The sequence below is a fragment of the Camelus dromedarius genome, chromosome 27 (genome assembly GCF_036321535.1).
Source record: "Camelus dromedarius isolate mCamDro1 chromosome 27, mCamDro1.pat, whole genome shotgun sequence".
NCBI lineage: Eukaryota > Metazoa > Chordata > Mammalia > Artiodactyla > Camelidae > Camelus > Camelus dromedarius.
Window position 1 is genome coordinate 10,758,964 of NC_087462.1, and position 61,113 is coordinate 10,820,076.

At 52.3% G+C, this 61,113-nt stretch overlaps 3 protein-coding genes across 4 annotated transcripts; 1 reads left to right on the plus strand and 2 right to left on the minus strand.

The window, feature by feature from the left end:
* The first annotated feature begins 7,402 nt into the window (after window positions 1-7,402).
* UPF1 (UPF1 RNA helicase and ATPase) lies at window positions 7,403-39,526 on the plus strand. Of its 2 annotated transcripts, none has more exons than XM_031437673.2 (24): window positions 7,403-7,896; window positions 19,309-19,451; window positions 21,068-21,157; window positions 23,480-23,647; window positions 24,074-24,254; window positions 25,391-25,552; window positions 26,181-26,298; window positions 26,448-26,546; window positions 27,106-27,214; window positions 27,363-27,522; window positions 27,626-27,744; window positions 28,213-28,377; window positions 28,460-28,574; window positions 29,142-29,285; window positions 29,705-29,918; window positions 32,780-32,897; window positions 33,284-33,440; window positions 33,663-33,805; window positions 34,068-34,242; window positions 34,712-34,793; window positions 35,957-36,118; window positions 36,253-36,470; window positions 36,824-36,946; window positions 37,678-39,526. In XM_031437673.2, the coding sequence occupies exons 1-23, from the start codon at window positions 7,675-7,677 to the stop codon at window positions 36,941-36,943; spliced, it is 3,384 nt and encodes a 1,127-aa protein (XP_031293533.2). In that variant the 5' UTR covers window positions 7,403-7,674; the 3' UTR covers window positions 36,944-36,946; window positions 37,678-39,526. The 2 variants fall into 2 exon arrangements, with proteins under 2 accessions (XP_031293533.2, XP_031293534.2); XM_031437674.2 differs by having other exon boundaries at window positions 26,181-26,265.
* A 395-nt stretch (window positions 39,527-39,921) lies between these two features.
* GDF1 (growth differentiation factor 1) lies at window positions 39,922-41,605 on the minus strand. The gene is made up of 2 exons (XM_031438255.2): window positions 41,284-41,605; window positions 39,922-40,710 (listed from the first exon to the last, which is right to left on the minus strand). Exons 1-2 carry the CDS (start codon window positions 41,603-41,605, stop codon window positions 39,935-39,937), a joined length of 1,098 nt encoding a protein of 365 aa, XP_031294115.2. The 3' UTR covers window positions 39,922-39,934.
* An 18-nt stretch (window positions 41,606-41,623) lies between these two features.
* On the minus strand, window positions 41,624-58,681 carry CERS1 (ceramide synthase 1). The gene is made up of 7 exons (XM_064480046.1): window positions 58,408-58,681; window positions 55,914-56,073; window positions 52,035-52,215; window positions 50,111-50,272; window positions 49,652-49,799; window positions 49,329-49,438; window positions 41,624-41,966 (listed from the first exon to the last, which is right to left on the minus strand). The coding sequence occupies exons 1-7, from the start codon at window positions 58,654-58,656 to the stop codon at window positions 41,924-41,926; spliced, it is 1,053 nt and encodes a 350-aa protein (XP_064336116.1). The 5' UTR covers window positions 58,657-58,681; the 3' UTR covers window positions 41,624-41,923.
* Window positions 58,682-61,113: the final 2,432 nt, after the last annotated feature.

The following is a 61,113-nucleotide window of genomic DNA, read 5'->3' on the forward strand; positions in this document are numbered from 1 at the left end:
GACATGGTAGCTTGTGTCCCCTTGAGTGAGTGACCAGGAGAGGGCAAGGCAGAAGCCCGCATTCCTCTAGTGTCGTGCAGTTACTTCTATCACCTTCTGTTTCACCTTCTGTTCATTAGCTGCAGGTCACAAAGTCCAGTTACACTCAAGGGGAGGGCAATCGGAAAAAAGTGTCAAAGGATTTGAGGATGTATTTTAAACTTCCAAAATATTGATTTGGAGGGGCAACTTTTAAATCGAGATGAAACCCCATGACATAAAATTCATCCTTTTATTTTATGTTTTGTTATTGATTTTGGTGAGGGAAGGTAATTAGGTTTGTTTGTTTATTTATTCTTAGAGGAGGTCCTGGGGATTGAACCCAGAACCATATGCATGCTAAGCACATGCTCTACCACTTGACCTATACTCTACCCCCAAAATTCATCTTTTTAAAATAGACAATGCACTGATTTTTAGTACATTCACAATGTTGTGCAACCATCACCACTATCTCATTCCAGAACATTTCCATTATCCCCGAAAGAAACCCCATACCTGTCACAATTCCTCTCCTCCATACCCTGGCCACTACCATTCTATTTCCTGTCTTTCTGAATTTGCCCACTTGGTACCTCTTATGAGTGGAATCATGTAGTATTTGTCCTTCTTGGCCTGACTTATTTAAATGTTAATCTCATCTTAAAAACACCTTCATAGAAACATCTAGAAAAATGTTTGGCCAAATATTGGGTACCATGGCCTAGTGAAGTTGATACCCCAAATTAACAATCACAAGTCCACCCCAGGTCAACTTGGCAATCATACACATCTCCTTCAACCACACTTAATTTCCCAATAAAGACACTAAGCAGGTGATAACCGTGCTTCAGATGATACAACTTTCCTGTGTACAATGAACATGTACTAACCCTTTCTCCAGAGGAGAATGCAAAGTCTTTGGGTGATGTTTGCTTTTGTCCTTGATTTATCCTGTAAGTTAAATACTTGAATGATGCTAATGATACTAAAATACTGCGCTGTAAAGTCAATACATCTGACATTACATGATACGAGAAGGAAGAAAACAAAGATATCGGCTATTTAGGTCTTACATACAAATTCATAGTGAAAAAAAGAGAAAGAAATACTCATGAGTGTTTCAGTCCTCACTTCTGTATCTGGTCATGAGGTCATAGCTGGTATTAACTGCCTTCTTCTACCACTGGTTCCATATTCTCTTTGCTCTCAGCAAGCACCCAAGTGGTCATAGTTCTTTACTTGATAGGATGATGCAAAACTTCATTCCTTTTTTTAGGGGGGAGAGAGGTAATTAGATTTATTTAGTTATTTACTTACTTATTATTTTGATGGAGGTCTTGGGGATTGAACCCATGACCGGATGCATGCTAAGCACATGCTCTACCACTGAGCTCTACCCTCTCCCACCAAACCTTCATTCCTGAAGGGTCTGGGCCATTAGTAAGTCCTGACTGAACAGTTTCCCATGGACCTTAATCACAGGTCCATTGTAATACTAAGAGATGCCTTCAGGGATCTCCTGTGGTTCAGACATGCTCTTTCTTACCTCCATTGTGGAATAGCAGTCCAACTTCCCCCTTGATCATCAGGATCCATCACCTCAGCCAGCACAGTAACTCCCTTCTTTGCCTGTTGATTCAGAGGCACGAAGAACCCAAAGAGGCCAGGTGGCTGTCTTAACGGCCAGTTCAAGGGAATCACTGTTGTCTTTCCTCGTCTAAGCAGTCCTCCCTTTGTGATGAAGACCTCTAGGTCAGTAGAACATAAGGTCATGGGGGCAGGGAGCAAAAATTTTGCTAGGGGTTGCTAATGGTAACAGTGAAAGGTGCCACTCCCATATCACCTTGATTCCTAGATTCATAAATCCTGGCTATTGGAGAAACAGCACCATGTATCAGATTCAGAGCATATGCAGTCTCCCGGAGAGCCATGCCTCAGCCATGCAAGGTACTGCCACCTTGCCTGCACTGTAACTGAGTCTTCAAATGGCCATTCGTTGCTTTTTCAAAGCAGCTGCTTTAGGATGATGGAGAACGTGGTAAGACCAGCGAATTCATTGCCATATTTCATTTGCAGTGAAAGGAGTTCCTTGATCATAAGAATGCTGTGTGGAGTACCATGATGGTGACTAGGGCATTCTGTAAGTCCACATGGCAGTTTAGGTAGAAGTGTTACGGGCAGAGAAGGCAATTCCACATCCAGAGTAAGTGTCTATTCCAGTGAGAACAAAATGCTGCTTCTTCCATGATGTAGGTGGTCCAAAGTAATCAACCTGCCTTCAGGTAGCTGGCTGATCACCCCAGGGAATGGTGCCATATTGGGGCTCAGTGTTGATCTCTGTTGTCAGTAGATTGGCCAGCAGTGGTCATAGCCAGGCTGGCCTTAGTGAATGGAAGTCCATGTTGCTGAACCCATCATAATCTCCATTTCTGCCACCATGGCCACTTGTTCGTGCGTGGTCTGTTGGGTGGTGACAGGAGTGTCTGGGGAAAGAGGTTGACTGGTGTTCACAGAATGTGTCATCTTGTCCACTTGAGTATTAAAATCCTCCTCTGTTGAGTTCACCCTTTGGTGAATATTCACCTGGGACACAAATATCTTCACATTTCCCCCCCATTCACAGAGGTCTATCCACATACCTCTTCCCCAGACTTCCTTGTCCCTAATTTTCCAATCATGTTCCTTCCAAGTCCCTGACCATCCAACCAAACTATTGGCCACAGCCCAGGAATCGGTGTATAATCACATATTTGGCCATTTCTCCTTCCAAGCAAAATGAACAACTAAGTGTGCCAGTTGAAGTTCTGTCCTTGGGGAGGACTTCTCTTCACTGCTGCCCTTCAGGGCTGTCACAGAGAGCAGCTGTAGCTTTGCAGCCATCTACTCTTTGTGGTGCCTGCATATCATGCAGAACCACCTGTAATCCAGGCCCAAGATTACTTTTCCTCTGGAAACTGATCATAGGAAATGCCACATGAGGCCATAGGCACAGGCTGGGAGAGAGAAGACAGTGTAACAGAAGTGGGGTCTGTGGGCATTTGGAGCACTTTTTCAGGTAACTTACTTGTGCCTTCAGGGTCTGCTTGGACTTGATCATCATCCCCCCCCCCTTCCTTCTTCTCCTTCTTCTCCCCCTCCTCTTCCTCCTCCTCCTCCTCCTTCTTCTTCTCCTTTTCCTCCTTCTCTTCCTCCTCCTCCTCCCTCTCCCTCTCCTTCTTCTCCTTCTCCTTCTTCTCTTAGTTGGGCCTGATCTTGTAGATATACCCCTTCCATTTGATGATGGAGTACTGCTGTCACATCCACTTTTATGGGTTGATGGGTCAGACAATACCCAGTTCATGATGGGCAGCTCAGATCCCATGGTAACTTGGTGACTCATGGTGAAGCGTTCAGTTTCTACTAAAGCCCGGGAGCAGGATGTGCTAAAGCTGTTTCTCAAAAGGAGAGGATTTGCCTGCAGAGAATGGCAGGGCTTTGCTCCAAAATCCTAAGGGCTTGTGCTGCAGATTCACCTATCTGGGCTGCTAAAGACTCCAGACAGCATCTCTATCTGTCACTGACACTCCGAGCACCATTGGATCTGCTGGATCATATGGCCCAAGTGGCAGAACAGCTTGCATGGCAGCCTGGATCTGTTATAGAGCCTTCTCTTGTTCTGGGTCCCACTCAAACAGAGCAATTTTTCAGGTCACTGGGTAAACACCCAGATAAGGACTGTGTTGCCTCCAAAATCCAAAGAGGCCCACGAGGCATTGTGCCTCTTTCTTTGTTGCAGATGGGGCCAGATGCAACAATTTAGCCACCTCAGAAGGGATACCTCGGCATGCCCCACATCTCTGGACCCCTAGAAATTTCACTGAGCTAGAAGGCCCTCGAATTTTTGTTGGATTCATTTTCTACTCTCTGACATGCAAATATCTTAGCATTTAGTCCATACTGGTTACTACTCCTTATTCACTAGGCCCCATCAGCATAATGTCACCAATATAATGGACCAATGTGACATCTTGGGAAAGGGAAAGGTGATCAAGATTCCTTCCAACTAAATTATGACAAAGAAATGGGGAGTTGATGGAGCCCTGAGGTAGGGCATTGAGGGTATATTGCTGGCCTTGTCAGCTGAAAGCAAACTACTTCTAATGCGTCTTGGCCAAGAATGGAGAAAAAGGCCTTCACCAATCTGCCAACTACATACCAGGTACTGAGAATGTGTTTGTTTGCTCAAGAAATAAAACCACAGCTGGTAGGGTAGCTGCAAATGGAGTTACCACCTGGTTAAACTTGTGATAATCCATTGTCATTCTCCAAGCTCCATCTGTCCTCTGCACAGGCCAAATGGCAGAGATAAATAAAGATACGCATTCAACTGCATCTTTCGGGTCCTTGATGGTGGCACCAATCTCTGCAGTCCCTCCTTTATGGTGGTACTCATGTCTGCAGTCCCTCCAGGAATCCAGTCTTGGTTTTGGTTTACCATTTTCTTAGGTAGAGATAGTTCTAGTGGCTTTCACTTGACCTCTCCCACCATAAGAGCCCTCACTCCACAGTTCAGGGAATAAATATGAGGATTCTGCCAGCTGCTAAGTGCATCTATTCCAAGTATGCATTCCAGAACTGGGGAAATAACCACAGGATGGGTTCAGGGACCCACTGGACCCATTGTGAGATGGACCAAATAAAACTCCATTGACAACTTGAGCTCCATAAGCCTCTATTCTGACTGATGGACCAAAGTGATGTTTTGGGTCTCTTGGAATTAGTGTTGCTCCAAAGCCAGTGTCCAGTAATCCCTGAAAGGCCTAATTATTTCTTTTTCCCCAGTACACAGTCACCTTGGTAAAGGACAAAGATTCCATTGGGGAAGATTGGGGAAATATTAACATATAAAGTTTTGGTAGTGTAGCGGGGTCCTTCTTCATGGGGACCCAGCTTCCTCTTCATTAGAATTTCCGGGTTTGTGACCTGGATCAAGTCTGAGAATTGACTGAGGGGCCATGACTCTATTTTCATGGTTCAAGTTAGACTTTCCTTCACTTGACCTAGAACTTTTCTGCTTAAACAGATCACATAAGAATTTAGTAGGCTTCCCATCTATTTCACTTCTAGGAACACCACAATCAACTAGCCAATGCCATAGGTCTCTGTGGGTCTATTCTGATTGCTGCTTTGACTCTGCTGTCCATTACAATAACCACACTCACCTTGCCTTTGATGGTTGAGGGCTACCACTTGGCCTGGGCCACCCCATGATTCAATTACTCTCATTGCATTTAGGTTTCACAATTCAGTGGCAGTAGTTACTGCTCTAAGTTCTGGTCTACAGAGAAGAGAGATCATAGAGCTTTTCCAGGATGCTGGGGTTCCCTTCACAAATTTATTTCTCACAGTTATGATGAAAGTTGTGTCCTTTGGACCCTCCCAGGGTAGGTGTGTAGGCCTTAAATGACAAATCCACTCTTACATTTCAATCTCCCTAAGCCTTTGACTCCTTTCCTCTCTAGTAAACCATAATTGCTGTTGAATTGTTTATTTCTCCTTTTAATTTCTCACATTTTCCTTCATGTATTTTGGGGCTTTGTTGTTAGGTGATTTCATGTTTATAATTATTTCTTCCTGCTAGATTGAAAATTTTATCATTATATAATATTCTTTGTCCTGAGTAACAATTTTAGTCTTAACATCTATTTTATATGTTAGTAAAGTCAATCTAGTTCTCTTTCAGATATATTTGCATGGAATATCTTTTTCTATCCATTTACTTTCAACCTATTTGTCTTTGAATCTAAAGTGAGTCTCTTGTAGACAGAGAATTTTGTTGGATCAAGATTTTTAAAGAAAAATCAATTCTGGCAATCTCTGCCTTTCAAGTGTAGAGTTTAATCCTTTTACTTTAAATGTACTTACTGATAAGGATTTATTTCTGCCATTTTACTGTTTGTTTTTTATATGTCTTGACTTTTTTTTTCAATTCCTCCATTACCGACTTCTTTTGTGTTAAATAGATGTTTTAGTGTATCGTCCACAATGTCATTTTGCAAATATGAGCATATGTAGGAAATAAGAGGAGATCCTTAAAAGTAGAATCACCAGGTCAAAAGGGGGGTGGCAAGGCAATTTAAAACTCTGGTAAGTTTTACCAGATCAGTCTTAAATGTTTCTACCAATTCAATTGGATGTTTTCCATAGAGGGCTTTGCATTTTATTGAAACCATCTGTTGCCTTATTGGGATTCTCCATTAAACTGTGTCTTCCTGGAGAAGGGGACCTAATTATTCATTTTTTATATTCCCACATTTTAGTTCACAAGAGGCCAAAAAGGATGTGAAGGAAAAAGGAACCTCCTACCATGTTGTGACAGGAATACTAGAAAATGAAGAACCATGCAGCATCAGGAGCTTTCAGCACAATCCTGCAAACCAGGAGCCCTATGAGCTGACTTCAAGTACTTAAAATCCCCAGATCTTGGGGCAGAAAGGGAAGTGGGGGGTTCTCCAAGACACTTTACAAAAGAGGAAGCTGAGGCTTAGAGTTAAGAGATTAAGGCTCATAAACTAGTAGCTGAATTTTTACTGAGCACCTCCTATGTGGGCATTATTCTCTCCATGAGGATGATCATGTGATAAACAAAGCCAACCTATGAGGAACTTTTTTTTTATAAACACTTAAAGCAGTAAACAGTATTTCATTTATTCCTCATCCCATCATAATGGTTATTATTTCCCTTTCCCAGCTGAGGAAACCCTAGGCTCAGAGATATCATTTGTACAAAGTCACACAGCCACTAGGTGGCCAGGGGTGGATTTCAGAAACCCAGAGCAAGTGCTCCCAATAGCTTTGTTACACGCCTCTGAATGTTGTTCGGAGCAGCATAAACCACCATTTCCGCGTGCTAAGCTCTGTGCTAAGAACTGTCCCCATTCGTTTACTTAACCAATGCACACTGAGCAGCTACTATGTGCCAGGCACCCCCATATTAGAGATGGGGAAACAGGCCCAAGGAGCTTCTTCGAGAGATGGGGACCCATAGTCCTCGCCAAGTCTCCCGAGTGTTCGTTCCACCTATGTAAGGCATTCAGTTGGCGCTCAATTAACCCAAGACACTGTCGCCGACCCTAAGGGCACAGATGACCACTGCCGCACCACTCATTACATGGGCGCCACACAGTAGCGGTTGGGGCGGGACCACGTCCTCGAGTTGCCCCCGCGACGGCTGTTGGAAGCCCCGCCTGCCCACGCGTGCGCGCTGCGCGTCCCGTCGGCCCGCTCATCTCCCGGAGTCCGGGCGCGGTTGGAGGCGTCCTCGAGGAGCGCGCGCGCCTGCGCCGGCGTCGGGCTCGCGCACGCGCACCTGCGCCGGCGTCGGGCTCGCGCACGCGCACGTCGGCGGCAGCGGCAGCGGCGGCGGTTCCTGCCGGGGGCTGTGAGGGCGGGCGGCTCCGAAGGAAGCGGCGACGCTGAGGGGCTCAGCGGTAGCAGCGGCGGCTCGACGCGCGTGGCTCTCGACCCGGCTCGCTCTACGGCGGGCATTTTGATCCGGTTTAGGGGTACGGGCGCGGCGGCGGCGGCGGCCCGAGGCCTGCGGCCTAGGCCTTAGTGCGGCGGCGGACTCGAGTGCGGCGCGGGGCCGGCCCGAGGGTCCTATACGGCGGCACCATGAGCGTGGAGGCGTACGGGCCCAGCTCGCAGACGCTCACCTTCCTGGACACCGAGGAGGCCGAGCTGCTCGGCGCCGACACACAGGGCTCCGAGTTCGAGTTTACCGACTTCACCCTCCCCAGCCAGACCCAGACGCCCCCCGGCGGCCCCGGAGGTGGCGGCGCGGGGGCCCCGGTCGGCGCGGGCCCGGGCGCTGTGGCCGGACAGCTCGATGCGCAGGTGAGCGGCACATGGCGGCGCCGGAAGCCGGGGCCGGGCCTCGGCGGTCGGGGACCTGCCCCGGCTTCCCCTCCGGCTGGGCCTGGGCTGATCTGCTCGGGTCCCGCACTCCGACCCAGTCCGGAGTAACCTGGCCCGGGATCTCCCACTTAGGACGTGCCCGGAGTAATCTGCCCCGGTTCCCGCTCTCCAGTTGAACTCGGGCAGACCTGCTTCAAGTCCCACTCAGGTTGCGTCCGGGTGATCTCAGGATCTAGCTCAGGCTGGGTCTTAGGTTGTCTGTCCCAAGTCCCCTTCCGGGCCTGTCCGAGGTGAGCCGCTCTAGGTCCGTATCTCGCCGGGTCGTGGGGTGATCTCTTCCCGAGTTCTTCTCGAGCTGGGTTAGTGCCCCGCTCAAGCCAGCTCCAGGGTGATCTGTTCTGTTCGGGCTTCCCCTCTGGCTGATCCGACAGCCCAGCCCCACCCTTCCACCTGTAGTCCTACCCGCCTCCTCCTCCCATTCATGCCCACTGAGTGGCGAGTTCAAATTTCCCCGGGCCCAGGGACGCTGGCGAGAGGAGGGTCGAGGCTCCCCGAACAGGAACGGAATGTATGCCTCTAATGGAGAACCCTACACTCGCTGGCTATCAAGATTATTTAAGAGGTAGTTTATGTTTTGTTTTTCCTTCTTGCATTGCCTGTTGCTGAGACTGACCTGTTACGTAACTCCGCAGCCTTGCCTTGGAAAAGTTGGTTTTGAGTTTGTTCCTCCAATGGGGCAGTGGTAGTGGATTTTACATAAATGAGTCTGCCACTTCAGAAACGTTTGTTCTTGATGTGAACATTTAGCAAAGGTTACTTAGGTATTTTAAGATTGGGTTTGTGTTATGAGTATCAGACAGATAACTTCCTGGACCTGGGTCCCCCAGGTAGGAGAGGGGGCTGGCTGTGGTCTTGGGCTGGGCTCTCCAAGAATGTAGCCATCATCCTCTGGATCTTAGATTCCATTCCTATCCCTGGCACTTCCCTCAGGTTTATTTTCTTGAATTCTCAGACAGGGAGGAGTTATAGGATAGGGCTCAACCTGTCACAGGTGTCCCTCGGCATGAAGACCCACTGCCAGGGCTGGGGGAGCCAACCCATCCTCAGCCAGAGTGAGTTCAGGCACTGTCCTGGGGGATGGGGCTTACACTTTTGTTGATTGAGTCACTCCTGTGGGTAGACCACCCACTTGGGCTTTCTTTTTTGCCCCTAATAGAAGCAGAAAACATTGACTCATTCTAACTTCAGATTCCTTAAAAATAGAAACTTGATGGGTGGGGCATTAGGGAGAACAGGTGTGCAAGTATGTGTTTTTTGAGTTTTGTTTACATGTGGTGGAGGAAGGTAGGAGAGAGGGGAGAGTTTGCATGGAGAAATGAATGAGCCACTGGAGGCTCGTGATAACACCTGTGGTTTCTACTCTGTAGAACTCTCTGTTGGCACAGCTGTAAAATGGGAGTAACAGCTATGTTTTTGTTAACTTTTAAACATCCGCAAAATCTGGATTTGCTTATGAGTGGATGGACCAGATAGTGCTATCTGTAATTAGGATTTGTGTCCAGCATGTCCAGAAGGCTGAGGATAAAGAGCTCTTGGTTGAGAAGTGTGCCATGACCCGTGGCAGCTCTGGGTTGTGGAAGGTAGTCTTTTCATTGCAAATCCTTTTTAAACCATAGCCTATAGAACGGCAAACTTGAGTTCTAGTTTTGATCATTGCAATCTGTTTGCAATTGATTGTGGAGGCACGTCCTTCTCCTTCAGTTGAAATATTGATTTCTTTTCCTGCACCTGAACACTGAACTGTACTGAAAAAAAGCATGAAAACACTCCACCGAAGGTAAACATTACAGTTGAGCTCACTTAAGTTTTGATGACCTCAAAAGGGCTTGTCCTTCTTTCTTTTAACTAGCTCCGATGACCCACCCACCTGTAGCCTAACTTTAGATCTGTGTTTGGGATAGGGGAGTGATATCCTTCGTGTCACAAGAGAAGGCCCTGAATTTGGGGGCAGGAGAGTCTGAATAGAACCAGAAAGTGGGAAAAAGTTGATTATTTCCTATGCCAGTTAGCAGCATTGGCTGCCTATAGCATTTGGAAAATTTTCCTTATTTGTCCTCAAGGGTTGTCTGTGTAACCAACTGTACGATGGGGCTTCCATTCTGAATGCCTTTTGATTTTATCTTTTTTATCTTTTGATTTTATTGGATGAGTGTCTGTGAAGTGTCAAGTGCTGTGTAACCACTTTTTTTCTTGCAGTTTTATTGAGATAGAATTCACATACCATAGACTTCAGCCATTCAAAGTGTGCAGTTCAGTGGCTTTGGTACGTTCAGAGTTGTGCAGCCACCACCACAGTTGATTTTAGGACATTTTCATCACCCTAAAAAGAAACCATACACCCCTTAGCTTGTCAGTCCTCCCATCTCCAACCCCAGGCAACCATTAGTCTTTATGTCTCTGAATTTGCCTACTCTGGACATTTCATATGAATAGAATCATATAGTATGTGGCTTTTTTGTTCTTTCACTGAGCATTTTCAAGTTTCATCCACATTGTAGCATGTATCTGCTCCATTCCTTTTTATGCCTGAGTAATATTCCACAGTATGGCCAGACCGTATTTTGTTTTTCCACATATTTGTTGGTGGACATTTGGGTTGTTTCCGCTTTTAGTTGTTACGGAAAATAGCTGCTGTGAACATCTGTTTACAAGTTTCTGTGTGGGTGTAAGTCTTAGGTGAAATTGCTGTGTCGTGTGGTAACAACTGCATATACCTTTTCAGGGGCTTCTAGACTGTTTTCCAGTGTGTGGCCACTTTTTTTTTTTTTTTTTTTGTCACTACTTTTGATATCAGTCTTGACTGTCAGTTTTGCACAGTTGGTTTTACCTGAAAGTTTGTTTAGGGTAACACGAGTGTCTTAGTCAGGGCCAGAGAATGACAGGCAGTGACTCCTGCTGAGCTCTGAGTTGGTTCAAATAACACTTGTTTTCTTGTTTATGAAATGAAACTGATATTTATCAAAATTTTTAAGTTCCTGGGGTGAAAAGCACTGACATGGCCCTGCCAGGTGTCCTTAAGATAAGCGAACAATTTTGAGTATTTGACCCTTTCCTGGGCCCTCTCCCCTCTCCTGAAAGGGTGGGGAAAGGTAATTTCAGAAGTCCTTTGCATAATAGCTGATGTTACAAACCTTCTGGTCTGCCTAGTTGGAATATTTCCTCTTGATTGTTGCTACTACCGTGTTTCCTCCAAACATTGAAATTATGGTAAAAATCTTAAGAGTTGGGAACACTAACAAACAAAAAAGGAACAAACCATTGAAAACACAACATGGATGCATCTCATAATAATTACACTGAGTGAATAAGCAGTCAAGAAAAAAAGCATATACTGTGTGATTCTGTTCATACAAAACTCTAGATAGAAAGTGCTAGGTAACCTGTAGTGATGGAAAGCAGATCAATGGTTGCGTGGAGGGGAGGGAAGAAGGGAGGGGTGACAAAAGCACGAGGAGACTAGGGGTGATGGATGTGTTCGTTATCTTGATTGATGATTCACAGGTGTTTACATACTTTGATGTGTGTCAATTTATAGAATTACAAAGAGTTGTTACCTAATCTTCAAAACCTTTCTGCCTTAAGAATTCACAGAAGGCTGTCCTGACATATCTTTTGACTATCCAGGTAAATAGGTCATCTGCTTCCTGGCCCTTAGCTTATGATGAGGTGAGGTCCATATAGTACCAGGGTTCCTAAAAGTGGTGAGTTTAAAATTTGAATGGGCCTTTGTCCCTTTGCTTTTGTGGACACTCGGTTGGTACAGCTGTGATACTATGCCTGGAAAAAATCGGAGATAAGATGCTGCTAACCTCGCAGGAGCTCTGGCAGGTGTTCAGCTAGCACTTTTCTTATTGGCTTTCTGGGGTTTGGTTCCAAATGGTTAAGACTCTACTAGTGATTAGGAGAAAGGGAGGGCTTACATGTCAGTTAGTGCTGGATAAGCAAAGTAACTTCTATTTACCCAATTAATTTTTCTATCCAGGCTTGACATGATTGGGGAGAAAGGTTAACACTAATACAATACCATTATTAATGGAAAAACAAACTTCTTTTATCAATCCAGTGCCCACAACTAAAAAAAAAGACATCTTTCTAAGAACTTTGCTAAGGTGCACTCATACACCACAGAGTCCTTTTGTTTTTAAGTGTTCAGTTCAGTGTAAAATTTACCAGGCTTTGCAACCATCACTATAGTCACACACTGGGGAGATGTGCAACCCGATGTGCTGGGTTCTGTGTTGAGGTTCAGAGGCAGGAACTGAGGCCGGGCCACACGGTTCTTGGGGTGAACCTGGGAGCCCTCATGTGTCTGTTCATGTTTACTTTTGTCTCCTCCCTGCAGGCTCTCAGGCCGATCTCTTTGGCCCAGTCCTCCACTCCTGCCTTCGGTACTTCTGTCTTGCTCTGCTTGGGAAGGTCTGTGGGCAGCAACTCCGACTGAGAGTCAAACTGTGTCCTTTGCCAACTGCAGCTGCTTTGTTAGAAATGGTTGGTGCTGCCCAGTCTGCAGTTGACCTAGGGACAGTGAGGGCCCAGAAGAGGGAGCAATCTGCCTTGCAGAGGGAAAGCCTTTGTGAGTGGTGGTCCTTGAGTTGTTCAGTTTCAGAAAGGTGCACCTGTGGGGTGGAGGGGTAGGCACAGAGCTTGGCATGGAGGGCGAGTGCAGGCAAGGGCTGGTGTCCATGCCGAGGGGCTAGGGCTGGATCCTGGAGCCTCGTATCACTGCTGAGGGGTGTGATCTTACTTGAGAGGAAGGGCCCTTAGATCATAGGGAGACCTGGCAGAGTGTGGCTGAGGCTAGAAGGGGAGCTTGAGCAGAGTGTGCTGGGTGTGTGTGTGAGAGAGAGAGAGACAGACAGACAGACAGACAGACAGACGGAGAGACAGAGAGCGCGTGCGAGAGCTACCACAGTACTAGGTGGCCAGAGTGGCCACTCCCTGGGCACATGCTCGTCAGTGCTCTGGATGCCCCATTGCCCCTGAGTCCATATAACTTGCCTAAAACAAACATGAGTTCCCGTCAGCTGGTGCTGGTCAGCAGACCATTTGGAAGTGCTGTCCTGAGAGTGGGGCAAGAGGCCTTGCAGGAGGGAGAGGCCCCACCAGAGTGCCATGCACAGGGCCCAGAGGGACAGATTGTGGGCACTGGCTCTCAACTGAGGGGCAGTTGTGGTGGTTAGCATGGCAGGGATGGTCTTTCAGTGGTATAGGACAGTACAGCTCACAGAGAAGGGCCAAGGGGCCAAGATGCCCACTGTACTCTGGACACAGAGCAGAGTGTGGCCTGGAAGGTGCAGGGGTAGGGGGAGGTGGGCAGTGAGTGGGGCTGGGTCTCCAGTGTTCCCTTTTCCAAGTCTTTCCTCTTGTGGGGGGGTGCTTTCAACACTTCTTACAGAAAGAGCTCTTCCTGAGGGCAGACTCCTGCTTCCTCTGATAAACAGCAGGGGTGCCAGGTCCTGGGATCTCATGGCTGGCAAAGGGTCCTTGTGCCTTTCTATGTGTGTTGGTCCAGTAGCAGCTTTTGAACTAGACAACCAAGCTCAGCTTCTCAGGATTCCCGCAGACTGTTGCCAGGGTGGCTTCTAGACATACAGTTGATTTAGGCTGTCTATGGGTAACCGTTTGTCATGACTGAGGATATACCTTCCTGTCTTCTTCAACTCCTTGCATAGCTCAGCTGCCAGGGATGACAGGGAACCTGGATAGGTGGTTCTTGTCATCCTGAGGTGGGAGGAGGCATTAGATCAGAGCTGTGCTTGTCTTCCATCACTTCTTTCAGTGCGTGGCTCTGCAAAGCTAATATGGATTCCAGGCAGTCACTTTGTCCACCTGTATTATGTAAAGATGTTTTTTATGAATTCTCTCATGTATAAGTAGATAAAGCAAACCCTGCTATCCGTCTGCTTGATTTAATGGTTGTGAAGATTTTCCTCTCCCTCTTTTTTCGTTTTCTTCGCTGAAGTCTTTTAAAGCAAATCCAGCTCATCATTTTGCTCTTCTGAGGTTGAGCCATATGAATTACTGATACTCAACCATTTTGACCTACAGCATTTAGCACATATTTCCAAAAACATGGAAGAAGCATCTTTCCTTTAGAGCCGTACTGTTGGCAGATGAACAGCACCAACAATAGTTTTCCAGAATCACCTAATAAGTGGAGCTTCCTTTTTTCCACAATCAGATTATTTACTTGGTCTGGACCCCTTTGAGGTCTAGTGTTAATTTGATTATTATGTTTCTGGCCCCACTCTCCTGGGTAGCCCCTCTTTCTCCTCCTTTTCATCCAGTCCAAGATCCAGTCCAGGTCATTGTCCTGTGATGTGTCCTGGCTTCTCCTTGCAGGTGTTGGTGGATTTTGTCTCAACCCTTGGCTCCTTTGAGGGTGGCTGATCCCAAAGATAGGCAGGCAGGGGCAGCGCAAGGTGAGCTGGAGACACCCCAGACAGATCGAGGTTATTCTTGAGCATTGAGGTGAACTGCAGGGGTGGACTCAGCACGTGACCAGAACAAGAATCCACTGAAAAGGGCAAAGAGAGTGGGGCTCCTTTAATCCAGAACCCAAGGGCTGCTATGTTGGGTGGGACAATGTGAAGCCCCCTTCATTGTAGGTCAAAAATTGTCAGATCTCAACCGTTTGTTGCGGTTAAAACTAGTAGATTAAAGAATGCTGAGAGGCATCACGAATAATGTGTGATCCTTAACTGGATCTTGGATTTTAAAAACTATAAAGGACACTGGGGAAATGTGCCTGTGTGTATTAGACAGCAATATTATATCAGTACTGTTCCTGGGTGTGATGCTTGTATTGTGGTTATGCGGAAAAAGCCCTTGTCCTGGGGCCTGTGATCCTGAAATGGATCGGAAACATAAAAGTATGTGAGCATGTGATGCTTGTGTGCATGTGTGTGCAGAGCGGGAGAGGGAAAGAGTAAGTGTGACGGAATGTGAATGGTGGCTGATCCAAGTGATGGGGGTGTGGATCATTCATTCTCTGTAGTTTTGAAACTTTTTCAAAAGTTGAGGGAGACCAGATCTTCTGTTAGCCTTTTCCTGAGGCAGGGCTCAGAGGTCCTGTAGCTCTTCCTCTCTGCTTTAGGCCACCAAGGGAAAGGCAGTTTCCCACTTTCACTTTTTCATTTAAACCTTGGAATGAAAGAATAAGTGATGAATCATTTTACATCTCAACCTTTATGTTTTAGATGAGAAGATGTATTCATTTAGCCAACACCTTGAGAGCCTCCTGGAATATGGGCTCACTTTTAGGTGCTGAGGTCATAGCAGGGGCAGGACAGGCACGGTTGGCCCCACTGGGGCCCCTCAGATGGCGTCAGGGGAGGCATCCCTAGGAGGCACCCCGTGGACTGAGACTGAAGCCAAGGGGACAGTGAATGCAAACGTCTTGGGCCATTGGCAGAGTCAGGGATTGAGGAACAGAAATGTCCATTTCGTGCTGAGTGGTACAACGCTTAGAAGGTTTGGGGTAAAAATTTGTGGTCTAAAATTACCAGCACATTTAGTGGTAGTTTTTGAATTGACGTGAACTTTTCCTCTTTGGGAATGAAGTGACCTCTTCTGCTCCAGTGTCATAGTCTTGAGTTCTGCAGTGGATCGTAATACACTCTCTGGTTAGAAAACCCCTGCAAGGCCTTGATCAGCTCAGCAGCTCATAGATGGACTTCAATAATGAGTGTCTAGAGCAGAGGTGGAGAGACTACTGTTTCCTTGGCTTTCTAGACCCAGTGACATAGTGCCTGAGGGTGGGCTTGGGGAGCCCAGGGGTGCAGGGAGGCCTTTCCCCTCTTGAGCCAAACAGGACCCAGGGCTCTTGGCTGGAGGTGATGGATTGACAACCTCAGTCCTATGTCAGCCAAGGACCCTCCCTTCCCTTCTTCCGTCTTGTCGCCTGGTTTGGATTGTGGGCCTTTTCTGTGCTGGGTACTCTTTAGTGCTTTAACTCATTTAATTATAGTTTTCTAAGGTCAAGTGTATTTTTGAAGTGAATGTTTATCTTGAAACTTTCCAGAGAGTAGGAGAAACTAACAACCCAGCTATAGAGGTCTGTTGTGGTCAGGTCACAGCTGGGAAGGAGCAGGCCCTGATGAGGGTTGGACATGTGCGTGTGTATGTATCTATGCACACACACTTGTGAGGAGGGACACACCCACGCTTCCTAGCCACACAGCTGGAGGGCCTCTGGGAATCTGGACTCCTCTCTCTGGCCTCCCTGGCTTCAGTGGGGGTGAGGGAGAGTCCATCTGACCTTGTGTCGATGTTTATTGTCTCTCAAGAGTTCCTAGAGCAGACTTAAATTTCCTGCTCCTTATTAAGCCTGAAGGGCTAAGTGTGGTGCAGAGAAAGGGTTGCCACGGCTGGTCAGGCTCTGTTAAGAGCCTCACACATTCCCGATGTGCCCTCTGCTGATTCACTCCTGCCTCTGTGGGGGGAGGTGAAGTGTGGGATCTGAGGCCCGGGTGAAGCAGGAGTGGGTAGAGTGAGAGCGGCTGGTGGCACGCAGGTTTCTGTATTACTCCACATACTAATTTTGATGTTTCAGGAAAGTAAAGATTTACATATCACTAAGGATATTTCTTTATACGTAAAAGCTTATGCAACCTGATGAGACATTTTAGGAGTTCTTCTAGATTCGGAGTTGGCAAGCATTTTCTTAAAGTGTTAGTAAATGTTCTAGACTTTGTGGGATAAGAAGCAAATACCTATTATTAGGTATTTAATCTAACCATTTAAAAATGTAAATACCCTTCTGAGCCCGAGATTGTGGCTTATACCCTCTCAGCCCTCTCCTATAGCGAGAATATGTGGCTCCTTCACTGCCATGAAGTAAAATTCAGGTACCATAATCTGCCCACATACTTGCAGAAAACCAACACTTGTGTGCCTAGGCTGTCACACTGAGAGATGTGCTAGCCCTTGTCAGTAGCCTCATCCCAGCACTGCCGATGTGTGTGTCAGAAGTGTTTGTTGCCAAATGGAGAGGTGACTTTTTGAAATGGTAATCTGCTATCAAAATTTCAAACAAAGCACAGCAAAAAATTTCAACAACCTGATTAAAAATGGGCAAAGCACTTGAATAGACCTTTCTCCAAAAAAGATATATGAGTGGCCAGCAAGTACAGGAAAAAATACTCAGCATCATTATAATCCAGAAAATAGAAATTAAAATCACAGTAAGATACCACTTCTCCCTCATTAGGATGACTGCTGTCAGAAACAAGCAAGCAGAAAAATAACAAGTGTTGGCAAGGATGTGGAGAAATTAGGACCCTGTGCCCTACTGCTGACAATGTAGAATGGTGTAGCTGCTGTGGAAAACAGTGTGGCAATTCCTTCAAAAGTTAAACATAGCCTGCATGATCCAGCAACTCCACTACTAGGTATATGTACCCCCAAAGAATTGGAAACTGGGGCTTGAAGAGATATTTGTACTCCGTGTTCATAGCAACATCATTCACAGCAGCCAAAAAAGGTGGAAGCAACCCAGGTGTCCATTGACAGATGAATGAATAAACAAATTGTTGTGTGTTCATACAATGAAATATTATTTAGCCTTGAAAAGGAAGGAAATTCTACACTTACGACATGGATGAACCTTGAGCACGTTATGCTAAGTGAAATAAGTCAGTCACAAAAGGACAAATCAACTGTATGATTCCACTTATATGAAGTCCCTGGAGTAGTCAAATTCAGAGAGACAGAAAGTAGAACGCAGGTTGCCAGGGGCTAAGGGAGGGGGAATGGACAGTTTCAGTTTGGGAAGATGAGGCAATTCTGGAGAAGGATGGTGGTTGTGGTCCACAACCATGTGAATGTACTTAATGCCAAAGAACTACTTCATTTGTAAGTGGTTAAGATGGTACATTTTATGTTATGTGTATTTTTGTACAATTTTTTAGAAAGATCAGGGAATCACAAAAAGGTGCTTGTGTAATGTTAATAACACTACCTTCATTATGTTAAATTCCAAAAGTTGATTTTGCCTTTTCCTTTTTGAAAAAGAAAGTCCTCCCCCCCCTCCAAACAAAGCGTACACTCTTCTTGAGTTTACTCTGGTTGTTGCTTTCTGAAAAAAAGAAAGTACGTTAAAGTGGTGGCAGACACTGTGAAATGGGTCTCTGATCTGGCTGAGACCATTACAGAGACAGATTTTCTGTCATGAGTTCTTGGCTTCCTTAACAACCTAAATGCACCTTCGAAGTTTCCGGAATGCCCCCCCTCAGGAGACCCATTGTCCTTAAGCTCATGTTAGTGACTGGAGAGGTGGACGGGGACTGGCCTGAGCTGGCCCCGCGTGATGCGGGTGTGGGTGTGGGTTTTGGTGCCCTGGGTCTGCGTGGCAGGGGCTCTGCAAGGGAGCCAGACCAGTGTCTGCTCCCATCTTATAGCTCAGAGAAACCTGGCGCCTGCCCTGGGGCTCCTGTCACTCCTTCCTGTCCTTTCCTCCATCGCGGATGCTTCTAATGCTTGACCCTACCTCGTGTGGGTTGTGGCCTGTGAGTGGGGGCGATGATGGGAACTGTTGGCTGCCATCTGAGGTGGCAGTTCCTGGGGGAGGCGGGGGGAGCATTAGGAGTGCCTGTTCCACTCAGATGAGCGGAGTCTGTGCGCCTGTGAATGGATGTGTGAGCTCAGCAGAAGTGCCAGTGAAATTCACCACTTAGTTATTTAAACTTCCCTATTTGTATGTTTTTGCTGTTAAAAAGTATAAAAGATAGTATGTTTAGTAAGATTATATCCTGGGTTTGGAAAGTGATCCCAACATTCAGTTTCTAATTGATAATTTAGAAGGGCTGCCTTCCGGAGAGGGGAACTGACAGTGAAGGGAGCCTGTGGGATAATGAGAACTGCATTCCCACATCTGCAGGGGTCCAACTTTTACTTCCGGTGCGTAGGCTTTGGGGGGACCCTTCACTGTGGTGGGATTCCAGGCCCTCTGGTCTGATGTTGTGCAGCTGTCCCCCAGGGAGAGATGGGGACCGTAACTAGTTTGTAAGAAGTCATCTTGTGGCCCTCTGTTCGGAGCATTTTCCTCAGCGTCCTGGTTGTGGTCGTGTCTCCATGGCCAGACAACGTTGGGCCTGGATGTGGAGGCAGGGTGGATGACCTCCGCCATCCATGCTGATTTTGGCCAGGTAGGTTTGATAGGGAAGAGAGGAGTGAAAAGTCAAATTAGAAGAAGCTGAATTGACTCAGAGCGGAGAGTGGTGGTATTTCACTAGAGAGTGGTCGTGGCTGCTCCTGTGGGGAGAAGCCATGTGCCCCAGCTGAGGCCCAGAGGTTGCAGCCTTTCTTGGTGATGCTACCATTCTGCCCTAGGTTGGTGGGCCTGAGGGCATCCTGCAGAACGGGGCTGTGGATGACAGCGTGGCCAAGACCAGCCAGTTGTTGGCTGAGTTGAACTTCGAAGAAGATGAGGAAGATACCTATTACACGAAGGACCTCCCCGTACATGCCTGCAGGTGAGCGCCTTTGGCGGAGGGGAGGACTCGCCTCCCAGAGCATCCACAGTCCATGTGCATTCGCTGACTTTGCAGAGGCCTGTCTAAGACCATGGACTGTGACACTTGGGCAGTGTCCTTGGGAGTAAGGAGGTTGCTCAGGCCCATGTATACACAGAAGTCCCTGTTACTGGGCAGGAGAGTAAGATCAGCACCCTCTGTCACCTCCGATTCTCCCAGCAGGAGGGGAAAAGATTCCCCTTCTCAGCCTTCTTCGGGCCGTGGGGTTGTTCCCCAGTACCTGCCCCACTCGCTCATCAGAAAGAATTCATCACATCGGATGATCATTTGGGTCTAGAGGGTAAATAGAGCAGCTAAGATTTCTCTTACAAAGAGATTACTGTAGGATTCTTTAAAATATCTGCCTCCCTGATGCGTTTGAGATTCCTGAAAAATTGGAAGCGAATGGTCAGTGGATAGACCTGCATATTGACCAAATTTGGAATTCTCATCTAGAGGAGGACCTATCCCTTATGTTTTGGACGTATTCTTGCTTTTTTGTTACACGTACACAAGGAAATTGAGACCAAAAGAGGTGAAATGATCTTGCTCAGGGCACCCCGCCAGGCAGGGCAGTAGGCCTGGGCCTCTGCTCAGCTTTGCCCGCCCCTCAGGCACACTGCCCCCTCTGAAGTCTGCACCCAGCATGGGACTGGGTGCCGCTCGCTCTTTATTTGGTAGGCTGACTTTTTAACTTTATGTTGGCTCTTTATTTATTCTCATTTACAAACATTTTTATGTATCACTAGTGTTCCCATTATATGTGAAGGTGCCCATGAAGTGGTCCTAGTGACACTGCAGGTGATTAAAGTCTGCACACCCCCTTGCCCTCCTGCTGTCCCTGTGTACTGGAGTGGGGAGAGTCCCCCTGGTGTGAGGTGTTGCGGGGAAGGTTCTTGGCCAAAGCACATTCTAGTTTGAAACTGAGTCTTGGCTTCATCCACGTACAGAACTGTGGAGAGCCAATGTTTTTGTTTTTGGTGTGTCGATGTTCAGAAAAGGGAGGCCGGGGGGGCTCTCCTGAGGTGCTCCTTGCGAGAAGAGCTCAGTTGCACCCCCGGACCCTCCACTGCTGCGATGGCTGAGTGTTCCCAGGAGCACGGCGCCCTCTGCTGGAGCGTGGGAGGTGCTGTGAACACAGCATGGTCTCAGCTCTGTTTATCTTCCGTGTGCCAAGAGCTAGAGATGCTGATTTCCTGCTTATAAGTCACAGTTCCTGAAACTTGAGGCCAAGGGGAGTGACTAGGTCACCTTGGGGGTGTTAGGCCTCCATTGTTGGGCTCACCTGCCCCCTTGCACAGCTCTCACCCTGCCCCCCACCACCTGGAATGGGCTTTGCTGCCATCTGGGATGTCTTGAGAAGTCTCCACAGCACCCCTACCCCTTCCCTGTGTTCACAGAGGTCAAGAAGCCTCTGCAGTTAACTGATTGGATTTTGTTAGTGGGATCGTTGGGTTTGAGTATGTGTTTAATGAAAAACTTAAAAATGTTGTAAGAGGAAAGAATTTTACATCCTGCCAAATTAAAACCAGAGAGCGATCTTCCAGCCTTAACTGTTGATGTTTTGACTTTTTTAGTTACTGCGGAATACACGATCCTGCCTGCGTGGTTTACTGTAATACCAGCAAGAAGTGGTTCTGTAATGGACGTGGAAATACTTCTGGCAGGTAGATAATCAAACCGCGCATGTGTCTTTAATCAGTGCTGTGCTCAGATTTGTGTGTAAATTATGGAAATGTTGAAGCAAAGCACAATATAAAATCATGCTAACAAACCTGGTTTTTTCCTTCCTCTGTGACTGGTTTAACTTGAAACAGATGGTGGTGTGTGAATGCCTTAATGTATTTACCCTTGATTTATTCTCTGTGGTTCTTTTTATTATGCAAGTAGGGTTGGCTTAATTCTCGTTCCCAGTTTTTATTTATATTTTTCTGCAAGATGAGCTCCTGGCACGCCCGTTCATCTTCATTACTGGGTGCCTGGGGAGGATGTTCCCAGGACAGTAATGGGCATCCATGGGACCTGCTTCCTGAGGAGGCTCCCTCTGGCCTTAGCTCATCGGAGCAGTCCTGGGGCTAATATGGGCCAGATCCTGAATCATCAGATTAAATTAAGTTCACTTGACCATCGGCTCTGGGTTTCCCTTCCTGCTGTTGATCAGCAGCATCTGTGACGAGGTCCCTTGTTTTGTGTTTGGGGTGAGACCAGCATTGTGCGGGTGCTTGGATTCCAGGGGAGAGTCCGTTTGTCTGAGCTAGAGTGGTGGGACTCCTCAGCCCCCACTGCTGGCGCAGGTCTGGTCCTGGCGGCTCTTGCGGGGTTGCTGGGATATGCAGCAACTCCATTGCCATGAGAAACAGAGCAATCTCCGTAGGACAGGGCTCCAGGTCGTCAGCAGGAAAGCAGCATCTTCCTCTGAGGTTCATGTTTTGGAGAAATAAAGCAACAAAATTCTGTAGGCAAGTTTATTTGTACAGAGCCCACGCCCTTCCTGAGCCTTCAGCAGCCATGGACCAGGGCTTACCATCTTGTGCAGCCTAAGGACACAGAGTGGTCAGATCTTGTGTCAGCTTGGAGTTAGTGATGTGAATTATGGGGTTCTGAGTGAGGCAAGAAAGGGGTCTGGTGTTTTTTAGAGATTTGAAAGGAAAAGCATTTCAGGGTAAGCAGAAGAGACCAGTATCCCATTTTCTGAATGTTCTGGGTAATTTAAGTGTTACTGTGTGCATTAGTTCCTCTGTTGCAGGAAAGGCAGTTAAATAAAACTTGTCTTAGCTGGCACCCCCAGCTTCCGGTCAGCAGAGCCAAGATCAGGGAAGTGAGCAGAGGGCCTCTAAGGGAAAACAGACTCAACCAGCATTGTGTGTTCTGTGCAAGGTCAGATTGGGAAGGTGATGGGACAGCCACTCGCCTTCAGGAAGCTTTCAGTGTCATGGGGTGAGGTGGGCGTAGAAAAGACAAGAGGAAATCACTGCTTCCGGTAAAATGCCCAGTGGTGGCAGCTCCACAGGGGGTTACCAAGAGTGCTGATGATTGGTTAGATAATCTGACAGTCTTTGTGGGGCCAGAGAGGGTTAGGATGTTGTCATCTGAGCCCAAACTTGTAACATGAGGGGTTTCCCAAGGTGATGCGAGGCCGGTAGCAGGGAAGGCTGGAGGCCCAGCAGGCATGCTCAGTGTCTGACAAACCCACAGCAAAGCTGCGGATAGCGGGGGTGGCGGGGAGAGCCCGAGGCAGAGCTGCACACCACCTATGGTCCCTGAGCAAGGCTGGTGTAGCAGAGTGGGGAATTAAGCAGCTGGGGGATTCAGTAAGACCCTGGAGTAGGTGAATTGTGTCCTGAAAATGAGAAGGATGATAGAGCCCTGGCCATGCGCATTAACGAAAGAGCTGAGACAGTGGGGCTTTCAGATGGTTCAGAGCTGGCCCTGTGCTTCCAGAGAGTAGCCCTGAGCCCCCTTACTCAGTATTTTTGACTGTCCTCAGGTTTCTAATACGTTTAGTTATCAAGTTTCCTGGCCTGCAGCAAATGAGGAGGGTCATTGCTCCTGGAGGCAGGTGCAGGGGCCACGAGAAGTGACTTTGAAAGGAGCAGCAGAGAAACTACAGCGAGCAAAGAGGAGCAGTGAACAGGGGAGCCTCTCGCCTCTCCAGGACAGCAATCTTGGCCCCAGTAATAGATTCAGTTAGGCCCGATAAGTTGGATTTAAGAGAGCAGTAACTGGGCGGGGGGTGGGGGGAGGCAGGAACTATGTGAAACTTGTTAGGAAAGTTTTCCTTAAAAATAGTTCAAGTCAGATTGATTTTTGCACACAATGGGGAGCCAGTACAGGGGCGGGCTGGTCCCCTGGGATGCCAGATGGATGAGGTGTGACTGCTCTTGCTAATGGACCGTGACCGGTACCGGAACTTTTAACAGGGCTCAAAAATTGAAAGTGGTGAAAAGCCAAACTTTGAGTGTTAACTATTTATCATTTCCTGGTTTCAGCCACATTGTAAATCACCTCGTGAGGGCAAAATGCAAAGAGGTGACTCTACACAAGGATGGGCCCCTGGGGGAGACGGTTCTGGAGTGTTACAATTGCGGCTGCCGCAACGTCTTCCTCCTTGGCTTCATCCCTGCCAAGGCTGACTCGGTGGTGGTGCTGCTGTGCAGGTGAGGGTGGGGCCTCGATTTCCTAGGGGACTGCCTTTCCGAAAAGACAGCCACTCTATGGCTCTGACTCCCTGGAGCTCTAAGATACTTTAAAATAGTGTCTGCCGGCTGGCGAGGTGTAAGGAGGTTCGGTAAGGTGGGGTAGGGGTGGGATTGAGGCTTGTTAGATAGCTAGGAATGTCGAACTCTTTTGGGATGTGTTCTGGTTAAATCATAAAAATCATTCTGTGAAAGCAAAGTCTGTTCTGAGTTTTAAGAATTCACAGCTCAGGCACATGGGGAGATGCAATTTATTGCTAACAATTTAAAGGTAATGTGATCGTATAATAAATTGTAGGGAATGCCACTCTGAGGTGAAAGGGAATCAGTCTTTAAGGGCAGAGGTCATCCTCACCTGGGTGCTCCCCGCCCTTGGGCCTTTTGTAGGCAGCCCTGTGCCAGTCAGAGCAGCCTCAAGGACATCAACTGGGACAGCTCACAGTGGCAGCCCCTGATTCAGGACCGTTGCTTCCTGTCCTGGCTGGTCAAGATTCCTTCTGAGCAGGAGCAGCTGCGGGCCCGGCAGATCACCGCGCAGCAGATCAACAAGCTGGAGGAGCTCTGGAAGGTGAGGCCCGCTGGGAATGCAGATCCATCTCAGCACCAAGTTTCCAGGAGGGAGAGTGGAACTGGGGTAGCGTCTTCAGAAACAGGAGATTCTGGAAGGAGCTAGAGTGAGACTCTGTAGCCTCCACCTGGAGTGACCCCTTGCTAGGAGTGTGGGCACCACAGTCACCTCCGCTAGGTGCCATCTTAGAGAGGAAAGCTCTGGCTGTTGGAATTTTTCTCTTCTTGCTAAAGGCAAAAGGTGGGTGGTGGGAAGGAGGAGGATGGGACCCAGCTATGGGTGGACATGTCAAGGGGAGCCAGGCCTGAGTAGGCAGACAGGACTGCAAGTGCACAGGCCTCATCAGGGCTGTAACATGTCAGAGCCAAGGAGGCACCAGGCTGGGGGCGAGCGTTCAGTGGGAATGAGGTCAGGATCTCAAAGGTTAGATGTGGGACCCAGAGAAGCCAGACAAGTGAAAGGAAGAGGGGCTGTCAGGTCAGGTAGTGGGATTCCTGCCCTGCCCGCAGATCATTTCTTTAGAGAAGCCCTTCTCTGGTTCTGACAGTTTAGATTTTTTGATAAAGTTTTAATAACTAGACTAGAAATTTTAATTAGGCACCCATGTAATTAGAAATCTGAAATGTGAATTTATTTTCACTTCAAGTGCAAGTCAAAATATTTTTCAAGTATTGTCTAGCAAAGAACCTTTCTGCCTCGATTTTCAGGTTGCCACGATTATTTTACCATTTCAGTTTGTATCCAAACAGCCCACATACTGTTTTGTTCCTGCCAAGGAAGAGTGTCACTCTTGTTGGTGCAGCATAGGGCCAGGAGGACCCTGTGCTGGGGGGTCTGTTCACCTGCCAGAGAAACTAGTGGTCTTTCTGGCAGCCAGGAAGAGGTGTTCTTTCTCCCAGTTCGGGGGCTAGGTCTTCGTTGGAGGATGCAGCCATCTGATGGTATAGGCATGTCAGGCTATGTGGCTGCCACGGTGTCCACCTCTGTGTGCCATGTTGACTTCCTGATATGGGTGCCACCGACCACTGGGTGCCCTTCTCTCCATGAGCCCAGCATCAGCTCATCCTGAGAAGTGATGGGTGTGCCCAATAGAGGTGAAAAGAGGAAAGAACATGGTGCTGATTCTTGTCCTCTAGGAAAATCCGTCTGCCACCTTGGAGGACCTGGAGAAGCCAGGAGTGGATGAGGAGCCACAGCATGTCCTCCTGCGGTATGAGGATGCTTACCAGTACCAGAACATATTCGGCCCTCTGGTCAAGCTGGAGGCCGACTACGATAAGAAACTAAAGGAGTCCCAGGTGATGTGGTGTGTGCAGGAGGGTCTGGTCATTTTAACCAAGCATCTCTTCTGAGCCTTGGGGTGGGCAGTTTTCTCTGCAGATGCTGATGTGGGCTGAGGCACAGCCCCCGAGAGACGGAACCGTGGATGGAGGACAGGCGAGGGAGCACTCTGTGGGCAGATGCCCCATCACTCAGAGCCAGACACCCGCCTAGGTGTTTTCTGATTTTAAATTCAACAAAAATTCCTCACAGTCGGGTTCGTAGGCTTTACCCGCAGCCACAAGAGTCAGACCCTGGGAGCCCACAGCTGCCGAGGACACTGCTTGTGTCTGTCCCGCAGAGACCATGCACAGGAAGCAAGAGCGCCGAGGCTCACGGGCTGCATCCTCAGCCATCAGCTTCCTTTTCTCCGTCCGCAGCCCACAGAGAAGCTGCCTCCAAGAACAGACATCATGTGGGGGTCTCCTGGTCGTCTTGTGCAGGTTTAGGGGTCCTGATGACTTCTCTCCCGGATATGCCCTTGGTATTTCAGGCTATCGGGTGCCGCTCACTGTAGGGCACACGCTTGTGGAAACCCAGACACGAGGAGTCCAGGCCCGTGTCTGTGTTGCAGGCTAACAGGGCTCTTATTTTTTATGTGCTCAGACTCAAGATAACATCACGGTCAGGTGGGACCTGGGCCTTAACAAGAAGAGAATCGCCTACTTCACTTTGCCCAAGACTGACTCTGGTAATGAGGATTTAGTCATAATTTGGTTAAGAGGTGATTTTAAGTTTTAAAATATTTGTGACCATAAGTAGCATAAAATTCCTAGTTCCACCCTTGTAAAGTATCCCTTAATTTAAACTCTTTATGGTGGCGTCTGTGGCGCATGTTGAAAACACTAAGTTTCTTACTCTTTTCCCTGTAAGACATGCGGCTCATGCAGGGGGACGAGATATGCCTGCGGTACAAAGGGGACCTGGCGCCCTTGTGGAAAGGGATCGGCCACGTTATCAAGGTCCCTGATAGTATCCTTTGTGTAAAGAAGGGCTGGCACAGGCACCCTCTGCCCACTTCTCTGATGAGCTTGTCCTGAGCATAGGAGACCTGTGTGGGGGTCGGCACAGGGAGCCTTCTTGAAGCCTCAGGTGCAGGGAAGGGTGTTGGGTACGGCCACGGCTGCAAGAGCCTTTTTTTGAGTCATGTTTGTTTCCAATCATTGAGCCCTTTCTTCAGTTGTACTCTGAGGTCGCACTGTTTGTATAAAACTGATGAAAGAGCTGGCTAGGCAGAAGCCAGGGCGCTTCGAGTTCTGTGCCTGCGGGCTCTGCAGTTGCTCACGGTTGGGACCTGGCACCTGGGCCCTGGGCTTGGCTGCTCCATGCTGGCACTGGGTGCTGCCCCAGGCTCACAGGGAGGACACTGCTGGCTGCAGTGGTCCCGGACAGTGGGCTGAATCTGTCAGTGAGATTGGGCCTCACTGGCTGCGTTTTCTGTTTGGTGCAGAGGAGGGTCTGCCTCCTCAGTATCCGAATGCGGGCTCCTCAGAAAGGCTTCTGACAAGGGTGAAACTTAACTCAGTGGCAGATTATGGTGATGAGATTGCCATTGAGCTTCGGAGCAGTGTGGGCGCGCCCGTGGAGGTGACTCATAACTTCCAAGTGGATTTTGTGTGGAAGTCAACCTCATTCGACAGGTATGTCGCCTCCTTCCCCGCCTCTACTTCCCTGCAACTGCTTCTCAGTCACCTGCTTTGGTGTGGCTCCTGCCTCCAGCATCCCCGGGCTTCTCCCCGTAACAGAGGAGCAGGTCTGCACGCCACTGACCTGGCCCTTTCCTGACAGGATGCAGAGTGCATTGAAAACCTTTGCTGTGGATGAGACCTCCGTGTCGGGCTACATCTACCATAAGCTGCTCGGCCACGAGGTGGAGGATGTGATCATCAAGTGCCAGCTGCCCAAGCGCTTCACGGCACAGGGGCTCCCTGACCTCAACCACTCTCAGGTTCTCACCTGTCCCGGGGGCAGGGGGGTCCTGGACTGCAGAGCCTGCCGGGTGAGCGGCCCTCCGCCATGCCTGCACCCCTAATGGCCACTTGTGTCTGAAGGTTTATGCCGTCAAGACTGTGCTACAGAGACCACTGAGCCTGATCCAGGGACCACCGGGCACAGGAAAGACAGTGACCTCAGCCACCATCGTCTACCACCTGGCTCGGCAAGGCAATGGGTAGGGCTCTGCACGGCTCAAGGCAGTGAGGGGGAGGCCAGTCTTCCAGGAGGGCTCAGGGCCCCGGGTGCCTGGCATGCTGCATTTCACCGTTTGCGTAAGATCTGGCCCTTGTGGTTGCTTTGAACAAGCAAGCCTGCCATTCTTGTAAAGGCCACACTGGGTAGGTTCATCCTGGGTTGTATTGTCCTGTGTGCATCTCGGAGCTTTGAAAGTCTTCATGGTGTGGGCAGGAGGTGAGGATGTCGGTCTCAGTTGTTAACGGGGTGTTGCACAAGTAGAGTAAAGATGAGGTGGGGATAGGAAGCTCCAGACCGTCTGGGTTTTAGCTCCTTCAGTATCGTGTCATCCCTGGCTTTAGTCTTAGATCTCGAACTGGCTCCACTTCCTGTGATTCAGAGCAACAGTCTTAGCTAATTAGGATTTTCTCGGGCGAGCACTGAGACCTTGGCTCACCTTGTGTTGAAGGCCTGTGCTCGTCTGTGCTCCAAGCAACATAGCTGTGGATCAGCTGACTGAGAAGATCCACCAGACCGGGCTGAAAGTCGTGCGGCTCTGTGCAAAGAGCCGCGAGGCTATTGACTCCCCGGTGTCCTTCCTGGCCCTGCACAACCAGATCAGAAACATGGACAGGTGGGTGTTGGGTAACTGACCTCAGGTGAGGTGCATCTCCTCCGCCTAGGCCCTGGCGGCTCACACGCCCCTGTTTTTCCAGCATGCCAGAGCTCCAGAAGCTGCAGCAGCTGAAGGATGAGACTGGGGAGCTGTCGTCCGCAGATGAGAAGCGGTACCGGGCCCTGAAGCGCACTGCTGAGAGGGAGCTGCTCATGGTGAGCTCTGCCCCCGACCCTGCTGCCCTGGAACTGGCCTGGGCCTCAGGGCTTCGTTAGGACTGAAGGACCTGTTTGGATACTCTTTTGCATTTGAGGAGAAAACTTTGATAACCTCCTTCTAATGCTCTTCCTGAGATCACACAGAGACATCTTGCCTGAAACACATGATTTTTAGGCTTCCACTCCCTGCCAGCCTCCCTTCTGCTGAGATCTTGGGAACCTGGTCTGCACACCCTGGGGGTGGGGGGGAGCTGGATTGCTGTCTCCTGCTTTTTTGTAAGAAACCAACCAAAAACGATCTCAGCCTGATAGTCGGTTTCCCTTGCTCAGCACTGCCCCTCAGAGGCTGTCTCGAGGCACAGAGCCCTTTCTTAGGCGTGAAGCCCAACCACTTAGGACCACAAAAGTTAGTGTCATCACAGCCTGGATAGTAGATGTTGTCAGGGAAGGACCACTTGTTTTCATAGTTGTTGCAGAGGGCCTGGACCAGAATGGTGTCTGTGTCCTGTCCTGCCTGCCCTTTGGGGTCTAGTGCCCTGATGCCTGGCACACTTTCTTTTCCAGAACGCTGATGTCATCTGTTGCACGTGCGTGGGCGCGGGGGACCCGAGGCTTGCCAAGATGCAGTTCCGCTCCATTTTAATCGATGAAAGCACCCAGGCCACCGAGCCAGAGTGCATGGTCCCCGTGGTCCTTGGAGCCAAGCAGGTGGGCTGCAGCACATCCATTGTAGTCTTGTTTGAAAATTGGTGTGCATTCTTTTTTGTTCCAATTCTGCATAATTCTTAGTGCTGAAGTTTTGTTTTTGTTGTTTGTTTTGTTTTCATGTCCTGCGGTGCTGATGCCCTGACAGCACAGAGGGATGCACAGCAGGCCCTTTGGTTGGGGGGGTGTTGTGGTCTCTGAAGGGTGGACTAGGCACAGAGCTTCTGTGTGGGCTCTGAGTGCAAGTTTGTGTGTTTCATGTATGTGGTGGGTGGTTTTCCCATCCCAAGTCAGTATCTTGCCACCTGAACTCTCATAGCCAGGTGTTTATATGGACCCTGGGCCTCTTGGTCCCCTTTGAGTGGACCTCTAGGTTGTTTCATGCTTGAGCTTCTTACTTGTGTGTGGGCCTCTCACCACAGCTGATCCTTGTGGGTGACCACTGCCAGCTGGGCCCTGTGGTGATGTGCAAGAAGGCGGCCAAGGCCGGGCTGTCCCAGTCACTCTTCGAGCGCCTGGTGGTGCTGGGCATCCGTCCCATCCGCCTCCAGGTCCAGTATCGGATGCACCCTGCGCTCAGTGCCTTCCCATCCAACATCTTCTACGAGGGCTCTCTTCAGAACGGTGTCACTGCAGGTAATGCTCGGCTCAGAGCGAGGGGCGTAAGTGACAGCTTGTATGCAAGGGGTGCCTCAGAGGCACAGTGGTCCATGGGACAGAACGTACACTCTAGAGTGTGGGACATTCTCAGGGTTGTGGGCAAGGGGGAGTCCATGTCCTCGTGAAATTCAGAGTCACTACATGAGAATCCCCACCATTGGCTCACAATATACAGCATATAGACGAGGGGGTGGCAGAGCTGACTGCCCCTCCCACTCCTTCCTCAGAGGTTCTCAAAGTTTGGGCTCTGGGGGTCTCAGAGACCTCTGCACAACTGAGGCCAAAGTGCTTTCATAGAAACACCAGGGCATTGTGTGCCCTTTGGCTGTGCTGACACTTGCTAATGGCTCAGAAGCCTCAGCACAAGTCAGTGGTACAAGCAGACTGCTGTGTGTCGTCGTTACCACCACACGCCTGTGGCGGGCAGTGTCCTGGATCCAGAAGCAAAGACAACTCAGTTTACTAATCCTTGAGTGCATGTTGCTGTGATTCTGTGTGTGATGGGAGAGGAGGTTCTCCTAAGACACTTGTCAGGTGTGAGGTTCTTGAAGGAAGGACTCACAGACACACTGTAGTTATGCAGCCTGGGATATTCAGCAGGAATTTTCCTAAAAATGATCAAAATAAGCCTGTGGCTTCAAGGAGAACAACTGACAGGATCCATCACCAGTGCTAACATCTGAGCATTAAAATAAATACTAGAATTTTGGAAAACCCATGTTCCCTAGTATGAGCTGACCAAGTCTTCCTGATGCTGAGTGGCTTTTCTGTTGGGATCTTGGTGGTGACAGATGTCAGGTGCGTCAGCCTTTGGAAGGTCCTCCTGACTGGATGAGCAGGCACTTCCTATTCCAAGGGCCAGCAAGAGTGCTGCCAAGTCACTCAGGGTCAGAATTCATGTGAGCACAGGGCAGAGTAGAGAGGCCATCATCACTGACTGCAGGGTGACCTCCTGTCCATCTTTCCTGTAGAATCAGGGGCAGAATTCCGCAGTAGTGAAAAAGCTCACAAAACAGGCTTCCCTTTTCCAACCACACGCATCTGTGAGGCCTGACCATCCTTACATACTGCAAGGGCTCATGGGAGCCTGGGAACAGTATAGTGAAATGAGTTGCAAAAATTCACTAAATATATTTTAGTGAAAAATATAGTTACTTTTTATAAAAAGTGTTTTTAAGTTAATATGTTTACTTTTAAATGAACTTTAAAAAAATATTTTAAATTTAAAATACAATAAATACCAGATGTCATCCACAGAGACTAACTGTTTGGGCTCCTCAACTTTTCAGAGTGTAAAGGGGTTCTGAGAGCAGTGTTTGAGAACCACAGACTTAGTGTCTCGTTGATGCCAGCAGCCTGCCCTATTGGCCTTGTTTCGCCCACTTTATAGATGAGGAGACTGAGGCTGACAGCATACGTGCCTGTCCAGGGCCACTCGGCTGCTGTGTTGTGCAGTCTTGACACTTAGAATGCTGCCAGTCCATTGGGTGATGAGGGTAGAAAAGGCCAGGCCAAGAGGAGCTTGTTTGTGATTCTCTGACACAGTTGACACTTGGGAAAGCCGCCACTTAACACTGATTCAGTCCCTCGCCAGCCTTGTTCCTCCTACCTCCACGGTGGCGTCTCTGTACAGCAGGGGTTGGTGGTGGTGGTTCGTTCACTGCTGTACCATTAGTGCCCAGGACATAGCACCCAATAAGTGTATTTTTAAAACTCTCTATTGAAGTGTAAAGAAATGCCTGGATTTAAAGTGTTCAGCTTAATGAGATTTCACTCGGTGAATACGCCTATGTAACAGCACCTGACTCTAAAAGCTCAGCGTGACCAGCTCCCTGAAGTGACCCCTGTCCAGGGCAGTGCCGGCGCTTGCCCAGACCCTCTGACTCAGGGTAGCCGGACATCAGCTGTGGTGGGAGTGTTTACATCACAGGGATTGGCAAGCACTGTAGGTTAGCCCTTGTCCCACCCCCAGCAGGTGGTTAAATGTTTGCCAACAGCCTCTGGGCTAACTGGCTACTGAACTGGCCAGCTGCTGCCCTCACCTGAACGATAGAGGTGGGCTTTGCCTCATTTCCAGCTTGACATAAAAGGATCATACTTCCCTCAGATGTCAGACTTCCTTCATCAATGTTAGGCTATTTTGATGCAAAAATACGAGTTTTCTTAAACTAATCTGTTAATTAGGTACAACTCCAGTCAAGATGTCTCAAAGAGGTGGTGGGATGTATGATTTGACAAGCTGATTTTTTAAATTATAAGGACACGCATAGGATCAAGCACCCAAGATGAACACGAAGAGCCTGATGAAGTACTAGATGTCAGGACTTACTGTAAAGCTGCAGTTGACGACTCACTGGGCATAGCACCCAGGATAGAGTCTAGAGGCAGACCCACCTGTCTACGAGCCCTGGTTTGTGGGACCGATGGGACAGATTTCAACAGTGTCATCCATAAAAGCCAGTTGTAAGGGCTTATGGGTCCCTTAAGGTACAACATAAAGCTTCTGGAAGCAAACCTTCATTACACTGGCATAGGCAAAGTTTTCTTAAACAGACTGCAGAAAGTGCTACCGGTGAGATCTGTAGCAAGTAAGCCGGCTTTGTTCTAGGCACAGTGCCAAGTGTTCCTAGGAGTTTTGGTCAGAGGACCCACTCGGTGGCCTCCCCAGGGCCCTGCAGTCCTGAGTCTCTTGCCTGGAGCCTGCTGTTTCCCCCTCCACTGTGTGCCTGTGCCCAAGGTGGCATGGCCTCCACTCAGCTCTCCATCAGCTCAGCCGAGACCGGCTACTCTTTTTTTTCTCTGATGGAATGCTTTCTTTTTTCTGTCCATAATGACAGCGGATCGTGTGAAGAAGGGCTTTGACTTCCAGTGGCCCCAACCAGATAAACCGATGTTCTTCTACGTGACCCAGGGCCAAGAGGAGATTGCCAGCTCAGGCACCTCCTACCTGAACAGGTAAGCAAGGACTCTTCTGCAGCGTCTGCTGGCCTCAGTGATGGCTTGTCCAGTGACCGCCAACCTGTTGGTTTTGTGGTGGTGAAACTTCCTTGCCTTCCTTATCCTCATTCTGTTCAGATGCTTAAACCAACAGCATATTTCCACCTCATCTTTTCAGTATCTATTTTTATGATGAGCAGATCCTTTATAAGCCCATGTATGAACCTTTTGTGTCCTTCACGACTCTCTTGACGAAGGATGGGGCAGCCCAACTGTGGGCGCACCAAGTGGGGCCTTCACGGGGCTGCGCTGGAGGTGGGCTGCCCCGAGCCTCCACAGCCTCCAGACTCAGGTCTCAGGAGCCCGTGAGTGGAACCTGCGAAGTGAAAGCCCAATTTTCTTAGGACGGAGGCTGCAAATGTGGAGAAGATCACCACGAAGCTGTTGAAGGCAGGTGCCAAGCCAGACCAGATCGGCATCATCACGCCCTACGAGGGCCAGCGCTCCTACCTAGTGCAGTATATGCAGTTCAGCGGCTCCCTGCACACCAAGCTCTACCAGGTGCGCACGCCCAGTCTGGCTGCCGGGTCCTACCAAGGGCGCTGACCTTTGACCACCTTGCAGTGGAGATGCAGCAGGCAGGTGGCTGGCACCTGGGGGCTCTGCAGACTTCAGGTCCCAGACTTGACGGTGGGATTTAATGGTGCATCTCGACACATTTTGTGCAGGCTGGGAGTCCTTGAAGGAAGCCAGCTGGCTGACCATGACCATTGCCCTTTCCAGGAGGTGGAAATCGCCAGTGTGGATGCGTTCCAGGGGCGTGAGAAGGACTTCATCATCCTCTCGTGTGTGCGGGCGAATGAGCACCAAGGCATTGGATTTTTAAACGACCCCAGGCGGCTTAATGTGGCCCTGACCAGAGCGCGGTATGGAGGGCTGAGTCCTGTCGTGAGCAGTTACTCACTTGTCCCCAGCACTCCTGGTGGGTGCTGGCACAGACAGGCCAGGCATCTGGGCAGGAACGTGGAGGGTGGCCCTCGCGGCTCCTGTGTGGTGAAAGGGGTTCCTAGGCACCCTTACATTGGATTTGGGTTTTGGGTTTGTTTGGTCTTGTCTCAGACCATTTTGTGTCATGTTCTGCTCACCACGTGACGCTAAGCTCAGTGTCTTTTTGCCCATGTTTTGCAGATATGGGGTCATTATTGTGGGCAACCCAAAGGCCCTGTCCAAGCAGCCTCTCTGGAACCACTTGCTGAACTACTACAAGGAGCAGAAGGTGCTGGTGGAGGGGCCCCTGAATAACCTGCGGGAGAGCCTCATGCAGTTCAGCAAGCCCAGGAAGCTGGTCAACACCATCAACCCAGTGAGCACCAGCTGCGGGCAGGGGGACGGGGACTGCTGGGACCCCCTTTCTCCCCAAGCCATGACACATGTCAGTGTGTGAACAGGAGCGATGCCTGCTGGCCTGACCCCACAGAGCCCCCCGTACCAGGTTTCCCAAGAGTTCTGAGGCCTTTCTGGTCTTGAGCCTTTTGGGATGCTACGTCACAGGTGGCACCTCAGAGTCAGATACAAGCAGGAGATTTTGTAAACCTGAGGTGCCCTGGGGGCTTAGGGAGTGGATGCTGCTCAGCCTGAAGCCCAGAGATAGAAACATTCAGCATCAAAGGCCAGGTCAGGAGGAGCGGGCAAGGCCAAAGCAGATAAGCCAGCAAGGCTCGGGGGTGTCCTTGGTGCAGCCTGGCCATCTCCCAGGCCACCAGTTCTTTGAAAAGTTCTTCCTTGTGTTGACATGATAAATTCCTCACTTAATTCCTCTAAACTCTTTCCAGGGAGCCCGATTCATGACAACAGCCATGTATGATGCCCGGGAGGCGATTATCCCAGGATCAGTCTATGACCGGAGCAGCCAGGGTGAGTCTCTGGGGGGGACCAAGCTGGCCCCTCGGTTGTTGACTATTCCCATGCCCACAGCTTCCAGCTTGGTTACTCCTAGGGTGGCCTCCCAAGCCTCAGTCCACAGAAACCTGTCTGACAGTGAGAGTTCTTTCTCCGCTTCTTTTGTCTGGAATCAGAGAATTGGTCTTTGGCAGTTTCTGAAAACCAGATTTTTTTTAAGTAATACAGCTCTATGTATAGCAGTTTCTCAGCAAGTACTTACTGCAGCTCTGCCTGTTTGCCCCTGTGCTTCCACCCAACCCTGCCTGCCCTTTGCTCGCTTTCTCAGTGGAAAGGTCACACCTGCAGCCTCGTTTCAGGTTTCACTGCTTTCCTGAAGCTTTAGCTCGGTCTGTCAGACCTCAGGGTCAGGCGCACGCACTTTTTTCCTGTGTGAGGTTTGTGTGTGTACTAAGGCTAGTTCCTGTTGCCCGGAACTCTTCCTCTTCCCTGAGCCAATCTATGGATGGTTGCCGTTCATCCCCCCAGATCCCTACCTCCTGGGACCCTGAGCCTGTGGGCTCTGTGCCACCTGCCTGAGTTATACATTGGCCTTCAACCTCTCATGTGTTTGTCATCCACTCCTGAGGGCAGGTGCACTCGGCTGCTCCTCTTACACGTTAAATTGGCAGGACCCCTTTCCCTGCTCCAGTGTTCTCCTGACTGCTGGGCTCAGACTGGGTGTTGTGTTCTTTAATAACAACAGAGCTCTCATCACACATCCAACGAGTCGCCAAGTAGCTGAGGGTTTCCTGGGTCCATCCTTCATCCCTGAGTCCAGTGTGGGTCTGGTTAGACCCAGGGCCGCCCTGGGTCTTTTGCCTTCAGTGAGATCTGCTGGTCTGTCAAGCTTAGACATTTCCTTGCTTGATGGGGGAGGGGTGGTGGTGGCAGCGGTGGCATGTAATATGAATATAACATTTGCCATAAAAGGGGCTTTTTAAAAAAGATTAGAAATGTAGGGGTTTTCAGTTTTTCAGATCCCCGTGGAACAGTGATTCTCAATTCCCTGGGGGAAGAGGTTCAGTGACAGGAAAAGACAGACATTTCAACTGTGGGCAGACCAGCTGATTTGAAGGGCAGGCAACAGAATCATTTGGATGCTGTGTGACCCCTGCCATTCACCTTGTGTCTTGTAGGCCGGCCCTCAAACATGTACTTCCAGACCCATGACCAGATTGGCATGATCAGTGCTGGCCCCAGCCACGTGGCCGCCATGAACATTCCCATCCCCTTTAATCTAGTCATGCCACCCATGCCACCGCCGGGGTATTTTGGACAAGCTAATGGGCCAGCTGCAGGTGAGTACTGAGCAGCATTCTGTGGGGAAGATCAGTTTGGCCTTGGAGTTTATTCACATCCAGGCTCTGAGCAGGTGTGCTTGTCTGTGAGGCTCAGAACCTCCTTCAAGGAACCCTGGACTGCTGTCTTTCAGGCCGGGGCACCCCGAAAGGCAAGACTGGTCGTGGGGGGCGCCAGAAGAACCGCTTTGGGCTTCCTGGGCCCAGTCAGACGAATGTCCCTAACAGCCAGGCTAGCCAAGACGTGGCGTCACAGCCCTTCTCACAGGGTGCCCTGACCCAGGGCTACATCTCCATGAGCCAGCCCTCCCAGATGAGCCAGCCCGGCCTCTCCCAGCCTGAGCTGTCCCAGGTGAGCCCTCTGGCACTTTAACTGGAGACACCTCACACCCACAGGGAAGTCAGATCAGCCCAGGGAGCCCGCCCCACACACAGACACCCTGACACTCACCCCTAAAGACCATAGCAGTGGGACTATAGGTCTAGAACATTCCATGCACAATACTGTCCTGGGTAGCTGGCCTGGGTTACCTCTCTCCAATGGCAGGGTAACCAATGTGGATTTCCTGCCACTTAGGCTTGAGGGTAAGTTTCCAGACTGTTCTCTGGGGTTGGTGAGGGGCTGGACACAGCAGATTCCAGAGGCTGGGGGGATGAGTACACGTCCTCCAACGGGGTGCTCATCTCTCCAACCTTGTCTTCCAGGACAGTTACCTTGGAGATGAGTTTAAGTCACAGATTGATGTGGCGCTGTCACAAGACTCCACATACCAGGGAGAGCGGGCGTACCAGCACGGCGGAGTGACGGGGCTGTCCCAGTACTAGAAGGCAAGCCAGCCTCTGGAGGAGGTCTTCTCTGGGATCTGGACTTCTAGGGAAATTCGGGAAACGTGGTGGGAGCCTCAAGTCCCCGAGGGGCCAGCTCATCCTGGCACCTGTCACTTTGGGTTTCTGCACCTCTGCTCACATTGTCAGAGGGACGTGAGCTTCGTGCACACCTCCTGTACATTATCCTCTCTGGAGAGGGTCCTAGAGCTTAGTGAGAAAGGGGTGGATGTCGGGGCTTCCCAGCCACCCGAGTAGGCAGGGAGGAGGCGGACACACTTCTTGCCCCAACAAGGGAGCTCATGAGGGTGGCAAGGGTCTCAGCTCCCTGGTACACGGGCACCTCTGGAGGTGCTTCTAGGTGCCTGTGAGGGCCTTGCTGCATGGTTCCCCGTCCGTGATGTGTGTGGCTGGAGCAGGGCGAGTGTAGGCCTGAGGTCTGCCCCTCACCTGTCTCTGTGCAGGAAAGTGGGCTGCTGTGCTGCTGGGAGAAGGATTAGCACTCTTCATACTGTGCTAAGGCTCAGTACCCTTAGCTCTCAGCCTTCTTCTCTCTGGGTGGAAAGTTACTGGTCGGGGCACCTGGTTGGCATCTGAGGCCCCATTTCACACATGAGGACACAGGTGCAGAGTGGAGTCGGGGGAAAAACCCCATGCCTTCCGGGCCAGGCCTGGGAGCTCCCTGAGGCTCCCACCTTCTCTGAAGCCTCTCGCCCTCCCTCCCTCCCCGACAGGTGGCGGCGGAAGAGCTAAGCTACGTGGCTTAGTCCATCAGCATCTTATTCTGGGTAATAAAAAATAAAAATAAATGGATACCTGTTTTCCACTGCTAAAACTGAAGCACCACTGTGAGCAACAGGAGAGGGAGAGGAGCACCCGAGGGAGAGAGGAGCCCGAGACAGAGCGAGCGCCCACTGCTGGCACGTGGCGGAGAGGAGAAGGAGAAGGGAGAGCGGGAGGTGGGGCGGCCGAGGACCGCCCGCCAGCGAGCCCGCCAGCCCCGCTCGCTGAGGAGCCCCGCGCTCGCCGCGTCCACACCTGGGTCTGCGACCAGGGCGGAGGGAGGAAGACCCTCATCTCAGAGTAGCCCTTTCCTCTATTCTTTTCTTTCTTTTTCTCTTTTATTGAAAGGGGACTACGTTTTAGCTGGAAAAAACTTCGCATTTCTGTGCCGAGCAGGCTCCTTGCAGGTGGCGGCCATGCCGGGAGAGCCCCTCCAAGTGCGGGTTCCGTCCACACCGGCTCTGATACCGCCGCAGTCACACTGCCTGTGTTGTCAGGTTTTCATTTAAAGAAAATACTTGTTTGGGGGTTTTGTTTGTTTTTTAAAGATTCTTTAAAAGGCGAATTGAAAAATATACTTTTCTGAGTTTGTCTCTCAAATCTTAGTGGTGGACCTGGGAGATGTGAGAAGCTTCCAGAAATGAAGTTTAAACGAGCCAACCCAACTCAAGATTAGGATGAACACCTGTGACCGGAGGAAAATTTTTTTTTTTTTCAGTTTTAGCTTCCAGCGGCTTCTCCCTGTGCATCAGGGCGGTAAGGGAGCACAGTCCTGGGCCAGGCAGGCGGCTCCATGTCTCTGCTGGACTCCAAGAAGCAGAGCGCGTCCCGTGCACCGTGGACTCGGCCCCCTGGGAGGGGCCTCAGGCAGGACTGGCCGTGAGGTCAGAGGACCGGAAGGTGGCTGTTCCCTGGCCAGTGGCTTCTTCCCCGGGGTCCTTCCTAAGGATTTGGTGGAAAGCGGCAGCCAGGGGGATCTGTCCCTGTCCCCAGGGAAGCGCCCATGGTTCCTGTGGCCGATTAGACTCACCAAGCGCCTAATCGCTCCTTGTTCCCCACCCTACCCCCTTAGTTTGGAGCCCTCCTACTTGTGGGCATAGCTTCAGTGAGGTGGGGTTGTTTCTGCCTTGGGCAGGGGTGAGGGCAGGAATAAGTTTCAGAAATAAGTTGTGTGCTGAAGGGCTTGGAGTTTGTCACATCAGGTGGTACAGGGAAGCATCTACCTGTGTCTGGGTTGCAACTTGGGAGTAGTAATTAGCTGGTGGAGCCATCTCAGCTGTTTGCACACCATGGTGGAGAATTAGCCTCCCTGGTGGGACCTAGTTGGGGACCGTCTAACCTTAACTCTGCCTACCCAGGCCCTGATGACCCTGAACCCCAGTATCCCCCCATGTGCCCTACACTGGCCCTCATCCCAAAGTCTCCAGATTCCAGCTGGTACATGGGAGAAATGGAGACACACAGGCCACCTTTCTGGCAAGGTCTCTTATTTATTACCATTGCTGTAGGGCTTTCGGTTCCCACTTCTTTTGGTAGCTGCATAGAGTTGGATAGGTTTTCGCTATGACCCCTTGTGCGCCGTCCCCATGGGTGACACACCCACCCACCCTGTTCTGTTCCTTGGAATGCTTTGCTTCCACTTTGTGCTGTTTGCTTTTTTCCTCCACCTTAGCAGCAGTTACTATGAGTTTTCCAAATCAAGGAGCATCTGTACCAAGGCAATGTAACTTTTGATTTTTGGTCTTTTGTTTTAAGCTCTTTTGTCACCTGTAAAATCTTAATAAACCGCTCTTGCTTTCACACCGGGTCTGGATAACTACAGGGGAACTGCAGAGCACTTGGTCTGGGGGTCTGGCTGGTTGGGGGCAGGGGATTTGGGGCCACCTTGGTGGCAAAGTTGAGACGCCAAACCTGCGCAGCAGGGACTGGAAAAAGGGACCCTGGGCCCCTCTTGTGAGCAGTGTCTGGGTCTGTGCAGGGGCATTTTTCAGCGTCCAGCTGCATTAGACTGTTGGGCCGAATAGGAAGCTTGGGAGGGCTGGGCCGGTGGTGGCGCTATAGGACCCCCCCCCCCCCCCGCCAGCCTGGTGGTGGATGGCGGTGGACAGAGCCGCTTCCCTCCCCACCCCCAGGTGACAAGGTCCCAGGAGACAGCAGAGAGGACCACGCATGTTTATTGTTGCCTCATCCCGCCCGCCCGCCCCCAGGTCAGCGGCAACCGCACTCATCCACCACCATGTCTTCGTAGTGCCGCAGTACCACGTTGTCGCTGTTGTCGAAGAAGAGCACGGAGATGGGCGACAGGCGGGCGGGCACACAGCAGGGCAGGCCGGCGGCGCCGGGGGCTGCCGCGTGCATGAGCGCGCGCAGCACCGCGTGGTTGAGCGCGGGCGCCCCGCCGGGTTCTGACATAGCGGCGGGCAGCGCGCACTTGCCCTGACAGTAGTTGGCCAGGAAGCCGCGCGGCGCGATGACCCAGCGGTGCCAGCCCACCTCGCGGAAGCTCACGTAGAGCCGCCGCGCGCGACACGCGCCCCCGGAGCTGCCGCCCACTGCGGGCTCGGCCTCGCGCCGCGGCCGGGTCAGAGGGTGGCACAGGCGCGGGTCGAGGGTCACCAGCAGCAGCGAGGCCTCGGATAGGCGCGCGCAGTAGGCGGGGGCCCGGGGACGCAGCGCCAGCGTCAGGCGGAGGCTGCGCGGCGTCGAGGCGTTGCGGGCCCAAGCGGCGCCCAGCAGCTCGGCGCGCACCGGCGTTCCCAGAGTGGGCACCGCCTGGCGGAGCAGCACCGGCCCGGGGCTCGCGCCTGCCGGCGCCACGCTCAGTTCCCAGCCTCCCGCCGTCGCCTCCGCGGCCGCGAAGCGCAGTTCCAGGCGCGCCTGGCTCGGGCGCTCGGCTGGTTCCACGGCCGATAGATCGAAGACGACGGTCCATTCGGGGCACTGCCCAGCAGCCGAAGAGGGCTCTGGGGGCCGGGCGGCTGCGCCTGGGGAAACAGGGAGAGGGCTCGGCTGGCGCTGCTTCTCCATCCGTTGCCCGGCCCGCCCGCGAGGGGGTCTCGGTTGGGAGGCGAGGAGCGCACCATCTGTTAGAAGGCGTCAGATGGTGTGAAGCGGCGGGGGGGGAGGGGGATGGAGTTGGGGGGGCATCACTTGCAAGTAAGAGGCCCTGCCCGGTGCAGGGCAGCCAGAGCCAGTCCGCGTTTGGGGACATGGTGGGGAGGAGGATAGGATAAGCGAAGGCCTGGGGCCCCGTGGGGAAGCGATGCTTGGGCGGTGTGTCATCTGCAGGAAGGCATCAAAGTAGAGGGGACGGGACTGAGTAGAGATAGGGCTTCAGCTGTAAGCACAGAAACCTGGCCTTCGGACCACTCCCTCAGGTTCCCGCAGATATCCACACGGAGGAGCGGATGGAGTGCAGAGGCCCAGACGGAGCAAGTGGGGACCCTCAGGGCTCTCCGGTTTCCCTCACGTAGGGCTAGTGGTTTGTGTCGGCCCCGGGGGCGCCCAGCGGGGTCTCCGCTCCCCAGACCCACACTTCGGGCGCAAGTTCCACTCACCGCGGTCCGGGACGTGGCGCACGATGTTTCCAGGGACCCCAAGCCCCTCCACGTGGCATGGTCGCAGGTTGGCCCCCGGAGGCGTCCTCCGCGGGCCCGCTCTGGCCTCCTGGTGGTCCCGGCGGCGGAACAGACGCCACATGACTGGAGGTACGGGCCGGGATGTGGGGGCGTCTCGGGGAGCGTCGGGCAGCCCGAGAGCCTGGAGCAGGGCGGCGGCGGCGGGGCCTGGGGGCACGGGGGCATAGGTCGGGGACAGCGAGGGCAGCAGCAGGGCCAGTAGAAGGACGCGGCGGTCGAGATGGTGGCGCGGCGGTGGCATCTTCCTCGCTGGCGGCGGGCGGACGAGTGCTCAGGGGCTGCCGGACTCCCCGACCTGCGGGCTGGGGGCGGGGCCGGGGTCCGGGTGCCGGGGGGCGTGGCCGCGATCCCGAAGCCTAACTGGGACCAATCCCGGGGGTGGAGTCTCGAGGGTGAGGGGCAGGGGTCCCGGGAGTGGCCAGGGCGGGGGTTGGGGCAGGGGGCGGAGCTTGAGAGGGCCAGGGTCCCGAGGCGCGAGGAGAGGGGAGCAGCGTGGCAGTCCCCGGGGGCGCAGTTGGATGGGGCTGGGTCCTGGGCGGCGGGGCCGGGGTCGAGGGGTTCAGAAGCGCTTGTCCTTAACCAGGCCGTTCCTCAGAGGCTTCCTGCGAGCCAGAACCGGCCCAGATTAGCCTGGGGACCCCACGGATCCGCATTGCGCCTCCCTATCCCCGTCCCGCCCTCCTTGTCCGCCACATCCCTTTTCCCAGCCCCGCCTCTATCCTTCCTCCCAGCCCTCAAGGCCCGGCTGTCTGCCTGCTGGGCAAGTGGTCCCTGCTCCTCCCCTCAATTAAACTCTCCTCTCCCCTCCTCCCCCCCAGGCCACTGGAGGGCAAAAGCCACCTACCAGTTTCTGCCTGACTTAACCCCACCACCTGGACCTGGACCAGCACTTTATCCTCTCCTCCCACGGAGGCTGACTGACCAGAGGCCCCTGCAACCTTACTTGGCAGTCTCCTCCCCAACTCCAGTGGCCCTACCAGGAAAGGCTTCCCAGCCCCTGGGATTCTCCATCACTGCTGTTTAATCTGCTGCAGCCCATACTTTGCTTCCATATCCTAAAACAAGTTACGTGATGTTTTAAAACGCTCATCAATACAATAAGCGTCCAGCTTAAGATCACAGAGAAAGACCCCTAACTTCTAAACAATAAGCATGGTTTGCATATTTCAAACTGACTATAAGGATGTCTTCTCCTGCATCTCAGTTTTCCAAAAATGTGACAGATCACTCCCATGTGCACCGCTGCTCTCCTTAATTCCATCTGCTCTGCGTGTGTTAGTGGCAGGTTTGTGGGGTTCCGACTGAGAAGGGACCTGCACCCTGGGGTTTCTGCCCAGGCCCACCTCACCAGACAGGACAGGCCTGCCCCTGCTCCTCACCAGTATTGCCAACACTTGCTCGGAGTTGCTCCCATTTAACTAGCCAGCCTGCTGGTACCAAGAAGGCATCTCACTGTAGCCTAGTGGGCCTGGCCATTGGCCATTCCTGTTCCCACTCCCGGGAAGTCTTCATGCCTTTGCACATGGTCGGTCAGTCTCTTTGCTGAAGTGAGTTCTACGGTCTAGTTTACATATAAATGTGTTAAGCTTTTTGAGCCAGTAATACAGTCTCAGGATCTAGACATCAGAAAGCACAGAAAACTCACAGTTTGCCCGAGCTGCTCCTGGGGATCTACCATGGTATCACAGACCCTATCACATGTGCTTTTCTGTCCCCTGCATCCCTTTGGTTTGCAGAGCACTCTAGCTCAGAGTCCCTTGCATATAAGAATGTAACGACTCTCCTAGGGAAGATGATGTCAGTCGCTTTAATTTGCTCTTCCCTTGGGCTGGAGCCGACAGATGCCCCTTCCTGGGAGATGGCGTCTCCCCCTCGGCCCACTTCTCCGTGGGCTGCTGCTATCTCTTGCTGCCATCGCAGCCGACCTTTATCTGTGAAGTCAGAGATAAGCCCTCCATGGACCGCCCATCTATCTCTGGCTCTGCCTGTTGGTCCTTTAGACAGAGCAGAGGTGGGGCTCCTGGCCTCTCTATTCTTCTCATAGTTTGATCGCTGGATGACAGTCTCTTGTTTCAGCTCTTGTTCCATTTCATAGCTTCCACAAAGGATTAAAGATGTCGAAGTTTGCGATGGGGGCTGATACGAGATAAAGACATGAATTTGCTCTTTTCTCCAGGTTACCCAGCGAGCGTCCCACTGACAGTTCTTCCTTCCCTCCTGGGGATGCTTATTTGCTCAAGTTTGATGGCCCAGCTCAGTTCCGGCCTTGTTTGAATTCCTATACTTTTACATAAGTTTAATACCTTCAAGGATCCATACGCCCGCCCAGTGCCTTTTTATCAGAGCTTTCCATGTGATTCTGGTTTGTTTTTCTGAACAAGCTTCGAAGTGCCCCTTCCCCTATCCAAAACTGTTAGTATTTGGAGGAGGGAGGAGTCCCCAGCTCAGGCAAGATGGCCTTTCTGCAGCATCAGATTTGCACTTTTCAGTCTCAGGGCACCACTGCAGGGAAGGAGAATCAGGACAAGAGTGGAAAGTGGAGGGAGATGAGGGCAGGAGATGAGGGCGGATTCTGGATGTTTCCTTGAGGATGAGGAGGCAAGGGAGAGAAGGTGGGGGTGAGGGGACTCCTTCAGGTTTTACAAAGTTTTACCCTGAGTTGCCATCCACTGCACAGACATTCGTGAAAGGTAGTCTGGGATGGGGAAAGGGGCAGCTTTTGGATATTTTAGAAGGGGCTGTGTTTGTCAAGCAGACACTGAGACAGAGACGGCACTCGGGAGCACTGTGAGCTGGGAGAGAAACTTGGAAGTCGAAGTGGATTAAGCGAAAGGGCCCTGGGAGGTGGCGAGGACCAGAGACGAAGCAGGAAGGCACCAGCAAGTGAGGTGGCAAGAAATGGGGAGCAAAGGCAGACTGGTGACTGCATAAGAAGGGGTTGGGGTGGGTATGGCGTTTCTTTTGGGGGAATGACAAAAATGTTCTCAAACTGTGGTGATAGTTGCACAAGTCTATGAATGGTCTAAAAACACTGGAATATACACGGGAAATGGGCAAATTGCATGGTGTGTGAATTCTATCTCAGACTTATATAAAAAAAAAAAAAAGAGGAAGTGACCCTCAGCGTTAGCACCAAGAAGGCCTCACTCAGTGGAGCAGACAGGAGTGGTCTCAGGTGTGTGTAGGTGGAGAGAACTCAGAGCCGGCTCGATTCTAGAAGGGAGAGAAAGGGGCACTGAGCTGTAAGGGAGAGATAGAACCTGGCCAGGCCGGCACTGAAGGGCAAAGAGAGGATTTCGCTCCTTAATCAGAATGTCTTTGAACAGGTAAGAGGGTGGAGTTCCCTGGTCCAGGATGGCAGCCCCAGAGAGAGACCAAAGCCGCCGGCCAGCTGAAGAATTTTGATGTCCTCATCAAGCTACTCTTGCTTTCTTGAGGCCAGGTCATCAGGTGAGTGGACGATGGTGAGGACAGTTGGTGTCCGAGGAGAAGGGAGAGCCCCAGGAGAGCAGGTGCGCCGGCACTGCGCAGGCATCACCGAGGACCCCTGGTCCACGTTGGTGCTGCAGCGAGACCCAGACCACAGCTGCGGACCAGAGCTCTTTAGATACGGGATGGGGGTGGGGGGTGCTGAAAGCATAGCGGAGGCGTAAGTGGATGTACGGTGCCGTGGGGTGTGCTGTGCAGGTCAGCAAACCCACGGCGGGCTGAGGGCCCCTGATGGACTGCAGTCCCAGCAGCCTGTGAAGACAATGGGGCTTCAGACCGAGGTCGCGAGCAGGGCGCTGGGGCCACTACAGAGGCCCAGTAGGGACCCAGTAGAGGAGGGATCGGGAGAGAGAACCAGCACCGGGGACGCCGGGGCGAGGGAGGCACCGGTGCTGCCGTATGATTTGTTTCTCCATTCCGAACTCCTTCAAAGTGGTTCTCAGTCATCACTTCCGTACTGTTTTCAAACCTAATGAATTTTCATCTCTATGGTCTTCGTGATCCCAGGTCTGAACAACTGAAGTTTCCCTTGTGGCTTTTTTTTTTCCCCCCAATTCTGACAAAGTTCCTGTGCTTAAAAAAGAACATCTGTTCCTGCTTCTGAGCTGCCCTATGAGGAGCACGGAGCATGGACTTTACCTCCCGTGGTCTCGTCCCGCCAGGGCTTAGGGCTGCATAGTGTGGATCCTTCCAGATCAAAAACTGCACCTGAATTTCTCTTCCTGTCCTTTTACTTGCAACTTTTATGCACCCTGGAGTTGAAGTCTTTTAACCAGGATAGAGATGGATTAAAAAAAAAAAGTCTCATAACTGTCATGATTATTCCACGTGTGTTTATTTGGATGCCTAATATTTGAGATTCTACCCTCTTATTTTGCGTTACTTCTGCTTTTTCTAACTTTCCTTTTCTGAACTTACTTTGTTGCATCTATTTTTTGTTCCATTCTCCCCTCTACACTCTAATATTGTTAATGGGAGTACTTAATATAGCCCAAAGGTAATCCCTACCCTTTTGCAAGATGCAAAGCCACCAATCCTGTTAATATTATTAATATTATTAATTAATAACACTTAATACTTCAGCTCTAATTTTTTAAAATCTCATAAAGTAGGCATTTAAAATTTACCCAAACAAACAAACAAAAACACCAAAAATTTAAAAATAAACCAAAAAAATTTTACCCAGATATGTGCCCATTTCTTTGCTGATCTATTTCTTGGAATAGCTTTCCTGTTTTCTGAAATATACCCCTGGAGGAGCTCTGTGGGTGGTAATAAACATTCTTAGTTTTTGTTCTTGTGGGTATCCTTTCTTTTTCTTTCCTTCTTTCCTTCCTTTTCTTTTCTGTTGCTGGGGCTCAAACCCCAGGATCTCATGTAAGTCAGTGGAGATGCTTTCCCTCAAGTAACTGCTTTTAAAGTTGTGTACAGAATTCCCGGTTGCTTGTTACTTCCTTTCAGCCCTTGAGGTGACGTTTGACTCCAGTATTCCAGCTCCCCTTGCTGCTGTAAGCCTCCCATTGTTTCGTAGGTCATGTCTTTTCTTTGGCCGTTTTACATTTTCACTGTGATGTGTTTGGGGCTCAGAAGCCTTTTTATTCATCCTTCTTATAATTTGTGTCTTGTCACTTTCTGGAAAAATCTCTCAGCATTATGTCTCCTCATATTGCCTCTCCTTGCCTGTCTCCTATTAGAACTCAGCCAGATAATTCTTACCGTCCTAGCTGTCATATTTTCCATCTACTGAGGCTGCGTTCTGGGTCATTTCTTCACAGCTTTCAATTTACCAATTCTCTTTTCAGCTGTATCTAATCATTAGTGACGACATCTATAGGTTAAACGGTGGTCCCTAACAGGATATATCCAACATCCTAATCTCTGGAACTGTGATTGTGACTTTATCTGGAAAAAGCATCTTTGTAGATGTGATTAAGTGAAGGAATTTGGGATGAGATCATATTGAACTTAGGATGTGTCTAAATCCAATGACAAGTGTCCTTATAAGACAGAAGAGCCAGAGAGAAGACAAGACCATGTGAAGACAGGAAATGAAGATTGGGGTGATGCAGCCACAGGCCAAAGACCATCTGGAGTCCCCTCCAAAACTGGAAGAGGCCAAGGAAGGATCCTCCCCGTGAGCTGTCAGAGCAAGTGTGGTCGTGCTAGCGCCTTCATTTCAGACTTCTGGTCTCCAGAACCGTGAGAGCGTAAACTTCTGTTGTTTTAAGCACACCAGTTTGTGGTACTTTGTTATGGCACCCCAGGAAAGTAACAACATCCAACATGGTTTTTGACAGTTTCTCGTGCCTTTTATATTTTTTAAGAAGCTTTTTATTTGAGAATAATTTTAGATTTGCAGAACCATCGCAAAGATTGTCTAGAGAGCTCCAGGGGAGGCCCTCGCCCAAACTTCCTCAAATCTTAACATCGCCACTGTGCATTTGTCACAACTAAGAAACCAATGCTGGGACACTGCCAGGAGCTGAACTGGAGACTTTATTTGGAATTTCATTGGTTGGTTTGTCCACAGATGGCCCTCTTCTGGTCCAGGATCCCTTGCTGCCTTCAGTCAGTCTGATCTGGGACAGCTCCTCAGTCTCCTTGTTTTCCATGACCTGACGGCTCTGTGGTGTCCTGACCAGCTCCTCTGTGGCACACTCCACACTCTCAGTACCTTTTATCCTATCTCGTTTTATACCCAACTGCGCTAACTCCAGCCATCCCCAGGGATCAAGTCCTGTGGATGGGGCCCATGGGGCAGCGTGTCCCCTGGTCCCAACATTTCTGTATGTTGTTAGTTCTTTGCCATCCTAATGGAAATGCTGTCACTGGGGACTGGGGATGCTAGCCCCCCAACCCACATTCTGGCTGGACATTCTTGGGGGTGACAGCAGGGGGCACTGTGGGGACCAGGGGACCTGACCTCCTCTTTGCCTGGGGCTCTGCATTTACAAGGATACCTCCAGAAGTTCAGTTTCATAGCAGGGAGATCTTTCAGAGTTTTAGATTTGGCCAAGCAGGACCTTGAGGCCAGAGAGCATCAGCATGAACAGAGCAAGGGCTCTCTGGGTTGCACACGGCACCCCCTCACCCCCACCTCCACTGCCATTGCTTCTGGAAGCCTCTGAGGGTTGGTCAGTCTGTTCAGTGAGTTCTCACTGATCTCTACATGCAATTCCCGACTCATGTTCAAGGACATTGACAATCCCACACCCCCAAACTAGACTCTCAACCCCCTGCCCCACCAGTTCACACGGCCCTGCCCCGAGTCCCATCTCAGTCAACGGCAGCTCGAGCCAAAAGTCTTGGGTTGTCTTTGACTCTTTTATTTCTGTTTCACCTACATCCAAAGCAAGTCTGGTTGGTTCTACAACAGAGTTGAGATCTGACCGCCGGGGTGACCTCGTCTGCTGCCTGGCCCTCTTGGGTCCCCTCCCTGCTTTCCTGCCTGACCCCTCTCTACCCTGGGTGCTGGCCTTCGGGCCTCAGCACACTCCGACTGTGGTTCCATCGTTGCAGGTGCAAAATGCTTCCACTAATTTCAGCCAGGCCTCCGAGCCCTCCCTTGATGCCACTTGCCGCTCTGGCTATCCCCCCAGTTCTCCACTTGCCTTCTCATGTCTTTCAAGGAGACTTTTTAAATCTCTGGTTCTCTCATCCTCCTTGCCGCCCAGTTAGACCCTCCTCGTTGTGCTCTGAACCCACTGCTTCCCGGAAACCACCTTTCCCAGGTTGGTCACTGATGACCTCCCAGAGGCCAAAACATAGGGTCTGCTGGATAGCACCCCCACCTCACGACTGCTCAGCCACCCCTCACACCCTGCCGGTCATCCAAACCCGCCTCCATTCACTCCTGGGGCTTTGGACGCCATCTGGCTCTCCTGGGGCTGGCAGTCCCAAGGGCGCTACCTCCAAGATGCTCGAGGCCCCCTTTCCTCTCCACCCCTAGGACTCCTACCTGGGTTGGACTGGGTCTCAGCCCCTTCCTCTGCTTAGGCTGAGCAGCGGTTGCCCTGCTGGACCTTGAGGCCAGAGAGCATCAGCATGAACAGAGCGAGGGCTCTCTGGGTTGCACACGGCACCCCCTCACCCCCACCTCCACTGCCACCTGCTAGCCACCTGCTAGGAGGCTGCCATTCCTAGCTTGGAATGCTGGCTGCTCCTCGTCATGGGGCTTGGCCCTCAGGGCTCCCTCTACGGAGACCCTGATCCTCCCCTTTCACCCCTCCGCCCTGACCCCCAGACCTCTCTACCCCACCTTCCTTGCTGTCTGCCCTGACAGTGTCTACTCTGTCGCTACAGCATCGTCCACACCTTTTTGCAGTCTCTCTTTTGGATGTAGGCTGGCAGGGAGGTGGGCAGCGTCCGCATCGGCCTCACTCGCTGCCAGCTCTCTAGGGCTGCCCACAGACATGCTTGGCCAGACAGACGTGGCTAAAGGAATGAAGCAGGGGCGGCGGCCCCTCCACACTCACTCAGCTTTGCCGGCCTTGGGGCTCAGGGCCTCTGCTGTATCGTATTCCCGCACATCCTTCACCTCGCGCACCTGGCCTGTCAGCACCTTGGCAGCAAAAGCCATGATGTACTGTGGGGGAAGGGGGAGGGCACAGGTGAGAAGAGAGCCCCTTCCCCGACCGCGCTGCCCTCCTGCCAGCCGTGCGCTCCTGCCCTGCCCAATATGCCCCACCCCGGGTGCACCTGAGAAGAGCCTGCCCCTGGACGGCTCCTGGGGATCAGGGACCAGGACGGGACTGCAGTCCAAGGGGGCGGGGGTGGCGAGGGGTTGGCATCAACTCACCAGGAACCAATAGAGGTTCATGAGGGTGAGCAAGAGCAGGAGTGCGTTGAAGAAGAAGTAGAAAGGGATGTCAGGCACGGCACGCAGGCTGCAGTGGCTCGTGGCGTACAGGACCTTGAGCGGGAACCAGTAGAGGCGGAACCAGAACCTGCAGGAGGGAGGGGGCGGGTCGGGGAGGCTGTGGGGGAGAGGGGGAAGGTGGCCCCACCCAGGCCTTGTCCTGTCCCACATGGACTCATCCATCGGTTCCTGCACGTCACCACCCGACCGTTGTTCATTCCTGCCCATGTGCCTCCAAGCTGGCTCTGTCCTTTCCTGTCCAACCTATTTCTTCCCAACTCTGCTGCCCTCCCAGGCCCGCCCACCTCACCAAGCTCCACCCACTCCCCTGCTTGGCCCCGCCCACCTCCACCTGGTGGCTGCCCCTTCCACTAGGCCCCCTCCTGCCCTGACGCTCACCAGCTGAGGCTGAAGCTGAGGCAGCCCAGGTCTGCGGCCAGTGCGTGCAGCCGGTGGTGAGATCCTCCGCGGGACTTGAAGTAGATATTGAGCTTGGTGAACTCCAGCTGCACATCACTGATGTCATGCAGGAAGAGCACAAGGATGCCCACCTTGTGGTACCTGGGGAGAGAAGCAGGAGAGGAGAGCAGTCTGGTTATACTGGGTCTCCTATCTGCACCGAGGCTCCCAGGCACAGGCCTCTCTGGCTGCCCCTCTAGGCTTCCCACGGGCCCGTTCAGAGCCGTCCTCCTCGGCCCACCTGCCCTGCCCACGCCCTCATGGGGCTATGTCAGCAGCAGCACCCAGGCTGTGCCTGCCCTGTGGCAGCCCCATCCAGGCCATCACCCTTCCCGTCTCACTGACCTCAAAGTGACTCAGGAATCTCCCTGGAAGTGCCTTCCCTGATCCTTCCTCATCTCTGTAGCCTGTGACCTTCCATGACCCCTGACCCTCACAGGCCTGGGCCATTCTGTGTCCAGATCCCCCACACTTTAAACCTGACTGCCATGCTGACACTCCCAGGTTTATACATTTAGCCTAAACACTGCTGCCAATTGCAGACTTGCCTGGAAAAGGCCGCATCCCCACCAGGATCTAAGAGCCCTGCCCTCGCCAGCTTTCTGCCTCACAGCTGCTTGGGCCAAGGGGCCTGAGTTCAGCCTGGGTGGGGCTGTGCACCTGTCACAGTCTCCATCCCTACTCTGCCCTCCTGACAGCTCAGGCTCCTGACTGCGGAGCCTTCACCTTTGACCACCCTACCTAACCTCACCACCCCCGCAGCCCTTACCTTCTGACTTTATTCTTCCATAGTTATCACCTCCAAACAAATTGTTAGTGCTTTTATTTCACGGGCTTTTTTGGGGGGGGAGGATGTTATCTGGTTCTACCCTCTAGAGCAGGGCTGTCTAATAGAATTTTCAAGATTGATAGGAATGTTCTAAGTCTGCATTGTCCAATACAGGAGCCACAGAGTAGGGCTGAAGAACAGAATGTTGGATTTGATTTAAGTTTAATTAGGGGGGAGGGTACAGCTCAGTGGTAGAGCGTACTTAGCACACACGAGGTCCTGGGTTCAATCCCCAGTACCTCCACTTAAAAAATAAACAAATAAACTTAATTACCTCCCCCTTCCCTTTTCCCTCCCCAACAAAAAACAAAAACAAAACATATAAGTTTAATTAAAATGGACACAGCCGCCTGTGGTCAGCGGCTGTTGCGCTAGAGGGTGCAGCTAGAGCAGCTAGTCCAATAGGAACTGAATATGTCGTTTTAATTTTCTATCAGCCACATTTTAAAAAAAGTAAAGAGAAAGAGGTAAAATTAACTTCGATAATATATTCTAGTTAGCTCAGTATATCCAAACTATTATCATTTCATAATATAAGAAAGAGACTACATCACAACATTGTAAAATGACTGTAACTCAATAAAAAAAAAAAAGAGAGAGAGAGACTGCAAAATATTTTCACTCTCCTTGGCCCTTGGGATCAGGATGGATTTTACACATCCAGCAGGTCGTGGTTTGGACAGGCTCTGCCTGGAGCTCTGTGACCATGTGTCGTGGCCACAGTGGGTTCTAGAATGCCAGGGTTTGTCTACTGTGTTCACGGCTGCGCCCCCAGCAGCACCTGCTGCATGGCAGGTGCTCAGTAAACACTTGCTATGTGACCCGGCCAAGGGTGCCATCCAGGCGGGGTGGGAGGGGGACGGATGGTGTGGGAGCAGGGTGATGCCTCTCCACACCTGTTTCACCCATCACTCCAGAGTCACTCTCCAGAACCACCCCCCAACTCCTTGCCAAGCATTAGCCTCTGCCCTGTGCCAGCCTCCTGTCACTGCTCACGCCAGTGCCCTCCACCTTCCTGTTCCCTCCTGGACTCACCGGAAAGCATAGGAGGAGACAATGAGGACCAAGGTGACCACGTGGTGGATGAGCATGACCACAGAGTCCTTGCGCCAGGCATCCATGTACAGCGTGGCGTAGATGGAATGGCCATAGAAGCTTCCCTGTAGTAGGTAGGCAGCTGCGATATCCCGTGGGACTGCCATCGCTGTCTTCCAGTCTGGGGAGAGCCAGACAGCAGGTGCTGTCAGGGACCTGCAAAGCCTCTGGCATCCCCAAGCGATCCCACATGCCACCCCATCGAGCCGGGCGTGCTGCGCATCTCCGCAGGTGCATTAGTCGCTGGTTTCCTGCTGCCAGTTCTCTACCCATTGTTGTTTATGAATAGACATTTTTTTAGAACAGTTCTAGATCTCTAGAAAAAGGAGCTCCTACTCCTGAAATTGGTCCTTTGCAGAATTTCCAACTCTGCCCCAGCCCCCTTCCCGTCTTCTCTTACCAGGCTTTCTCGAGACACCCTGTCCTGGGTGCCAGACCCCCTGGAGCCTGGCTGTTACCTAGATGCCTCCTATGCTGCCACCTCAGTGACAGCCCTTCATCCTTCATCTCTGCCCTGGCCCCTCCTGCAACGGTGATCCACCTGGACCCCCATTCAGGAGTCCATCTCTGTTCCACGCCTCCACTCACTTGCTCCCCCCGACCCCCCCACCCTGGTCCAGGCACCGCCATCTCCTGCCCAGCACAGCCCCAGCTTCTCCTGGCCTCCAGAGCCTGTTCTCGGCTGTCCACTCTCCCCACAGCAGCCTTGATGGCTGTGAATACACAGACCCCATGACCCGGCAAGTAGACTCCTGGCCTGTGCCCAGCGGAACTGAGAACAGATACTCAACAGCTCCTTGTACTCCCATGTCCACAGCAGCACTAGTCACAATCATAAAAAGGGGAACAGCCCAAATGTCCCTCAGCAGGTGAATGGGTACACAAAATGTGGCACACCCACACAATGGAACACTATGCAGCCACAAAAAGGAAGCACTGACAAGCTACAAGGGGGATGAACCTCAAAAACATTCTGCTGAGTGAAAGAAGTCAGTTACAAATGGTCACATGTAATCACGTACCAATGATTCCACATACACAAAATGTCCAGAACAGGCAAATCCACAGAGACAGAAAGCAGATTAGTGGTTGCCAGGAGCTGGGGGAGGACAGATGGGGAGTGACTGCTCATGGGGACAGGTCTCCTTTTGGAGTGATGGAAAAGTTCTGGAACTAGATAGAGGTGGTGCTTGCACAACACTGTGAATGTACAAAATGCCACTGAACTGCTCACTTTAAAATGGTGAATTTTTCAAAATTGTGGTAAAATATACTTATGACAGAAAATTCACCATCTTGACCATTTTTAAGTTCAGTAGCACTAGTATATTCACATTGTCGTGCAACCCATCTCCAAAATTCTTTTCATGTTGTAAAATTGGAACTCTGTCCCCATAACACTCCCTCTCTGTCCCCGTTCTGCCAGCCCCTGGCACCCACCAGGCTACTTCCTGTCTCTAGGGATCTGAAGACTCTAGGTGCCTAATATAAGTGAAATTATACAGTATTTGTCTTTTTGTGAATGGGGAAAATGGTTACTTCAATGTTACATAAATTTTACCTAATTAAAAAAGTATAAAACACCATACAGATCACTCACCCCCAACTTTAACAGGTCCGGGGCTCCCCAAGGGTCAGCAGCAAAACCCACCCTCCCGGCCAGACCTACCCCGAGTTCTGTGCGCAGGTACATGCCAGCACTGCTGTCAGCGGAGGTCCCTCAACCTGCCAGATGCCTCTGTCCCTCTTTAGAGGGAAGGGATGCAGAGGCACCTTTCTGTGGAAACTAGATACCGACTTTTCCATCTATTGTGCTGGCAAGACTGTTACAGTGGGGAGTGCCCCCGCCTCCAGCCTTGGGCCCCAGATCTGGGCCAGAGGAAGGAGGGGAATAGATAATTCCCCGCCAGATGGTGGCATCTGCACCTCCCTGCACATTAAGGGGCCGGGCTCTGTCTGTGGACCTCCAACCTCCTCTCTACACACACCCCACCTGCTGCTCTGGACCCTCCATGTCACCCCTGCCTCATCGCCTTCCTGGACCTCTGGAGTCAGCCCCCTGGGTGTCCCAAAACCAGCTCCTAGTCTCCCTCCAATCTGCCCTACCCCCAGTCCCCTAGACCCCAGCGTCAGCCCTACCCCCTCCCCTTCTCTCTCACAGCCATCTCTGGTTTGGCAGCAAATCCTATCAATTCTGTCTTCAGAACATTTCTCAATCAGCCACTTCTCTCCCCACTTTGGCCCTGACATGGTCAGAGCCCCCTGGCTCTGGTCCTCAGCCCTCTCCTTTAATCACCCTGTCAGCATCCCCCCTCCCCCGCTCATGGCCCTCTGGGAAAGAGCTCCATTGTCCCCACCACGGCCAACTGGACTCCTGGTTGCTTCTGAACAGCCAGTAGTCTGTCCGTCCGACAGTGACCTTTGCATTTCCTATCTGCTCCTGGCTCCTCCAAGTCCCCACTCAAAAGTCACCTATGGTGGGACCATCCCCACCCCTGTAGCATATGCCTTCCTCCCCACCTCCCAGACACCCCTCTCCTCTCCTCACTCAAGTTGTCTCATCCACACTTATCACCATGAACAGACTGTATTTCACTATCTGTCCCCCCAAAACACAGGGGTGTGGGGGAGGGTACAGCTCAGTGGTAGTGTGTCTGCTTAGCATGCATGAGGTCCTGGGTTCAATCCTCAGTAACTCCACTGAAAAATAAATAAACCTAATTACCTCTCCCTTTTAAAAATTAAAAAAATATATAAAAATAAAAGAACACAGGGGTGGGGGGGCTTTCTCTGAGCTGCTCACAGCTGTGTCAGCACAGTGCCTGGTACACAGTCAGTGCTCAATATATGCGCATGCAAAGAAGCAGTTAATGTGCAATTGTGTTATCATAGCATTTATAAAAAGGAGCCAGAGGCTCCATCCCCTAAACTTTGAGAGAATTCAACTATGTACGATTCATTCTCATAAAGGAAAATTGAATGACAGCTGAAACCTCCCCTCCAGGGATTTACGACACCAGAAATGTGTATGTGTTACATGGCAAACGTGGCCATGTGGGCAGTGTGGTCCCACAAAGACAGACAGGTGCAGCTCGGGGGTTCCTTGCCTAGCCCTCCAATGGTGCCACCGGAGACCTCTTGGGATGCTTACATCACATAGCAGGAACCATGTGCGTCCCTGATACATGGCCTGGGTGGTCAGCACTGGGGTAGAGAAGCCTGACCCCCTCTTCACAGACCAAGTTTTCTACACCCACCTGCTGGCTGGTGACAGAGGACACTGCAGACCCCTTCCTGTCCATCCCACCCAGAGTTCAGGCCTCAACGATCCCCACACCCAAACCAACCAATGGATGCAGCCACTTCTCACCATCTTTATCTCCTCACCAAGCTGGTCCAAGCCACACTGGTCTCTCACCTACCCCCTGGGCCCTGCTTCCCTCCTTTACCAAGACTCATCTGTCTCCACTTGGCTGCCAGAGGATGCTTTTTATAATTCACAAACCCATCCCATTATGATGAAACTCAAACTCCTGCCCCTCCTCTCATCCTCACACATCAAGCTCATGCAAGCCCCAGGGCTTTGGCATGTCCTATTCCTGACTCCTGGACCACCTCAGGAATGTCCTCCTCTAGGATGTCTCCCCGAGCCCTGACAGGGTGCCCTCTGACCTGGCCCCAGGGCCCTGGGATCGCGCTTGTCTCAAAGCAGACATCCAGCGTGGGATGTCTGATGAGTGTCTGGTTCCCCCATGTACTCTTCTCTGAGTTTAGAACCGAGCCCTCCCCTAACCTGCCCCATCCCGGCAGGTCCCCTACCATAGAAGACGGAGGGCGGGTCGTGAAAGAAGGGGTAGTCAGTGCCGAAGAGCAGGTAGGCGCTGTAGCTCCAGGCGCCCAGGTAGAAGAGAAATTTCCAGGCGCTCTCAGGCATCTTGGCAGCATCTCTAGGCTGGAGGCGGCACCGCTTGGCTAGGGGCTATGGGTGAGAAGGCGGGTGGCCATCAGCCCTAGGGGCCAAGGGCCGCCCCTGCAGGGTAGGGAAATCAAGGTCTGGGGACTCCCCAGGCCAGGAAGTGTTGGGGAGGACCAGGCCCGGTACCCACAGCCACCTGGAACGTAACCAGAGCCCACGTGTGCCTGCCAAGGGCTAAACTTAGTGCCCAGCTGTCCAGCCACAGCGGCGTGTGGAGGGGAGTGATGGGGGAGACCTGAGAGGAAATGTGAGGGAGGAGGGGGACACGTGAGTGTAAAGCAAGGGGGACCAGTGGGGTCGGCCCAGTGGAGTAGGGGGCTTGGGAGGTCACAGGGGGAGCTAGAAGTATGACAGGGAGGAGGGAGGATTAAACAGAAGACTTGGAAGGGGCTGTAGGGGTGAATCTGTGAAGCGAACATGGAGGGGAATATGGAGGCATCTGGGGGAACACGGCGGGGTAGGGGGCTGGAACTCCACGTGACCCCCATGGAGGAGAAACTTGAGGTGCCTCAGAGGAGGAATTTGGGGAGACCAGAGAAGAACAGAGGGTTGGGGAAGACGGGGTGGGTAGGTGGGGAAGACATGGGAACGCAGGGGGACAAAGGAAGAGAGAATGGGGCGGAGGGAGAAAGGGAATAGGTCCGGTAAAGGACATCACAATGAGATGGGGGACCTGAGGGACATCAGAGAGGACACAAGGGAAGTAGAGGCATGCAAATTGTGAGGCACGGAGGAATTTGAGGGCCTCAGCGCCCCTGGGGGCGGAGCCTCAATTTCCCTGGGGTCGAGGCTCCAGAGCTGCGGGGCAAGCCCCGCCCCCTTCCCCTAGGCGAGGCTGAGGGGGCCGGAGCACCAGCAGTCGCCATGGAGACAGCCAGAGCCAGCTTCGGTAACCCCTGACAACCAGGCGGCTACCAAGAAGATGAGCTCTGGAGACTACGCAGCCCCTCCGCCCGTTTCTTGGGAAGGGCGAGCCTCGAACTGGAGCGAGTGCCTGACCTCCGAGGGCTCCAAAAGTGAGGGTCTTGTAACCTTGCTGTCCTCAACCCGGCTCCCTCAGGAACATGGGGAGGAAGCCTGCTCCACCCTGGTAGTTCCAGAGCGACCACATCCCCCTCCTGGGCTCTAGTCCTCGTTCTCCTGGGCCTCCCACTTCCCAACTGGTGGGGGCAGCAACAAAGCCAGATTGGGACCAGGGCTGACCTACGGAGAGGCCCTTAACATGCCTGCTTCCCCCTCCCTGGAGCAGGGTGGTGGCTGGGGTCTTTCTACCCAATGTGGGTGATATGGGGGTGGGGTGGGGACAATGGCAGCCAGACAACACCCCAACCCCTACTTAACAAGGGCCGGCCTCTTCCCAGCCAGCAGAGAAAGGCCCCTTTGTTGGCTCCCGGCGCTCTGTCCCTGCACCCCCTGCCACCTCCAGTCAGACTGGCGGAGTGACCGCAGCCGGTCCACAGGGGAGTCACAGCCAAGCCAGGAGCCCAAACGCTTTGCCACAAGCTCCCATAGCAGCGACCCCTCCCCATGGATGGGAGGGAAGCTAGGCGCAAATGTCACCCCCACAGTCCCTCTCCGACCGGGACGGTGGCCTCCCTAGGCTCGCTGGAAACTGAACAATTTGGTCGCGACCGCTTGCAGGCCCCACTTAGAAGACCCAGGCCGTGCCACCTTCCCAAAGGCGGCGACCACGGCGTGGCCGGCGAGCCCAGGCCTTTGCATCCCTTGGTCAGAGGGTGGCGCTGACTCCAGACAGGCCCGCGGCAGCGACCGGGCAGCTCCTGCTTCTTCCCGGTAGCAGCAGACAAGCCAGTCCAGCCTCCACACGGACCCGGGACACCGCTTGGATTCTGAGCCCTCCCCGCATGGCCCAGGGGAGCAAGGCGCAGGCGGGCCCTTTGAGCCGAGCCCTCCCCGCCCGCGTCCTCCGCTTCTCGGTTCACTGCTCCGCCGGGCCCAAACGAGTGCGCGGCAGCTCAGGCCCTCCCACTGCCCGGGGCCCCCTTGTCCCGCACTGACCGGAATGGGTGGTGTCCCGGTTCCCCACATCTTGAATATCCCTCCCGTGTCGGGGTCTCCACGTCCCAGGCTTCCCCCAGCTCGGCCACACCCCCGCATCCACCCCCACCCCCACCCTGCACCGACCGAAAGGGGGACGCAGCGGCCCAGGATTCTGCGTACCGCGCTCCTCCAGCGCAAGGCCCCTCATGTTCCAGTGATCCTGGCCCGCGGAAACAGAAAGGGGCGCGCGGGGTCCTGGGATCCCCGTCCCGCGAACCCCTAACATCCCAGCCTCCCAGCCTGGGGCCCCCATGTCCGACCCCCAGCAGCACTGACCCGAAAGAGGCGCGAAGTGGCCGCCGAGCGCAGCGCGGTCCAGCCGAGCGCGCAGAGCGCCAGCAGCAGCAGCTCGGGCGGCGCCAGGTGCGCGTGCTCCGCCAGGCCGCGGCGCGCCAGCCCCCAGCCGCAGTCCGCGCAGCCCCGCGCCGCCGCCAGCGCGCTGCCCCAGCCGCGCTGCACCAGCTGTGCGTAGCTCGGCATGGGCTCGGGCCCCGTCGGCCCCGCCGCAGTCCCGGCCGCCGCCATGCCGCCAGCTCCCGGCCGTCCCGGCCGTCTGCGCCCGCCCGCGGTGGCCGCCGGAGCCGCGCGCCCCGCGTCACGCGCCGCAGTTGGGCAGGGGGCGCGCTGGCCGGAGCGCGGGGGACGGAGGGGTGGGGCCAGAGCTAGCTCCGCCCCGCAGGGACGCGAGGGGCTGAGACGCCGTGTCCGCGATTTCAGGGCGCGCGGGAGCTGGGTCCTCCAGTGGCAGCGGCGGCGACCTCGGGCGTATAAGTTCCTGCGTTGTCGTGCCGTATCCTGGAGGCGGGCCCGCTCTAGGGCTCATTTTCCAACAGAGGAACCCGGGAGCGGAGTGGAGGTGGAGGGGCATTGGTGTCTTCCCAGCATCCGCCAGGTCTGAACCTGAGTAGGGTCGGAGCAGTCCTGTGTCCCCACCCTCGTTCTCCGCCTGGACCCCCTTGCCCACGCTGGGCTCCTCTACCCTACCAGGCTGTGTCCCCGACATGGGGCACAAGGCAGGGTGGGAGCCGAGTGGGGGCACCAACAGGCCGTGCCCTCGACCGGCGACTCCCTCTAGCATGCCTCTCCTGCCCTGTCCCACAATGGGAACTCACCACTCCTGGTTTGAGGGCCACCTGCTTCTTTCTGTGACCCTGAGAACCTGGCAGGCCTCCCTGCAGGAGGTTAACACAGGGCTTCAGGGAGGCCAAGGAAATGGGCACCCATATAGGGGCACTCAGAGGCTGGATCAAGACCACACCTTCATGAGAAGCCCCCTCCCTCCCGCTGTGATCTTCCACTATCCATGACCAAGCCCTGAGTCCAAAGCCCCCAGTGGCCATCAGGGAGGGCAATGGTCACCTCTTGGGGACACCACCTCACCTGCCACTGATAGCCCTCATCCCAGCCCTCAGGACTCTGGCACACCTGTGCCCCTCCCTTCCCTTATCTAGGAGTCCTCCTACAGCCTTTCAAGGTGCAGGGTGCAGGAATCAGTGTGAGCCCTGCAGGAGCTGGGCTGGGTCCCCTAAGGTCAGCAGCCTGACCTGACCTTCAGGTGAAAATGGAAGGGAGGTCGAGGGGACCCTCATCCCTCCTCCTTCCCCTCACTCCTCATTGAGTCCTGCATACACATGCAGTTCATGCCGCCATCAAATGTTCACAAATCCAGCCACTTCTCTGCACCTGTACAGCCTTATGCAACCCTGGGCCACCATTATGCCTCCTGCCTAGTATCTGGCCTCCCCCTTACCCCACACAGAAGCCAGAGGGAGCCTACTTGTCCATCCTCTGCTCACAGCCTTCCATGGCTCCCATCACTCAAGAGTAAAAGCCCATCTCCTCACTGTTGACTCACAATCCACCCTCATACCCTCCTCTCTCCACCTTGCTCCCTCTGTTCCTAGCCATACTGTCCTCTAATCTGGAGGTGGCTCTCTAACACCACAGGCACAGTCCTGCCTCAGGCCATTTGCACTAGCTGTTCCCTCTGCCTAAAATGCTGTTCCCTCAGGTACTGGCAGGGCTCCTCCACCAACTTCCGGCATTACCAACAAATGTTACCTGCTCATTGCACATCCCTGACCCCCCTATCAGTCTTGTCCTTGGCACTTGTCACCATCTGTCCTGCTGTGCCTTCTCCTCTCAGTATTTTTGAATGTGCACTCCATGTGGGTAGGGGTTCATCTGTCCCATTAGATGACTAATGCCACAGCCAGCCTGGCAAGCAGAGGTGGGGCTAAGGGGTCCCAGGCTGCTGGACATGCCCCCGTAGGTCCAGCCGAGCCTGTGGGGCAGCCCTGTACCATCCCAACCACCCATCTCTGCCCTCCCTTGAAAGGCACTATCTGGTCACCATGGAACCCATCAGTAATGAGAGACGTGCCCCAACCCACCAGCCCCAGCCCAGCCTCCAGTTTCATTTTGGCAGGGCCCAAGTATGAGGCTGCCAACAGGTGGCTGCCAAGCAGAATCAGAAAGTGGTTCCTGGTGCTGGCAGCTGAAGACCAGGGCTCCCAGGAACCAGGGGCTCAGTGAAGGGTTGCTGAGGTCTCAAGGATGGGACCCCTACTGCCTCTTCCCTAAGGAGATCATCTCAGTCTCCCTCCACCACACCACTGCCCTTGATTGATATCCCTGCCCCGCGAAGCCTTCTCAGCCACCTCTCTTCCCTGCTGAGCTCCCCACCAGGCAGGGAGGGGCTGGGGGCAGGCCCTGCCGCTGGGAGGTCCCTTGCTCTATGTCCTGTCTTGGCAACCAAGGACTGGATTTCCCGAGGCCACCTCTGAGGCAGATGAGATCAGGCTCTGAAAGCCCAAATATCTTCTTTCTTTCCCTACTCAGATGCTGGCCCAGAGACAAAGACCTGTCCAGCTCACTGAGTCCAGTGCAGCCTCAGGGCCTTTGCATGGGCTGTTCCTACAGCCCAGGATGCTCTTCTCCCCCAGAACCTGGCCTTGTAGATCCTTGTTCTGGTGGACACAG

Excerpts from the sequence above, each read along its gene's own strand:
- UPF1 (XM_031437673.2), top strand. The coding sequence starts at position 7,675 with ATGAGCGTGGAGGCGTACGGGCCCAGCTCGCAGACGCTCACCTTCCTG. Across the intron at positions 32,898-33,283 it reads GGCACCTCCTACCTGAACAG|GACGGAGGCTGCAAATGTGG; the intron begins GTAAGCAAGGAC and ends CAATTTTCTTAG. Across the intron at positions 33,441-33,662 it reads TGCACACCAAGCTCTACCAG|GAGGTGGAAATCGCCAGTGT; the intron begins GTGCGCACGCCC and ends TGCCCTTTCCAG.
- CERS1 (XM_064480046.1), bottom strand. The coding sequence starts at position 58,656 with ATGGCGGCGGCCGGGACTGCGGCGGGGCCGACGGGGCCCGAGCCCATG. Across the intron at positions 52,216-55,913 it reads CCCGCCCTCCGTCTTCTATG|ACTGGAAGACAGCGATGGCA; the intron begins GTAGGGGACCTG and ends GGCTCTCCCCAG. Across the intron at positions 49,439-49,651 it reads TGAACCTCTATTGGTTCCTG|TACATCATGGCTTTTGCTGC; the intron begins GTGAGTTGATGC and ends CTTCCCCCACAG.
- GDF1 (XM_031438255.2), bottom strand. The coding sequence starts at position 41,605 with ATGCCACCGCCGCGCCACCATCTCGACCGCCGCGTCCTTCTACTGGCC. Across the intron at positions 40,711-41,283 it reads GCGCCACGTCCCGGACCGCG|GCGCAGCCGCCCGGCCCCCA; the intron begins GTGAGTGGAACT and ends CTGTTTCCCCAG.